At 42.1% G+C, this 72,089-nt stretch overlaps 2 long non-coding RNA genes across 3 annotated transcripts; both read left to right on the forward strand.

The window, feature by feature from the left end:
- The first annotated feature begins 1,775 nt into the window (after positions 1-1,775).
- Positions 1,776-8,842, forward strand: LOC115251259 (uncharacterized). Its single transcript, XR_003889827.1, has 4 exons — positions 1,776-1,967; positions 6,568-6,694; positions 6,923-6,997; positions 7,071-8,842. It is a non-coding gene; the product is annotated as an uncharacterized lncRNA (long non-coding RNA).
- A 7,126-nt stretch (positions 8,843-15,968) lies between these two features.
- Positions 15,969-18,803, forward strand: LOC115251296 (uncharacterized). Of its 2 annotated transcripts, XR_003889867.1 has the most exons (4): positions 15,969-16,040; positions 17,167-17,262; positions 17,426-17,557; positions 18,660-18,803. It is a non-coding gene; the product is annotated as an uncharacterized lncRNA (long non-coding RNA). The 2 variants fall into 2 exon arrangements; XR_003889866.1 differs by lacking the exon at positions 15,969-16,040 and having other exon boundaries at positions 17,071-17,262.
- The last annotated feature ends 53,286 nt before the right edge of the window (positions 18,804-72,089 follow it).

Here is a 72,089-nt window from a genome sequence, read left to right on the forward strand (position 1 = left end):
ACAATGGTGAGTGGAGAGAGCACTCAAGCTAGGGCTAGAAGCCAGGATACCACCATCACAGAACAAACCAGAACAGAGAATTGTGCAGCAGACAGGCTGCTAAAGCTGCTTCCATTTTGTGTTGTAGCAATGATCCATCCTGAGAACCGTGGTGCGTTGCATGAAATGGCATCACCCTAACCCAAAGAAACAAACACCTTTTTGTGCTTTTGTCTAGTCTTGCTAACTGGATTTCACATTATAATATGCATAGAATGGTAGCATAGCTAACAGTAGGACAAATCCTATGAGCAAGTGGATTTAACCAAGGTGACATTTCTATCAGTATACAAGACTTGACTTATAGAATCTTGGGACATAGCCCATCCATGCTCTAGGTACACGTTCTGGGAATAACAGCGAAGGATGTTCCTATACTCTGTTAGCGACTTTAAATAAGCCGTGGAGAGGGTTTTTTTTTTTTTTCTGCACACAGCTTGTGTTTCATCCAAAAAAATAAAAGCCAGCAAATCAACATACACACACTGTCCACACAGACTGATTGCTGCCTAGCAGAGGTGCTGATTACTTAAGGAATTCGGGTAATCACTTTCCCCTCAATGTGGGCTGAGGCCAAGCTAGAGGCAGGCAGCAGTTGGGCTGATTTCACTAATGAGCCTCTTAATTAGCATTGAGGAGCTGCGTGCTCCTCCGTTCACACGCTGAACACAGACACATTTTCATTATGATGAACTTTGCAGCTCTTTGACATTTTGGCATGGGAGGTTCGGAGATTTTGCAGCGTCTCTCCTTACTAGAGAGGTAATGTGCCTCTTTCCCCTGCCGAGCGTCCGGCCTCATGTTTGACTAAGCATTTATAAATGTAGGCACGAACAAAATGAAAGCCCTTCCGAGTTTGACCCTGCCCTCCTGAACAAATGCATCTGTTTTCAGCTATATTTGAAAGCAACCGTAATTAGAGGTCACCTACAGTAATTAGAAAATCTTCCTTCTTCTTTTCATTGTCTCTGTTCTGGAGCATAAACAGGAAAATATTAGTAGGAGCATTAACTATATTCCATGACTGTAGTACATACAGTAGTACATACATGTTAAAAAATATTATGGTATTATTCTTCTTAAATATGATAGAAATAATGACAATGAGCGTTTATGATGATGTGTGCAGGAATCAGACAGACAGACAAAGTCTTTGCTAGCCAACACTGTCGGCTGTGGTGTCGGCTGTGAGCTTCCATGATCTTCACACATGGATGACTTCGAGTTACATGACCTATAAAACATGTTACACGCTCCGATTGCGCCACGTGTCTAACCCTGACACAACGGGGCATGGCATTGCAGGTGTGCCTGCCTGCAACACACACATACACGCACACACACGCACGTACACACGCATAGACAGTGTCACAAGCAACCCGTAGCCAGAGTAATACACACGTGTGCATGATCACAAACACAACCTGCCTCTTTACCTGCCCCAGCTCAGGTCCCACAGGACTCATCCAGTGGATGAGTGGGTGCGTCGATGGCTGCAGCTTCATGTAATTAAAGGATACAAAATCAATTGATGCAGCATAAACACATATGAATGTCCCTAGAAAAGAACAACACAAAAACATACAACAAATCAAAATCAACAGTTTCATTTATTTTAGTAGAGTTGAAATCCCTTTTAGAAAATGAATGTGCGCTGGACACACAAACAAAGGATCATTTGCTGGTATTTTGTCAAAAAGATGAGATTGTTTTGTGCTGACCCACATCAGGTGGCGGTCCATGACCACGTCTGGACACAAGAGGAGCCCTCGGTGGGCCCTCCAGACCCCGGTGACCACCAGAGAGGTGGAGGACCATTATCAGCAGGAGAGATAAGCACCCGTGTGGCAGTCTACACCCTGTACCTGAGTGGGCTGAAACAGCGATACAGGCAGTTTATTCGACAGCCAGACGGCGCTATCATTGAGGTAGGATGTAAATAAACATGTTATATTGCAGTTAAACCGACAAAAACGAAGGGGAGAATATTCCAACATCGTCCCCTTTAAATGGTTTAAGGAATGATCATGGAGTAAACAGAGAGATAGGCTGGGGGTTGAGAAAACACTTCCCATTTTCTAAGTCTCTCCTCCCTCCCAAGTGAAACGCAGAAAAAAAAGAAACTAATGCCAGAACTGGTTCCTTATTTTGCCTGTAGAGAAATAGGAAGACAACAGTACAGCTTTGTGGTCTGAAAGGGTGAATAACATTTACAGATTTCTATTTTTTCTCCTCGGGTAATTTCTTTTTTTTTCTTTTACCTGCTCTTCAAACACAAAATGACAAGATTTGCCCTGAGAAACCAATCAGGTCCTGTGTCTGGAGCTTCTTCTTACAAGAAAGCCAAGCCAATGGATAAAGAAATACAGACCTAAATAAATAAACAGCACATGACCCCACAACTGTTGCACTAGATATAGATGCGAAAAATTCCATTATGTAGTGGTGTTTGAAACGATTCAAATGAAATGTGGGTTGAAAGACTAAAAGAGTTTGCAACAAATTCTAATTACGTGCTGCTTCTAATCCAAGTGGCTGCCAGACAGGCAGGTCAGAGACAGACTGCTTCCCAGATTGTTGCCTAATTAAAAGTAATGCTTTGTTACAACTGCTGCGCGAGCGAGGACTCGTTCCTTTCCTCAATCATTCTGTCAGTTGCCCGTGAGCAAACCGGGATCATCCCAACAAAATTAATATTTGAAGTTTGAATGTCAGAAGGGTGTGTGTGTGGGGGGGAGATGTACATGCTAACAATTAGCTTTGAGGCTCTCCTTGCCTTCTAATGGTTCTCCATCATAATTTGACTGATGGCGCGCTCATATAAATAAACAGCGCTGTGCATTTTCTTACGGCGTGGCAGCGTCTGTGTAACTGCGTTACACCGTCTGAGGGGATGTTCAGATCTAAAAAGCCAGTCTTACATATACAAATCGTCTACGTCGACACCAATACAGATGCTCACACTCAAAGCTACCTCACTGTGAGAACACTTTCCTTTTAGCTTTTGGGGTGTGTGTGTGTGTGTAGGGGGGTTGATAGAGGCCACCGTAAGTGAAAGATAGGTGTGACTGTCCCTGGGAAGCATATTCACACGCATTATCTTCCCGTTGCTCTTTTTTCTCACACTGGGTCCCATGGGTGTTGCTGTCCATTCCTTCCAACATAACAAGCAGAGACCTCCGAGAGTTGCCGATGGCGTCTTCTTTCACCCGCTGGGAGCGGGGAGCGATAACACCAGGGTATCAATATGCCATTCCCCTTTGCCTCGTAGCTCAGACCCCCACTTTCCATATTCCAGACTAATCCTCCCCTGAATATATGAACTAGTTTTATGAAAAGAGCAAACGCTGTGAATCACCAAAGGGTTCCCGGCACTCGTAGGTCTGATTTGATTTTATCGTCACTCTCTATAATTCCTGCAGTGATATACAAACTGCAATTGGATGCTGTGTACAAACTGGCCTGCTGATCCAAAGTGACAGCTCCTCTGAGAGGGAAGACATCTGCGCAAGAAAATCAAAAGCTAAAATATTGAGAATAAAAAAACAGCAACAAATATTCTGTTTGATGCGGTGACCTCATGAAAAATGTCCTCCCATTATTTGATTTATGACATTGTAAAGTGGCTTTATGGGATTTACCATCCAGGCTTATTACCTTATTCATCGATCGGAACAGAATCCGGCTCTATAGAGATGGTGTTACATTATAAGGGCGTCATTTTTTTTTGTTTAGCATTAATTTGGACCAAGAAATATGAATTTGCTTCACTTCAAACCAAATAGGGAGAAATCTATGTGATGGTTTTATTGGCTGAAAATACAGGGAGTCATAGAGAAGAAGAGAAACTGTAGGTTTCATGAGCTTCAGTTTGCTTGTGAGTGTAGAGAAACAGTGTAATACCGTGACTGCATCCTCTACCTCAATTAGTTAAAAGACTTATCCTGCTACTTAAGAAGTCTGTTTCCATTTACTGAGGAAATATTGACGGATGGCTCATTTCCCTTTAAGAGCTCTCTTTCTCAGGCAGTGTCCTGGACACTGATGCCCGGGGGGACTTGCTCCTCCCTTAGACTAACATGGCCACAGCTTCAGGGGCCAAAAGCTTTGCATAATAGCCTAAAATTTACACCCAAAATTTGTTTAAACGAACACCTTAAAAAGCAGTTCTTAGAAGAAATGCCCTGAGCTATAGACACTGTTAGACTCTGGAACCGAACAGTGAGGTGTGTCCTGTTTGATCTGCAGCAGAGTGAGAGTCATGAGGAACTTAATATTTCTGGTGTTTGTTCAGCCATTATTCATTTGTGTTGACTGAAAGGCCTTTTTTTTCTTGCCTCTTTATGAATTGCCTCGAACGTATGGCGCATAAGTGTGTGTGTGTGTGTGTGTGTGTGTGTGTCGGGGGGGGGGGGCATTCCAAGGGGGTGTGCGGTAAAATATAAAATGATAATGATGTTTTTAGTGACTTGCATATTGAATTCTGTTTAAAGAAAGTTAATATTAATGATCCATCATATGTTTCCATCGAGCCGGTTATTGCCCACGGCAGGTGTCTGAAATATTGACCGTGTTGCAGAAAATCGTCCAGCCGAATCACAACAACACACCAAAAAAGTTGGAGTTATGTTCCCATCAGCGAGCTCCAATAAAAGACATTAAAAGGTAAAGTGAGGTGTTGCTTTGCAAACACTCATGGCCTATAAACAGATGTTCCACAGCTGCCATCTCACAAACTGCACTGCTGACAACAACTGTCGGGGCTGATATTATGCAGGGAGATGCATCTATATAACCGCGGACCTTCACAGAGGGCCTCATAAACACTCTGTCTGGAGAAACAAGATGGCTGATGTAGAAATTAATGCAGGCAAAGTCATTATCTCCCTTCCTAAAACCACAGTGGGTTTATGTCCCCCTGTGCCGTTCCTTTCTCCGGGGCTAGCATTTAACTGTCGATGGACTTCTAAAAAGATAGGACAAACCAACTGTGCTCCTTTTGTCTGCTTTCCTCCATATGGGAGACTGCAGCATATGCACAAACTGGCTCCGCTTCTGTAAAACTTCCATTAAAGATGCACAACTAAGGCTCTGCCAGCTTGAATATTACCTTGCTGTGCAAATTATTTATGGCTCAGAAAAAAACGCTGATGACAAGCATCTCCGGCACGTGGCATAAATAAAAACTGTTAAAGCTATATTTCGATTCACGTGTGCACAAGGGTTACGTTATTCCTAGGTTACATATTTAGGCCTGGATTTAGTCTGGAGATTTTTTAAAAATAATAATCAATAGCCAGATCAAAGTGCTCGTGGCGGAGATGATGAATCCAGAGAAGGGGGCGCTTTTATCATCTTATCATCTTAATATGCCCTCAAAGTCTCCCCTTCCTCATCCTGCCATGACTCAGCCCACCGCCCATGATGCCAATAATGACCTAATTCAGCACGTGGACAATATGAAGGAATTAACCTTTTGAAAAACACCTTGCAGCAACATTAATTGATAAAGCGCATAAATTCTACCCCTACCCCTCTTTTGTAATTACCCCACGCACATTTGCTTGCCGGCGTGGAGCTGAGGACCCACGCTTCATTTGCCATGGGGTCATCGGCAGCCCTCAGAAATATGAATATGATTTAACAGGAAGTGAATGTTCTCTACGCTCTGTGTATGTGTGCGTGTGTGTGTGTGTGTGTGTGTGTGTGTGTGTGTGTGTGTGTGAGGAATGTCCTTGGCTACTTACTGTATGTTGCATGAGGAGATTAATGCCTTCCTGGCAGCCATATCTGCTAAGAAGGAGAACCTCTCCAAAGTACATCCCATGTAATTATCTGGCAAGTTTCTACTAGTTTTGGATTTTAAAAAAACCCAAACACGCACACTGTGGCACATTTTTCTGCTCTTCAATCAAAGTCATGCAGCTCCAGGAGGCTGCCAATTCATTTAATTTAGCACAACTGCTTCCTGCTGCCGTGGAAAGAACACAGAGTGGCGTACATTTATACCAAATAAAGATTTAGATTACAGAATATCCCAATCTGTGTTCTGGCTCACAGTTGGTAGTATTAATCTTTTATAATTATAATTATAATTATAATTATTATTATCATCATCATCATCATTATTATTATTATTATTATTATTATTATTATTATTATTATTATTATTATTATTATTTTATAACTGTACAAAAGTAGGCCAGCACTGCGTTGTGAGCTGTTCCCCCTCTGGGACCAGAGGTAGTGTGTCATATGAAGTCTCAATATCTGTGTCTCCTCCAAGTTCACTCCCAGTAGCAGGACCAAGGCAGAAAAGACTATTTATGACAACATTACTTGCAGGCCTGAAGGAAAATAGCACTTGTGTTAATCTCAGTCACTCTCATCCAGGTTGAACCTGTATTTTGATATGCCTGATACATTCGGCCCCAGGCTGCTCTCAAAACACTGTTTTTTAAGATTTTTAGACATTTACAAAGATTTCTTCATGACTGCTTTACAACATGCACTTTTTATTTTTTCAAGGTCACTGGTGACATTGAAGGAAGTGACAACGCCGTGAGGAAGGCGGCGTCCCCAAGTCAGAGCTCTGCCAGTCAGAGACACGACCAGGAGTGCACCCGGTTACCAACACGGAAAAGACGCTTCAAGAGTGAGTGAGATGCATCCGAGGGCAGGAATGTCCACTGGACACACACACACACACACGTACACACACACACACACACTGTTGCCGAGTGTGTGTGCAGGCTCCCAGAGGAAAGGACACATTCTGCAGAACTTGTCTCATGTCAAACACCTGAGACGTCCAACAGCCACGCCCTTCCTACCTGCTGTTTGCCGAAGTCACACAGTTTCGTCCTATGATTTGTCCCCCCAGGGTGCCATCGTGTGGAGCCAGTAGGAGGAAGTGGGTGCGGCTCCAGTTTTGCATAGCAAGATGAACGATATCAAAGTAAAAGAGGTGAAACTTGTACCATAATGTAATCAGTGAGTCATCTAATCAACTGTCCGTGTCTCCATCGCAGCAGACGTTTGTGTATCACCTGTTCATCTGATAAATAGGAACGTGGACGTCCACAGTGATGATCTGTTTGCAGCCTGCCTGATCACCAGTACTTCTAATTAAATGCAGCTTCTTCGGTGCTGGTTGTCCTGGCGTGGTTGAAAATGAAATGTTTGAAGTCCCTCATCAGAACATGAGTGATAAAATATCAATACTGTCCTCACATTAAGCAGGATAATATTCCAGACAGCTTGATTTGTATTGAATATGTGTCTGCTTCCAACTGCTCGGTGTAATGAAGTGGCTCACAAATCAGGCAATAATAGCTGCCTACTTACACATATTGCTTAATTAAAGGTTGTGGGATGATTAGCATGTATCTCCGAATGGCAATGGGGCTAATGTCACTGACGGTCAGGCTTTAAAAGGTTTTATAGATAACAAACCTATTACACCCCCCCTCTAAAATCAAATCTTGATAACCAGCCATTTTCATTGATGATGATTCTCCTTTATGGGCAGCTATTAGAGATCAAGTTCTGGGTCTTGTGGGGGGTGCAATAGTGGCCATTTGGGCCCATCATTATCAGGAAAAGAGCTTCTTGGGCCTTCCAGTGGCTCCTAACCTCTGTGTTGAAAAGTCTCAGCCCTGCAGGCTCAGCACACATAGACTCATTCTCCCTCAGACACACACACACACACACACACACACACAGACACTCCCACACCCATACACGCACCCAGACACTCAAACACACACCTCTCAAGACACCAACCTTTTTTTTTTCATTTAAATGTTGTCACTGACGTGAGCGACGGTTTATTTCAGTTTTTCCGTGCGCTTGCCGTCGGTCTTTGACGCTGGCCAGAGCTCTCAGAGCTGATTCGCTCCAATTAGACATCACTCCATTAACAGTGACAGTGCTACACCCCCGATTCAATCAGCTCACCAAATGAACATTGAGCAGATGTGCTGCTCTTCGTCTTCCTGATTCTCTCTGTCTTTAGTTCATATTTCCATCCAGCTCTTTCTTACCTCTGCTCTGTCTGTCTGCAGCAACCAGCTGCATCCAGAGCACAAATGTTCTGTTTGGCTATGTTACAGTGGTACAGATGGAAGAGGGCGCAAATATTGGAAAGGTTCAAATATTTGATTGTTAATGACAAACACAGCTTCACTGCAATTTAAATTTCAAATTGATCCCTGGGAGCCATTACTTCTGAGAGAGAGAGAGAAACACGCCGGCAGGTCCCGGCTCCGCACATTTGCTGATTTATGTTAAAAGAAAAGCATTTTTGCAGATCTATCAGAAGGGAGCTGCAACTTTTTGAAGTAGGTGCCTGCCTGTGCGCAGAGCCAGCTGACCTGGGGATGCTTCAGGAAAAAAAATAGAAAACATAAAAAGGAAGAAAAACTACGACTTACTCTATTTTTGTGGCCCTTAGCTTCAGGTACCGGCATAAAGCAGTTTGCATTCAGAAGTGCTGCGATGATCATTACTGTACACATCTAGATGGGCGCCTCTCCGGGCACGGTTGGCGGGCGCCGCTCAGCCTCATTCATTTGAATTAGGTAGCCTGACTAAATGAAAGGAATTCAAATACCCTCCCCAAACAGCAGGCTTTTGTGATTTGTTTAAACGTTTTTCTTTTGATGGAGGACTTTGTTCTCTTTGCATACATGTCTGCATTTGTTATTGACTTCATTTTTGGCTTTTTCTTGTTTGATGTTGAAATTGTAATTATGTCTTCTGCAGAGAGGAAGAGCTGCATTGTAATCCTCCTTTGATCGGAAAAGAGGAACAAAATAAAAGAATGAAAAAAAGGCGGCCTCCGTGATGCTACATTAAAGCCACGGCTGCCGTTAAAGTCGCATATGTACAAAACAATATGCAAAACACCTTTAAAGTCCAGACCCCTGTCAGATTTTTCCAGTTCATACTGTATTCATTTTCACTGACCCGAACATGATTTCCTGGTGCTTAAACACACACAGACACACACGCACACACACACAGTCGGGATGTAACAAGATGTCAACATGGCGCCATATTTCTGCGGCATCTGGATAGATCATGCGCCTCTCTGTACACATATTTATTTATTTTTCCACTTCCTCAGTGGTGTCAGTCAGGCAGATAACCTACTCAAGAAAAGTGGTAGAAAACATGGGGGGGGGGGAGTGAAGGAGAAAATATATGAATATGCAAATCGTGTCACGTTGCACAACCTTGTAATAAGCTAAATATGTTGTCGCTGGCTTTCATTATGCAGAGGTCATTGCTTAATGCCAGGCAGCTGGGCCTGGTTTCTTCAAGCCTCCCACCTCCCAACCACTCCTGTCATCAGTGTTCCAGACGCCGATACGCATTCATTCAAAGAAGCAACCAAATAAATGAATATGTAGCATCAAATTCAATGATGATATTTACTATTGCAAAGCTGCTGTAATAAAGCCTTCGTCTTTTCCTTGACGCAGTCGGCTGTTAGTGGTGCCCAGAGAGAAGATCATTAGATTTCACTCTGCAAACACAAAATTATTACAAGCCAAATGCTACGGCCAGTTTACCTGGTAAAACTGGTAGTTACAGTTGTTTGAAAGCCACGCGCGACCTGACTTTCATTCTGTCTCCAAGATCTTCTCTTAAAATCTGTCTCCCTGACATGGAGCAATGCTGCTAAGCATTAGGTAGAATGGTGCATCTCCTTCTCTCACGTGCTCCTCAAATAATAGCAGGTCTGAATACTAAAAATGTAATGAACTTCACGCTTCATTGCATCTGACGTTGCTTAATTAATGGCTGCGTTTAAAGTACATAGGGCCCCCATAATTGATTTATATGCATGATTTGCACATACAGCTGTTGGTTCCTGTAGGAGGCTCATCATTTAAAAAGTGACAGTTGATGACGGCGGGGCAATATCAGCCTATTCTGCTGGTTGGTCCACCCAGTGGGGAACAAGAGAACAAGTTATATTTTGGAGGGTCTTAGAAAAGCATTTTAAATTTTAACATGGCTCTTTTGTTATCATACTTGGAACTAAAGTCTTGTGTGCAAAAAATAAAAAAGAAATGAGATTTAATTGAGAGCTGACGTTTCCATAGACCGTCTCCCCCGTTTGGACTATGAAATGGTACAACTAGTAAAGAATATACAAATATGTTGTTGTCGGATAAATAGAATAAATAGAAATAATTTCTTTTGCTCAGAGGATTAAGCATCACACAAAGAGTTGCAGAGCAAATCTTCTGCAAGTCTGGATCCAGCCACACTGATAAACATATCAAAGGCAGTAAAAAGAAACAGTTTTGCCGGCCATTTTAAGATGAACTTCCTAAACTGGATTCTGTTCAATGATGTACACTTGATATCCTAAGAAAACTGTTTTATAATTTTAGTTTTAAAGTTTGGTATTTTCTTCACTTTAAGCTCAGCAAAAGTGTTCCTAAAATATGTTTACCAGTGAATAAAATGAGCGGGAATCCTGCTTATTGTGTCATTTTGCTAAGCAGACTTTAAAAGTCCAAATCTGACAATTTTATTACAAACCTAATTATTGTTGCTTAGCCGTCACCTTTGCAGTGTTAGCATTTAGCCTTCATTGACCGCAGTCTTTATGCTTAGTTCAGGCATACCCAGCGTGTTTATAATTATTGTTTTCTGTGGAGATCTGGAGGTCGCTGGCCTCTAACCATTATTTGGTTTTGGACCCTCAGTGGAGCTCAGATCAATCTCACACCTACAGAACATTCTAGCATATTTCTATCACCAGACTATTGATTTTTCCACAAGCAGGCCCCTATTGTATGTGTGAGGTGTTTTCTAGCACATAGAGCTTGCAGCCTACAGCCAACATGCACAGACACACACACACACACACACAAACACAGACTGAGTGATTTAAAGCTGCACATGCTTACACACATGCAGTTTTTCATGTTGCTTTTGATTTACAGTATCCATAGGCATTCATGTGTCGACAATGCAGGCATCAGCATATTTACTGTCTTTAGATCTGGACACACTCTCTCTCTCACACACATGCACAAACACACACACACACACACACACACACACACACGGAGCCCTTGTTAAAGCAGGCACCAAGTGAACCATGTCCTCTCAGGGGCCAAGTGTCTTGCTTTCTTTATTACAAACACTAATCAATACAGGCTTGTTGTTGAGGCCTGCCTTTCTTTCAACTTTCCTCTGCAGTCTTTTCTCTCCCTCCTCATCCCTCCTTCCATCATTCATCCATCCCGCTCCCTCTATTGCTTTTTATATGTCTTCTTTGTCTCTCCACACCTGAGTGTTATGCATCCATCACCCACTATCACCTCACCTTACACTCCACCGTCCCCTCCGTCCATGTGATCGTTTGATCCATAGAGAGCGAGAAAGCGAGAGGAACGGAAAAAGGGAGAGGCAACATTATTGTCATCCATAACATGGCCGGACAGGGGAGGTGATTTGGATTTAAATAATGTATAAGATTTTTTCAGGGCCACCCTCCAGAACACCTCACATTGCTGTGAAGCATAATAACTTAAAGGTATGCACATATTGGTGTGTGTGTGTGTGTTTGTGTGTGTAAAAGGCAAACTCTTTTACATGCTAATGGAGCCCCATGTAAAATGGTTTGATGCTGACTGATCAAGGCAAATGGTATTCCTGCTGTTGTTCAGCAATAAAGGAAAGAGTCTTTCATTGTCCAAGTGCATTGCAAACATGCGCCAAAGTGGGGCTGTGGAGTAGAATTGGAGCTGAGGGCATTGGAACAAAAGAGGTGGCTGTGCAAAGTGGAAAAAATGGGGGGCTCGAAGAAAAGATCGAGCTGGAATCTGTCAAAAGCCAATAATCATTCTGGTGCAGAAGAAGAGTACTATATCAGGACGGCAAATCAATATCACATTACTTCGAGTATGGGAGTATATAAAAAACTCATCAAATTGATTATTTTTGATGCAACAATAGCAGTTTCATTTGCCGTGGCCCTCGACAAAAACTACTGTTCAATTACCAGGGCTGTGTGGGACTAAAATAAAGAAATAAATAATACAACACGACAAATGGGTATTACTTGACTAAAATAAAGCCCCCTGTTTGGAATAGAAATGAGCAACGCTATGTTACCGTCAAGCCTATGTTAAAGGATGACTTGTGTCATTGGACATTGAAATTTCATGAATACATTTTCCTAGCGCCCTAGAAAAACAGGATTTATCATAAAGTTTGTACAGGCCAGAATGTCACTGCAAAGATTAGTCAATTTCCTAATGTATTGTGCATTGTTAAGCATGTTTTCACTGACGGGGTTATGGAGTGGAATGGTTGCAGGCACACGCCTTCTCTTGTTTTATATTTATGGATATTCTAAATTTATGTGTGTATGAAATTTTAACCGATTTGGAAGTTAATAAAGCATCGAATAAAAGTTAAAATTTTTAAACAAATCGCAAAGAGCTGAAACTGCAGGATCGATATGGCAAATAGATTTCAACTGCATACTTAAACAAACCCTTGTGTTTCTATCTTTGTGGGGACATTCACAGACATAATAGGTTATCCGTCTCCCTACCCTAACCATCCCAACAAACCCCCTCATCCTAATTTTAACCCAAAATCTAACCTCAACCTTAAAACCACATCTTAATCCTCAAAGAGCCCTTTGAAGTAAGGAGCACTAGACACAAAAATGTCCCCACTTTGCTATTAGAATGTGGATTTTGGGTCCTCCATGTGTCATCTAAAGTAAAATCAGTCCAAGTGTTGCAAAGAGTGGCCACTCTGAGCAGCTTCTCCTAATGGCTCCACATCAGGAGAGACAAGGCACAGCGACTCCTTGGATGATTAAAAAGTCATTTCCTTAACTGTCCTCCCAGGATTTGCTGCCTTTTTTTTTGTAAGAAAACATTAAATTGCTCCAATCAAGCATAAACGTCTCCTGCTTGTGGAGTAATTTGTACTGCTGTTCGCGTGGTGGGCACATATTTGTCATCTTTTTCCTTTGGCGCTTTTCCCAACCGCCTTGATCAACAATTAATGGTTGAAATTGCTTCCTTGTTACTTATGGCTATGGAGACAGATGCGCCAATGCAAAACAAAGGAGGGGGGGGGGGGGGGGGGGCAGCTTAACTGAGCAGCAGAAATTAAGATCGTTTCAACTTGTACACACTCCATCCAACTTATTTCTACTTGATTACTTTGAGATTCCTTTTGCAACTGTATGGTTGGGTTATTACACAAGTACAGCCGCAGCTGCAGGAGCCGTCAGCTTCCTTTCCTGTCCGTTATTCTGCTGTGCTCCTCCCTCTCTCCCTGTTCTTTTACACAGTGACCTTTAGTTCTCTTTTCTTCATTGCAGGGACAGGCCGGGGCCTGGCTTCTGATAGAATCAATATTCTATTATGATAGTGCACGGAGCGTGTGGGGCTTTACAACTCCACTGTAATAGTCTCTCTATTTCATCCCGTGGCAGCCATGGCCTGAGGGATCATCCAGGCTTCTCCAGGCTCTATGCTCCCAGCGTCGCCCCATTTCCATTAACGTCACAGGCCCCTGCCTACCGGGGGACAATCTGTGTGACCGATAGACGGGGTTGAGAAAGAGTCCAGCTCGGCCGCAACGTGTGTCAATAGACTGTGTAATAGGCAGAGCTGGGGGAAATGTTAGTTGAAAGGATTTCCACCTTTAAAGGAAGCAAAAGAAATATTTGCACTATTTGAACTCAAAGTATGTGCAGTTCCATTGTTAGCTTTATGCTATCGTGATATGAATAAACTGCCTTTGTTTCTTTGCAAACAGCGTTGCTTCTCCTTTTTCTCCTTCTTTCTTTTCTTATGCGTTTAGTAGGTGCGATAAAGCTAAATTATGAGGGACGTGCTAACAAATTTTTGATGAAGTTTTGATGCGCGCGCTGCCCTCTTCATCCCAGACCGTTATGTAAAAGAGCACGTCATTTAAAGAGCCTATTATTAATGAGAGTGTGCTGAAGTGAAATGTTAAACTCTTACAGATCATGGCACCAGTCATATCTCCATAAATGATTCATGCTATTACATCTGCTTTCCCCCAATAATTAAGTAACGCAAGTATTTTACTCTGCCAACTCTAGTTGTGCTTTAAAATCCTTGTATTTAAATGTCAGTTGAGCACGGAATCCTCACTTTGTAATACAAAAAAAAAAAAAAATCAATGGGACAAATGATGATTTCATCTGGGACGTTGTCAACCTGTCAGAGAATACATTTGACCCTCGCTTCAAGAAGATGTTCGGGAGACTATTTTATCCCCTTATTTTATTTATCTATCAGATTATCTCCATAACCCTCTTCCCGTTTCATTCCACCCAGTTGTTCCTGATGTATGTCTTTGCTGCTCGACGGTCGTCCCTGATAGCGTTCACGTTGCTCACCTCTCCGTTTGATTGAGAGTTGAGCGACTGGAGGTGCGTGATGAGGCCCCGTTCGTCTCATATTCATCATGATGTAACCGTGAGCAACTCGGATCTAAATTACCGTCGTCTGGCATCATTCCAGCACATGCTATAAATGAGGTAATCGTCCTTGACTATAAAATTTGCATTTTCAAGACTTAATTGCTATCATTACATTTTTTTGCGTAATTCTATTAATTTAACAGAATGGGGGATCAGAGGTTTTTTATGGTTATAATTTGCAGTAAAACAATGCATTCACAGATGAGGAAAGAGTCTTGAGTAGAGCATCGGGATCACTCGGCCCTCTCATTTGGAATTTCCATTATCCTTGTCTATTTCCAAAAGTGCAGGGACAGAGAGTGCAAAGACACCCGGGTGTGTTTGTGGGAGCCAGAGTGAAAAATCCTCTCCCACTGAAAAGGCAAACTGCACCATTTTCTCTCCATCATTGCGGTCTGTGGGCTTATGCTTTAATAAAGGCTCTATTTGAACTGCTCCGTGTGGTTATACTGGTGCAGGAAGTCAGCTGGGTTCAGTAGTGCAATTCAAAACGCTCCACTTTTCTTCTCATTGTGCTGACCTTCAACCAAACCTCATCCTCAGGCTGGAGGAAGTCACGCACATGTAAATATTATATATTGTTTTACCTTTAGGTGTTTACTCACAGGAGTATAGAAAAGCTTAATTAATTCAAGGTTGTTGGTATTTTCTTGAACAACAAAATTTCATCAACAACAAAGAGACATTGAATTGGATCGATATTGAAGGAATTAAATAGAAAATCTATTTATTGAGAATAGGAATTTAACAACCAAAAAAGAGCTGCTGATTTCCAGATGACTTCCAGATTGCGGTAATGTTTTTTATTAGATTTTACCTGTAATTTTGCGAAGTAAGCTGGTTTTGCCTGTGATGACAAAGTCATGTGGCTTCATCCCATAAAGGCTCGCAATCCTAATTCGATATCATGAACCAAACAGCGTTGTGATCAATAAATAGTCGACTGTAAGAACAAACATATTTTCTGCTTCATTATGAGTGTGTACATTAACAACAACAACAACAACAACAATAATAATAATGATAATAATAATAATAATAATAATAAACCCTGAAGGTACATGGTGAATTCAATACAGCCCCATTTTACTGCTGCCAAGTAAACTATGCTTTAGGTGCCCAAGATGCCTGAAACTTTCTCGTGTTTTACCTTAAATGTGCCCATAAACTTCATCTGCCCTTTATAGAATCGTGATGCTAAATAAGTCAGGATCTATATGATGCTTTTTTCCACCGTGATTTGTAGTAAATAATGTTAATACATGTCTGAACTAAGGGCAAAGGTCATTGTGTAATGTAGCAAGAGGCCACAAATTGATCGATACGTGAAAAAGTTGTTTCTGTAGTTACACAGTTCATTGGCAGCACGAGAGGAGTGCAGCGTTCCCCCTCAGCTGTTCTCCTCTGGAGGCTCTGCCGCTGACGCCTACTGACACCGACCAGGTGGAGCGGTCACAACGCCTGTCCACAGAGCCCTCCAAACAGGAAGCAGGTAAAGCCTGACACCCCAGCCTCGATGCTTAACGTAGCGGTGAAGAAACCAAAAGCTTTGTTTTGACCGTGTCAGGGAACATCAGCTCAAGCTCAGGCAGGGTAAACCCTCCTTCTCCTCCAGCCTCATCTCCAGTCTGCGCATGTGGAAGTTGTAACATTCAGGTCTTCACACAAAAGTCTGCCAATTTTGTTTATTTCTACGTACAAATATATAAACATACAGTAAACTTTAGTCATTTAAAGGCAGGATACTGAAAGGCATTAAAGATCCAACGCAAGCTGTGGCATTTTCATGTGATGAGAGAGAACTTTCCCCGTCTGCTGTGATAATCCGCGTCCGTCAGCACTCAGAGATCCTTTCAGGGACACATCTAAACTGTTTCAGATCACCCTTCACCTGCGTCTCTGGGGCCTGTTTGCTCCAGATTAGATTCCAAACAGAAGTAAGGAAGTCCTAATTCGATGAAGTGTTGCCTTTGTACATTTCTTTGTGTTCGGGCTGTGTGAGCGTACCGCGCTGACGTTTAAAAAAGCTTAGCGCTGTTTGAGGTAAGCTAATGCCCAAGCTCATCGGGCTGAAAGATTTGCTCTTTGCATACTGAAACAGAGGGACATTTTCTTGATGAAGTACCATACTTGACATTCATCTGTTGTGCAAATTAGCATTTAATAGTCATACGCATTTGAATATGCTCTTTTTTGACACAGTGAGGAACCTAGAATGCTGACTGCATATAGAAGCTGAGGACAACGAGAGAGGGATTTTTGGCCCTGAGCGCTTTTTGCTCACCGCAAGCAACATTAATTGTTGTTCGAAAAACTAACAGCGATGGACATTTTTCAACTTTTTTTGTTTTGTTTCCTCCTGTAAACAATTCTCGCCTCACAATTTATTCACGATAAATCGAGACTGGATGAGTGGGAATTAACATTTTTCTTTCCCTGGGCTAACAACCTGAAAAAAGGTCCAGTTCGAGAATAGTAAAGCAAGAACGCAGTTCCACATTTGCTAGATTTATTGATTAAGGGCAGGCTTGTGAGTTGTTGCACAGAACTAGCTTAAAACGACACTGCAATATTTCTCCATTTTTGTTATTTCACTTATTCTGTTATGTGCATGGCAGTTAACCAGCAGATAACCAGCCTGGCAAAGATCTCAGGACCTGTGTAACAATGGATGAAACCTTTCAAGAGCTCAAGGAGGCGAGGCACGCTAAACAGTAAAAAGCCATAACAGACATATAAACAACCACACACACCTGCTCTATGGACACTCAGCTTTTTACTTGGACTTCACTTCTGTAGGGAGGGGCGCTGTCTCTGCTTTATGCCCCTTTTAGGTTGTTCTTGACTCACACATTGAAAGGACTCACTATTTTACAGGATTTGTCATGAGCAGCGCCAAAGCTGGCGGTGAGCCGAAGCCACGTCATCAGGAGCTTAGGTTGTTGAGAAGGTGGGAACGGAAGGCTTCGAGTGTTGTGACAAGTCTCTCATCTTCTGGAGCATCTGGAGGTTGGACTCAGCAGATCACTTTTCTTAACCTGCACACTCTTTTCTGTCCAAGCTACATTTTGAGAACAAAAATTAGTATGACACGACCAAAATTTATTATGTGTCCTTGATATCACATGGGAAAAAACACACTAGTTAACCAATGAGCTCAACAATTCATGTTAACTAGTCAGTCATGATTTAAGGCTGCTAGTTAACGAGTGCATATCTCTCTATGTTGCTAGGTCGAAATGCTCGCTATTGTAGTTCAAGCCTATTTTGCCCTGGCCTACTAGTTGCTTCCAACTAATTAACTAGTAATCACATTGGGAGTTGCACTAGTCAACTGCGTTTTTAAATTGTTGTTGTAAATTGCACTTGTCTAGTACCCACTGCTTTTAGCATTTCTGACTGTAAATGTTCAGAAGAAGTGCAAATTTCCTTTCTCATGAAATAGTTATATCCTGAAAAAATAGTTAAGTTAACTAGCAGAACTGATATTTTTCTCAAAAGCTAACTAGTGGACAATATTTTGTATCAGTAGTTAACTAGTGAAATGGTGTGACTGCCAAACATGTTATCACACATGTTAACATGTTAAAATTAAAGTTAAATTGTTTTGCGTGACTAGTTAACTAATGCATGTGCACCTTACCGTGTTCAGTTTAAAATGTACAACCAGTAGATTCGGTTGCGCGCATTAGTTGACATGTGCAATTTTGCACACGTAAACTCACAATAGATCCTAACTAGTTAACTGTTAGCACTGTTCCTGCCATTTGTTAATGTACACACCCTGATACACTCTCGAGTTAACCTGCTACATTTCCAAGTGCTGAGTTTTAATTGGTTGTCATGTTTAATTTTAGACTGGAGAGCCAATAGGAGGCCTGAGTGTAGGCTCCTCCCTCCTCATCATTATCAGTTGTCTCTCTAACTAGTGAGCATGTTGGCCTTCACTATTGAACTAGTAACATACAATTGTATGCATGAGTTAGGAAGAGACCTCAAGTTGCGGTTGACAGAAGTGAAGTTAACATGTCAAAGTTTTGGCCGCTCAATTGTGAACTTTCTTTGCGTGATATCAAGTATAAATAATAATGGCTCTCTTTGCTTTATAAAGGAAAGTGAGGAGATTTTGGCTGGTCCTCACAACTTTTAATGCTGATTGAGGATTAAGGACCGGCATCTGCTGTAGGATTGGGGGCCGTTCCTAACCAATGATGACCATCGAGGGGGAATCTGGGAGAAATCATCGGTTGTGGCAGCTGCTATGACTTACATCTACTAACCAACCAATACACAGGAGGAAGTAGGAGTAGCATTAGTAATTAATAAATAAGGACCCCAAACACCTTTTGCAAAACTGTCTCTTTTCCATTCTGTTTCTCTGCTTCGCCAGCCTTTTTTCTGCACACACCAATGCCAATATAACAAGGGTTGGAGCCCGATTTCTCATTGTTCTTGTTTCTATGGCATAGATTGATCATGTGTTCAGTGCCTGCTGATGACGGTGGGTATCGGCAGACATGGCAGCCTGGAAGCGGTCATCGTGCAGTCTGCACACGTCAAAGTCGATACCAAAGTTACGAGATCTCCAACACACAGCATGTGACAAAACAGTCTTATGAGATTGTTACAACGGCACCGTGTGTACCTGCCTTAAGACTTGGTTTTTAATGTTAGATTTGGTTTTAGGCTCGAATCAGCGTAAGATTGGGTATGTAGCTATAAGGAGATTGAGAATAGATGAACGTCCTCTTAAAAATAGAACTAAAAGATGAGTGTGTGTATGTGTGTGTTGCTTTGTGTGTTTAACCCCAAACGTGTGTCTTTTCCACGCATCAGGCCCTTAAATACTGTATGTTTCAGATTTTGCTGTTGGGCAAATAACACATTTACTAATCTTTGTCAATGAAAAGTAACCCTGCAGAGATGACGAGGGTGACCGGGTTCTTAGAGAAACTCCCCATCGATTGACATATCCAGTTGCTCCTGTTTAAAGTGAATCTAGTAACATTTTGCAGAGTCTAAGCAACAAAAGTATTGAATGTATCCTCCTCCGGGTGCCAACTAACTGACAGAAGAAGAACCACCCCTGCAAACATTTCAGAAGTGCAGAGAAAATGAAGTTCTCATCATACTAAAAAAGGCCAAATCGCCAGACCAAGTCCAGTGTGATTAGTAAAGATCCCTGGTGAAATTCCACTCTTGCAACAATAGTTAATCTAGGATCATAAGATGGAGGAAATTTCACCATTACAGCAGCTCAATCAACAATTTAAAAGGAACATTAAGAGACAAAATAATTAAAAAATATGTACAATAAATGGTAGAAATAAGAGAAAAGGGAAGAAACTGTATTTCTAAAACATGCAGTGCTCATGTTGCAGATATAAAGTGTTTATTTAAACATATTTAAACATTTCAGTTGCATTTAAATTGTCATTACCTTGAGTCTTTTTTATGTTAATTTAGCATAACCACAAGTGTCCTTTCAAGTAAATATACATCAATAGAATCTCTTATAAGATTTGCTGCCAATGTATAAATCTACATACCTCATCAAAGCCACTGACTTTGAACTCTGGTCCATTTGCCCTCATGAGGAAGTCGCTCCTTCCCAGTTTAGAGGCGTGTAGCTACGACACAGAAGCTGCTCTGATTAGAATTAGAGACATTAGTTACAACCAAAGGAACTCTATTTCACGCACATCTCCCCAACAGACTAAATGAAGCTTTGCAAATCCTCCACAGCTTTTAATAGCTGCCACTAATATTACGGGTCACAAATGATTGCACCCTCATACTCAGATTTGGCTGATCAAACACAGGCTGGGATTATCAGTGTTATTTACGCTTGCATATGACTTTGACATAAACGCTTATGGGAACGCGAGCCCTCTGCGGTAATGCACTTTAAAATGATTCATGCTAGAACGATTCATTGGAAATGCGGCAGACTCGATGCATCCACCCACAATCCAATGCTGTTTTCTCAGCCGCCATTTGTCCCCTCTTGTCTCCGTGACACTGACTGCAGGAATGTCGCTGTACATTCATATACATTCTCCCTGCCTCCCAACAGAGCAGCGGTTGCTACCATAGCGCGCTGATTCCACCTTGGCAAATCAATTAAAAAGTCTAGAGTAAATAATATGATGCATGTCTAATTACCCAACAATCCAAAAACAATTGGGGCTCTTGCCAACAAGAAATAAGCTAACACGTGTACCACCACTCAAACAAACACAAACACGCGTAATTGCATCCAGTCTTGGGCACACACACCTGAAAAACTACACAATTCAAATAAGCCCATCGCAGGTACTCAATGTAACGACCAATTAAAATAAGGGATTACTGCATTGACTGCAAGTGTGTGTCTGCATGTAAATGTGTGTGCACGAGTATGTATATGCGTGTAGGCAGTGCTGCCTTGTACACAGGCAGGCAGGCAGGCAGGCAGGCATGCAGGCAGGCCTCACATTGCCCACAGCTACTCGGTAAGGATTCCCGATAAGGAGAATTAGTCAAAACTTGGGAGCTGCCAGTCAGCACCAATTAAACTTTAATCTTGGACTGAAACAGGCACAAATAAATTAAAACCTTGTGAGCGGCAATGTGTGCTCTCCTGATAATAGGGGATTGAAGTCGTCTTGGAGCGAGACTGCGCGTTCCCCGGTTAGCCGCGGCAGGCGGTGGAGCAGGAGGAACAACAGTAAGACGGAGCGAACCACAGGGAAATTCTCAAAGTTGACAGTCACACACGCGTGTGTGAGACTTAAGAGAATCATTAATGAAAATACAGAACTTTATTTTTTTTACATTTTTAATGCGTCACACAGCGTGGCTGAGAGGTGAATTGATCGGGTAGTGACAGGTGTGTTAAATAAGGACAATGGTAATAAACACAACAGAGTGTGTTATGCGTATTCCTTCTTATGTGGATCTGTGCAAATATCAGCGGAGAACATTCCATATTCTCCAACGTAACACATTATCATTCCTATAAATGCCAGCCAGGCATGCAATTGACCTCCGTTGCTGCCACTTTTTGAGAGTGAATTCTGCATAAGCTTGCCGCATTTATGCTAAAGGCCTTTGGAGTAACCTGACGTGGAATCGCCTCATGCTGTATGTGTTGGAATTTGACGATGAAATCAGGCACGATGCTGCGAGTAACAAGTGGAAAGAAACTTTTCCGTTTACATGTATCAGCCAGTAACAGTCAAAGAACGATCGGGCCTTGCTATTAGCCAGGGGAAATGCTTTTAATGTAGCAATATTCAAAACTATGGTTGTCTCCCCTTGCACTGTGTAGAGGGGGTATTTCATTAATATTTTTTTAATGAATTAGCATCCTTATCTTTACTTCCCGTGCCCGACCTGTGCTAGCCTGGTGTTTAATTTCAAAGTAATTTCCTTGGTATATGAGCATGCCATTTATGCATTAATGTCATGGGCCTCACCAGCCAATGCCACAATTTATTTCAGAGTAACGGTCACATACATTCTAATATCTTAAAACTAAGCCCCAGAGAAATGCTGTAATGAGAAAACAATAACATTAACAATATTAGCAGCAATAACGAAAATAATTGCCACTGAAGCAACAATGGTAATCACACATAGAGAAATACCTCTGTGTTTGACCGAATCGTACACAATTATCATGCGTGTGTATATAATATAATTAATTCTATGTCTGAGCCTTTTAGCCCGAGGCAATCAGTTTTGTATGTATAATAGATCAGAGTGCAGTTCATGAATAAAACAAACGTGGGGAGTATGCAGCAGTAACTGTGAACGTGTCTTTGGACGGCGGAATCAAAGTGAACATGTAATATTGTGATAATCCATACTTGATGAATTCAAGGGGCTGACTTGCCTTAGCTAAGTTCAGCTAATTTGCAGACATGGCTTGCCTCCGTAATTGAGTTTCCAATAACATTATGATTATTTCAGCCCACATGATAATTGAATTCAAGGTATTTTTTTCTTAACAGTGCAATATTGTAGATGTGTGATTATTATGCATTTGCATGTAGATTTCAGTGCCTTCCTGAAACTCATCACTTTCCTCCTAACTGGATTTCCTATATTATGGCATACATTTGGCTTATAACAAATGACGGCATCAGCTCTCGCTTTGAGCGAGAGTCAATTATTCCAAAAAGTTCATTTTTATATCAATTTTATTCCACATAATGATATTGCAAAAATGACTCCACCCCCGCCCCGACCAAAAAAGAAGAAGTCTTCAAATTCATAGGTGAAAAGTGAATATTTTGACTATAACACTACACCCATGTTGTCATTTTGAAGTGACTTGGACACCCCAGTCACAGTGCTCATCTGTTGCATAATGTAGGTTTTACAGCAAGAGGGTTATGGTGGGAATACATATTCATTAGGCTTTTGGAGCCCCCACAGCTACGGCTCATGCACTGGGCCATGATAGGGGCACAAAGCAGAGCTGTTAGCTCCAGAACACCTCTGGGTGTCCTGGAGCCTGCGTTTAAACAATAGGTCCTATAGGGTTTTCTATTTCCAATGCCCTTGCACCCCTTTTTTAATGTTATGTTATGTACAATTAGCAGACTTTGCATTAATGTTTCGAACAGGAGCTAACCAGACGCCTTTATAAGCCTACGCTATATAACCGCTATATACGGCATACATATGGCAAATTTCCTTTGTGCAGACAGCGCAAGCAAGCTAGCTGTCACACTGTGGGATGACTAAGAAAATAGTGGATCCTCTGAGCTACTGGGCACACACGATTGGCTGTGAATGGAGCCTCTATCCATTCTCATCACTTGGAGTAGCCACAGGGCCTGTGCAGCGAGGATGGCACCAGCCAAGACATTATGCCAGAGTTTAGCTGTTGTTTTGCATAAATGTTGAATCATGCCAGAGTCCTTTTAGAGAGTAACAACAGCCTGCAATGATATTGATTTAATGCACACCAATATTTAAATAGCCTTAAGGGATCAATGTTGTTGAATGTGATTTAATGTGGCCTTTTGCTAGTGATGTAGATACAGTCACACAACAGGGAGAAATTGATTATATCTTGTTTCTTTTATACTTTAGACTCAGGAAGGCCGTCAGTGAGTTTCAGCATAATGGAATAACTGAAAATTGTTAATTTAATCAAGGCTGCTTAAAAAGCTGGGTTCCACGATGAAACTATGTGTCTTTGTTCTCGTCACCCTTTAGTTCATTGAAATGATCTGGAGTATCTTCATCTCTCTGGTGACAAGGGAGTGGGCAGGGCAGAGACAGCGAATAACACAAGTTGGAAAGAAAGGCTGCGACAACTTTTAACAAAACATGACATGCGACTGAGGGCTGAGTCCTCATTTACATACGCTGACATTTCGCAAAGAATATTTCAACGATGAACGGCTGAGCTGTAATGAACTCCTGCCAGGGAGCAGTCAAGGAATAATGTTTCCATAAAGGTAAGCTGTCCACCTCTCCTCTCGGGCAGCGATGTGGAGGAGAGAAGGAGACATTTTTTCTCTGTGTCTGTTTCTGGTCTCAACCGTGTTGGATGTTTGGTAACAAAGGGGGATTTGTCTTCCAGCTCGCTCCATCCGTCTTGGCCAGTGTTGATTTACTGTATTTTTCCACCCTTTTACAGACTAATTGCATGCAGAGACAGTGAATTTGTTTGTGGTGACACCCTGCCTACCCACTGGGAATGCATCTCATTACCGGACACAATGTCCAGGAACATCAGATATTATTAGCTGTCATTAATCTGCCGTACAGAGAGAAAAAGGGGCGGTGGGTCAAAAGCCAAAGTCAACTTAAAAAAAACATATTCAAAATTCAGTTCAAAAACATATTAGCATTTTTCAATCTGTTCCTATATTAATATTCTCACAGCCGTCACATGTTTTGGTTGTTTTTTATGTGCATTTTTAACAGTAATGCAAACAGCGTGCATTACAGTAACAAAAATGTATTCCAACGATCATTAGGAAGATGTAACAAAGGGTATATGTGCACGAAAGCAGAAGAATTTAAACTAAATGTGTCTCATCAGTAGGCCATGTTTCATTTTTATCAGCAGCGGACCCACATAATGACTCGGTAAACAGATCACACATATTGGGCCCTTTTTTTTGTCACCTCTCAAAATGTTTTGTCTTTAAATCCCATTTGACTGAAATGAATATGACAACCTTAAACTAGATTTCCAGAAGAAATTCATTCTCTTTCAGCTCTGGCTGATTGTTCCCCAACAGAGTGAGCTTTCTTTTCCGCACATATGTTTAATTTGATACAGCATCTTTGGCTGTTTTTCCTGCACAGCCCCGCCTGAAGACTGCTACATGCGTACTAGATAGGATTACACCTCCTAAGCAGATTTTGTTGTGGAAGGGTTAACGTAGATCCCCAGCTTTGCTGAACAAACAGGACACCATCTCGAGACACAGGAACTAACTGGGCTCTTGTTAAGAGAATTTTTTTTTTTCCTTTCTGGATGGGGTGGTGGGAAGGGGACCATTTCTGTGGCACTATTTTGTAGAAGAAGAATGTTTGGACCTCCTGCTGTGTTGCCTGGTGCTTGGGACGAGATGTGGTATATGGTCTAATGACTAAAAGTTCCTCTATAAAAAGTATACAGCACAGCTCCCTGCAAATTGAGTTTCCTCTTTGTGCCAATTGAGGGCGGTTTATACAGGCTGCGGGGAGTTCCTTTGAACTCTCATTCCAAAAAAAACCCCTCCAGATTCCTGGGTCAATCCCCCCCATTCCTTCCCTTCTTCTCTTCCACCAATGAGATAGAGGAAGAGGAGGCTGCTGTCTCAGACACACAAATTCATGCCACATTGCACATAACAGACTCTCCAGACAGAGTGAGTGAAAAGAAAGAAAACAACTAAACCTGAGGTTAAAGTGGCACGAAGCAGGTGTTTCTCCCCTGCTTTATTGGTAATAAATGGGCTGTAAATGGGACTTTATTGGATTAAACTTTCTAATGGTAACATAGACATTGCAGAACTTCTTTTTTAGTGGTATTTCTGCGTCTATAAAGAACCAACCAAGAAGCCTTATTTTTACTTTACTAGCTAATAATGTAAAATCCTAAATGTGACTGCCTTACTCAGGTGTCAAAGGCCTAACGTAGATAACACAAACATGTTACTGTGGTTAGAAATACACGTGAAGTTTTGATTTAAAATTCTTCTTCTTGAGAATTTACATTTATTTATCCAACTAGAAAAACATTAGTTTTAATGTCAATCATTAACTTTTCAGTAAATGGGGGAAAAAAATATATTAAATAGAATAAGCGAGATGCTTGCACATGGAATTTGCCAAGAGGTACTTTCCGCCTGTCTTTTGTCCTCACCTATCTTTATTGCCAAAAATGAATGTTGGCAGCCTCCTATGTGGAAGCGAAGGTGAGCCTGGATGCCCACGACTCAGCCAAGTGGCAACGATTGTTGGGGGCATGAAAGCCGGGCTCGTTCTGCACTAATCGTAGCTCTCAAAAAAAAAAAAAAGGTCTGTGTAAATCCAGAGACTTCTTCCTCCACTTCTTCCTCTTTTCCCCCACCCTGCCATCTTCACAATTATGCACATGCATTGCCATAAATCTAATGCGCTTTCATGATCTGTGGGAGAGGAGTACATAAAACGTGTTTGCCGGATTTGCATACAAACATACTTATTCTAAATCCCCCTCAGAAGTTGTAAATGATTGTCTTTTCCTGAAATACATCTCAGCAAATTGTATTTAGGCATGTTTATGAATCCTATTATGGCATGGGTTTTATCATATTTTGTGGACAGTGATGGCTTCCCAGCATAGCTGTTAAGAAGAGGGAGAGAAGGGGCCTTGGGCGATAGACTTTGTCATTTGTTTCAGATGGAAGCTGGATTTCTCTTCATTGCCCCAATGACAGGTTCATGGTACCAAGATGGATCTCTGCTAAGTCCTTGCAGGAGCACTAATTCAGTAACTTCTAGTGAATGAAAGAACCCAGATTCGGCATTTATTCTTATTTTTGTGCTGATCTTCTAATAAAAACTGCAGCTGTAAGGAAAGTAAGATAAGCGTGATCTGTTTTTCAGTCTTTTTATTTTTGAAACCCCGTAAACTTAGCGGTGACATGATGTCGCACAATAGAGCAGTTTTATCTAGAGATGGGCACTCAGGGGGGGCGGGTAGGGTTGCAGCACCTGCCATCAGTACTGCAACACAATACATGGCTCATTTAAAATGCAAAAATTAAAGATATCTGTGACTAAAACATGAGGTTTTTATCTCTGTTGGGCAGTTTTAAATGTTCTCTACTGTCCCTTAACTCACTTTTTTGCCCGTAGTGTGAGCTGGGCTTATGGAGTTCTGTCAGAGGCAGCCATTAATTGGCAGGACAAGCTGCTGAGTGGGAAGGTCATAAATATTTCAAGAGTTATAAAACTTTCATTAAGTTCTCACGATAATGTGCTCGTGAATGACCCTCTTGCTCTCTGCCTCTCTTTTTTTGTCTGGGTGGCGTTGAAGAGGGGAATGATTGCGAACAAGCAGCTCCTTTGTGGTGGAGGGAGCCTTTTTCAAACTGTCTCGGCCTCTTGACTCGTCCTAAGCCAGAGATCAGAGCTTGGAAAGTGGCAAAACAAAGGGCCGATTTAATGAGATTGTAAAACAGGCTGAGGAAAAGGAGGGGGTTACCAAATAGCCAGACTGCCAACTCTGGTCCATTTGAAAAGGTCCTTTCAGGATCTCATCTAAGCCCTCTCAATATGAGTAAGAGGGAGGAAAAATATCAAAGGACTCTAGATGCTTTGACAGATCCTGACATGAGGAAGATGAGGATATTTGTCTGGTGTTTTTTTTTTTTTTTTTAAAGACCTCACATTCCTGGCAAAAAAAAATCCTGTTTTCTCATTTTACATGTTGCTTTTTTAGTCCCCCCTTGAAATTCAGGTCCTACTATTGCAGTTTATAGCAATAATTTTTCGGTGGCTGAAAATAGATAAATGAGGTCGATGATTTCATATCTGAGGAACAGTGGAAGGACAATGTAATAGCACTTTTGTTGGGGTTCTTATAACATGATCGGGACAGCAGGATCACCCAGTTGTTCAAATACATTACTGTCAGGGCAGATATGAAGAATTGCCATTTCTGTCTGAGTTTTATGATGGTGCATCATTTGCCACCCCCCCCCCCCCCAACCCAAGGAAGCCAAGCATTTAACCCCTCAGTTGTTCTAGTGGGACAGGGGAATCGGGGGACATGAGAGGGGAGGAGAGGAATGAAAACAAGCCAGAGCTGAGCAGATAACCATCTGGGTCTTAAACCCATTATCTGGCCTCCGTCCACTGCTGAGTGTCAGGAGTTACACCCAGGTCCACGTTAGCCCGGAGCTGTTGACCTGATGCTCTCTGCTGACATTTCCATTCAGATGAATGGTTCCTTGCTGCATGCTAGGAAGTGTCCAGTTTAACCCTAACCCTGCCCCAAGATTCCCTCGCACATTAACTGGGCTGTGGTCCTCAGACCAACCTGGATTCTGCTGCACATCACTTCTCCCCAAAACACAGCTCCTTCTGTCAAGGCAGAGGCAACTCCAGTAATAATGGAGAACAAATGAAGTCAGTTGGAACTTGCGGTTGTGGGTTCTAATGACGCTCCACTTTTGTGCATTCAGAGTGGGGAGGAATGCCTCTACAACAGTAAGATGGTGAGCTCATTTTAAGGTTATAACACACGCTTTAGTTCCTGTGCATTGGTACTGGTCTCATCAGGGGAACTGCGGCATACACAGATGTTCTTTTTATGTTCCTTAATTTGCTCGAAGGGAAAAGTAAACGGTGCGTATGTGTCTGTAAGGACGCCCTTAGACTTGAGAGACCAAATACCAAAAGGACCCTCATAGGTGCACTGTAGTTAACTGATGTAATTAGCAAGCACACAAGTAATCAGTCCAGGGAAGTGTGTCATTAAATGCCCCCCCCTCATGATTAATTTGCCACTCGTAACAACGAAAAGAACCTTCTCGGTGTCCTTAATGACCCTGGTTAATCTTTAAAAGAAACAACGAGGAGTGAAGATGGCGAGAGAGGGAGGGGAAGGATAGAGGGGCATAGGGGACGCCGTGTAGATGTCAGAGCAGCAATGCACAGTAGGCAAAACAGACAGCTGGGGCAAAACGGACGATCTCAAGTGGTTTTGGAGTGGTTAAGTAGTAACAGACATGTTAACAGACACATCACACAGGGATCTTTTCAGTGGGATAAATCCCTTTTTATGGGCATTAATGAACACAGGCAGCGGATGGTCCCCAGCGTTTGACAGCATGCTCGCTAAAGTGGAGGAGCTGAAGAGATTAGCAGAAGGACTGGAGCCCCTACTATTGCCCTGTTGCATTATTAAACGCATGTGTAATTCATTCCGGGGTGGAAGACATATTTGTCTTGCTAATTTTTTTTTTTCCTTTAACCATGATAAAGCAGAATTAACCATTTGAATTAATCATTGGAATGGACTCTTTGGTACCCGGCTGGGGCCCCTGTATCCAGCCAGCTGCACTGGCCAGAGCCCGTCTGCTTAACACCAGAAGTGCCAAGCATATGCTAGTTGTGAGGAGGAGGGAAGATAGGATGGCTTGGGTGGGCAGGGAGGTGGTCCCTGTGGAACCCTTCACAATGAAACACAATATCCTCCTCCTCAGACACGTGCAATGACTTAAACACTCCATTGTATTAAATATGAATGAGGTTCCCTATTGTCCGAGTGCAGGCGAGTGGGGAGACAGTGTTGTCGATTAGCCACATGATTAAGCAGACGACACGGTAGGGGCCACAGAGGTAAATAAAGGACGCCTTCTGTCATTTCCTTGTTCCCAAGGGGCCGCAGTCAATGGGTTCTCACAAACTTGCGTGGTTAAAGCCAATTGACGGAAAAAGTGATAATGTATGAGTGTGAAAACAGCTGAGCGATAGAAGCGTGGGCCCAAAAGGAAAGCAAACTAAACAGACCAGGAAGTGGATCTGACGGAAGAAGAGTGGTAAGAAAAATATTGGGAGGGGGAAAAAAGAGATGTATTGGCAGGAAAAGAAAAAGAGTGGCAAAAGAAAGGAAGAAGAGGGTGATGAAATATTATAGAAAGAGGGAGGTGACAGTAGCATGGGAGCTGCAATAAGGAGTGCCTTTAATTAAACGGGCAGGATAATTCAGTCATGCTCCATGTCAGGTGTTGATTATCACATTGCAGCATTTGCATGAGAAAGGGACACTTTAGCCAGCTCTCATTGCTGCCCTGTGATTGGCTGACAGGGCATCTGCGCCACTGTTGCAAATCCTCCCCGTCAGCGAGTGCATGAACCCAGTTACGGCTATTCACCGCGGGCCCAACGTGTCAAACGGTTATTATTAGCTACATTAGGCGAGGCAACAAATAGTCACAGAGAGGCTCATGAAGGAAAGTAATAAACACATTTAATCAATTCTCCTCATTAATCAAATTAGGGCAAAATGTCAAGGATAAAACCTGAGACAATCCCGGTCATCACATATTATATTGATCTGTAATCCGTAATGGTTAATTTATAGATGTTTAGTATTTATTATCAATGTTGTTGTTTTTTTTAATAAATATGTTGTAGCAAATGAAATACAATTGTTCCTCAGATGAACAATTTTTGTTCATCTGATGAGTTGCTTGAGTAACAATGGGCTTTAATGACAGGATGCAGCTAACCTTAGCTAATATTCCTGCTGTCCTCCCTCTCCTCCTTCAACCATTCCCCCTGACACTCCTATCCCACTGTGGCACATTGTGGGACATTCAGGTAACTAATCTGCCTTTAAATATGTCTTGAAGGAAGCTCGGCTAATTAGTATCGGAATTTACAACCTCCACTTTTATTGACTTGTCCTACTTCTCCGATAATTAACTAATGAGTAAAGTAATGAGCTATGCCATTCAGTCGTGATGTTCAATTAGACTGTGGAATCAATTATTGAAAATGGTTCCTGCTGCCAATGCCTTTATGGTGAGAAGGACTGCATGCTTGATGGAATGGTACACATTTGACCAAAATGGGAGAACTTTCAAACTGCTAAAGTTTCTCATGGAAGTGCTTTCATCATCTTAAGTGCTGATGAAATGTAGCAGGGCCGTGTAGCACGAAACACGAGAAAAACTGGCGGAAGGGGGAATGGGCTCTCCCTGCAAACCAGCTAGCATTGAGGTATTTCTAACACTGGGTCCATTATAGAAAATTAATTAGCGTAACACACTCCCGAGTGGTCTGGCAGATGATGAACTTGCTCTTTTGTCTATCCAAACTCTGATAATTATGTTTACAACACATCAGCGCTTCATGTGATTACATATCTTATATTTCTTCATCATCACTCTTTGGGAGGATACAAAAAAAGGGATTGAGGTGGTGTGGCGTAAAGGGACTCCAAGAAACAAACACCTGTCCTGCCTGACTACTCAAAGATCCTAATCACAAAATTGATTTTGCAAAGGTTGTTTAAGGTACATCCAGTTTACAGATTTGGTGCAATTGGATGCATAGTTTTATTCTGAAGAAGGGTTAAGTTGGAGCTGAGACAAATATTTGGACTCTAAACATTCATATTCAGTTACAGGTGAGTGTAAAACCTAGGGGAGCTGCATTTTAGCATCCACAGTTGCTATAGTTCAATAACCTGTGCAAGCTAGATCATCTATAGGTGTAAATGGCCATACATAAATGTGTCCCTCACTGGGCAACAAAATCAGTTCTCATATGGAAGTCACATTAAATTAAATCATCTATCTATCTGTCTATCCATCCAGCCACCCATCCATCCATGTAAAAGTTGTGGAAACCATAACCATGGCCCCCACATATTCAAACTCTTACAAATGTTCCAAAATTATCTTCTTATTACTGGCTAATCTAAACAGGTATCTAGGATATAAGATTTTAAGATGCACATTATATGATTTCAAGAATTCCAGTGGGTACATTTGTTGGCATCAGCTCGTTTTGTGATCAAAATAGTTTTATAAAGCTAGACTTTTACAGTTTAATGAGATCCAAAACAGGCCTGGGAAAGTAAACCACTACCAGTCATATGGTTTTATGATAAGATCTAATGCCACTGGGGCCATGCCAACAGGCGTTGCTACAACTAATATGATGTCTGCGAATTAAAGACAGTCATAGAAGCTTATTTCATGTACACATGAAATGTGAAGGTATGTTCATGAGCATTTGTGTGGAGAGTATGTTAAATCTTCAACTGACCATATAAACTTTCGCAATATCTGTTTTGGTGGTGTCAATATTCTATTAATATTCATGCTGCCAGAGGTCCTGACTGGTACACCAGCCGGAGTTGAGTCTTTCTGACAGGCTCCCAGAAAGATGCTAAAGCCAAGGACGCTAGATTGTCCCTGACAGCAACCTTGGAGACGGTCCCAGGCATGTGTCCCTCTGACTGCAGTAAATCGTACAAATAAACTCCAAAGATCATAATAGAGTCAGTTCTTGTGGGTATTATGACCAGCCGGTTGATTTAGTCTTAGTCCGCACTTGGCTTTCTGTCAGATTGTGTGTGTGTGTGAACAAGTGTGCGGGCTGAGCTCTGAGATGACCACAAGGGATGTCCATCAACTTTCCAAAATTCTTCCAAGCTAACGAGGATGTTGGACTGTACATGAAGCAAAACCACATTTGTGGAATCAAATTCTTCACCCTGATATTATAAGATGAAGCGCTTAAAGACATCTCATATCTCGTCTTCAAGACTGCTGTACCCCTGTCGGGGGTGTCGTGGAGGGTGCATGCATGGGCAAAGGCAGGGTCCAATCCTGAATGGGTCGCCAGTTCATCGCAGGGCCCTATTGGAGCACCTCGGCAGGTGTTCAGTCACCTTACCCTATTGTCAGAACACCCTCCACGTCCTGTCTACACTGGTGATTGAATGAGAAACCTCTACCTCTCAGCCCACTTCCCAACAGACTACAGAGCCACCACCACCATCCTCCATCAGCAGGAGGGTCCCCTACCATATGAGCCTGGGCCTGCTCAGTTCTTCCTGTTAAAGGAGAGCTTTTGCTGACACTTGCTTGTTGGGGGCCTTGCCCTGGATTTGTGTAAAGCGCCTACAGACAATTTAGAATAAAAATGTAACAGAAGATGCAGTCTAAAAGCAATAAAGATAAGTTTTAAGTTGGATATAATTTCGTACTTGCTATAGCCCCAAGGTGGCGGGTATTGCACAACTGGTCCTACTGAAACTAAAAGGTTAAATGTCTGGCCATATTGCCAAAGAATGCAACAGTTTCGACAGTCAGTATGTAGATTAGGTGCTGTGTGATTTGAGAAGTGGAGATAACATGTCAGACCTGCCCGCCAACGACAGTCTCTGTTTGCTCGCCTGATTACTTCCACCGAACGAGAAATAAAACAACAGCTTATGGCAATGCGGACAGCCTGAAGGAAGCTATCTGAAGGCCCTCTATCACCCCCTCTCTTCCATTCTAACCCCTGCGTAGACACCTCGGCCAGGCCTTATCATCCTCGCCCCCTTTTCTCTTGAATGCTTGGCTGAGGGATATGGCAGTGTCATAAACACTTGTATAGATTTTGTGTGCCTACATGTTGTCAGCAGGCATTAATATCACCAAATAACTGTACAGCTCCTGTTTTGAGCAAAGCTTTTGTTGGAAGTCCCCCCTCCCCAAATGTCATAACAGATTCTGGCTGACGTTATCTCTCTGTGCAGCGTGACTGATCCTTTTGTGTCTTGTCAGACGTCCTACAGGAGCGCCCGTTTGACATGCACAGCCATTCTGTTGCAAGAATCCACACGATGATGATGAAGAGCAGATTTTGAAGGTGTCGCTGACCACAACGTGGTTCATAAAGCTCAACACTTAAACGCACATGTTGTACTCGAACATTTGTTACCATTTTATTGCACACTCCAAACATGTAAAACCAGTGTACTATACAAACAAAAACTAGACAAACACCCCATGCAGGCAGAACTCTAAACAACGCCATGACACAAAGAGGCACCGTTGAGAAGGTCAGCACATAAAAAAATTGGAAGGGGTCAGCATATGTCCAGTCAGTGTACCACACCTCACAAGACAACTGTCCCGAGCAAGCAGTGTGTGTGTGTGTGTTTTATAATGCCATTTATGTTTTTGTACACCACATGCACTCGCCAGTGTCATGTATAATAGCACACAAGTGAAGATAGGACAGAATAGCAGGAGAGCTGCATGAGCAGATTTGGGTGTTGCCTCGGGGAATGTGCTGTTGTCTCCATAAGGAACGACATGACAGGGCCTTCTTTCTGGGTTGGCTTGTTTGTTTGTTTGGGGGGGGGGGTGGTGTTTTAGGGTTTTTTTTGGGGTTTTTTTGCTGGTGGGGTCTCCAGAGTTGCTAAAGGTACTGCATAGAAAGTTAGAACTTGTTCCTTCATCTAATTTATAGCTTTTATGCTACGGTGCTCACAGCCACATCTGAATTTTGACTTGATGATAAAATCTGAGTCATTGTTTTTCTCCCATGAAACGTGACTGCAAAGGCACAATCATACAAGTGGGGGCTTCATTTGTTGTTCGTGTTGTGCCTTTCGCTACAGCCATCGATCCATTCAAAGTTAATCACCCCTCCAAATAGCATTACAATTACTTTGGTTTAGACTCACACATCCATCTCCCGGTCTATCTATCACCATTTTTTTCCTCTATGTGGTAATATTCCTCAATTAAAGAATTATTGTAGCGTACTTCATCAAGGGCTAAAGTAATCAAGATTAATCTCAGTAAGCTGACATGCGCTGTTTGCTAAGGAACACACAGAACAATTGCTCTGGGCGAGCATCATTAGGAAATGCAATAAAATTAGGCAAACTGATTATATTTCAAAACTGGGGAGCAAAATAAAAACACAATTTGGGGAGGGCTTCAATTATGGCTCGCATACTCGCTTGCCTGAATATCAGCCATTTTGGTAGCTTACAATTGCATGGCAGCGTGTTTGCTTATCGGTGCATTGGTGTGTGTGTTTCAGCGTGTGTTTCCATAAAGCTCTGCATTGGTGGGAGGATGGCTGCAGTTGCTGGTGGTGCGGAGAGGAGGCCACACATGGGCTCGAGGCCCACTATCGACACTCACTCCATCTCAGCCTGCATCAACACATTTCGCCCCTGTTGTCAGTTGTTATCTAACAGGGTTAAGTGTGCTGGGTTGGAAGAAAGAAAAAGCCACCAGAAGAATAGCCTTCACTTAATTATAGATGGAAAACACTATGTGTCTAGATGCTCTGTTTGCTGTGTCTCTGTTTGTGTCTTCATATGTATGTGTGATGTTCTATATGTAAAGCACTTAGCTTATTTATTTGCTCCTGCTTCCTATGGCTTATTTTTGAAATATACCAGGCGATCTATTTATGTCATCCGTGGTCACTCAGTGGTGAACAATACCCTGAAACACACACTGTGATTTGCTGGTTAGCACTGAAACCGTTTTAAATGCTTATTAATCTTGCCCCAGGCCAAACTCTTCTTCCTCCTTTCCCAAAATGAGAAAATGAATGAAAATACATGGAAGTATGAAAAATACCTTATCTTATCATCGTGCCGAGGTAATATTGTGTGATCCCTCGCTGAAATGGCTCCGTACATGTCATGAATATATTTTGAATGTTCCCTTCGTCTGTGTTTGAATGGATGTAAAGTGCTGTGCACGTGCATTGGTGTTGTCTGGTGTCATGCAGAAGCTGATGACAATGAGGCCGACAAAAAGAGGATTTCCTCCCCTTTCCTTTACATTGGATAGAGAATTTGTTTTCCTATACTGTATATATCTCAACAGTTGCACTATATATAATATTTACACTTTATTGGGGCCAATGTGTGACTTAGAGACCACATATTGATGGGAACTCAGCAAGACCAAAACAAACACATATGCCACAACCTGCAATTCATTGTTCTGAAAACAGAATCAATATGCTCATAAACAGTCAGGAAGACCTCTTGGCTCCCTGTGACCTCCTCGCTTCTGATTAACCTTACTCACATTGCTCCACTGACTAGTGCCTATACGCCTCATGAATTATAAATGCACGTTATTATTATAGTCCAATCATTAACTGTGTTTTTCTTTTGTTCCATTACAGCTGATTTTCTCTCATCACTGTTTTTTTTTCTTTGTTTGTTTCCAGGGTTATCATATGTAATTTGTCTTTTATTTATTTTGTAACTTCTTTTCTACCCTCTCACTCTCTTTTTGCATATTGCCGGATCTCTCCAAAGATGGGGCTCTAGGAAACTCTCGGAAACAGGAATGGGAGAAATAGTTAACAAACTCTGCAAATGATTGATGGGCTAATTTCAACTCCTGACTAACGCAGTTTTTGAAGTGTGTTGATTCTCCATTTATTAGGTAATAGAAACATTAATCAAAAAAGTCACATTTTTTTGCTTAAGCAATAATTGCATTTTTAAGTCCTCATTAGGGCTCCCATGCATGCATAATCCAATTGAACAAATACAATGTTGGAGCAGGGAATTAATATCACTGCTATATGCTAAACTGTAGGTTGAGATTCTGTGGAGACCTGTCTTCCCAACTTGCAAAGCATAAGCTTCCCTCCTTTTATCACCTCCAATAACAGCAGTGTTGATTAGCATTTTCCTAAGTGTTGAGGCATTTTACCATATATATTTTGATCAACAAACTTTGCCATGCATTAAACTCGTTTAACTTACCCCAAAATTAGAAAGAAAAATACATAAAATAAAAAAAGACTTGTGCAGCAGAATGGTAAAATAGATTTGCAATAGTCATTTTTTGTCTTTTATTGAAATTTATTTGGATTATCTTTTAGCCTAAACTGTGATGAGGATTAAAATAAATAGACAATCCTGTACAACCATGTTGTAAATGTGTAAACTCTGTTTACTCTATTGAGGGATAGAAATTTTGATCTGTGATCCAGTTCTTTGTGAAGTTGGAAATCTGGCAGGGAAATGACCAGAAAAGGGTCCGGCTGACTGTTCTTTGTTATTTACATGGTTGCAGGGGTCTCCTGTGGAACGGTGCTAACGTGCTGCTGCTGCTGTACACAGCATGTGAAGGAAGGGTCACACTTCTTGTATTACTTTTATAGAGGCCTTTTTATTTTACTCTTTATCTCAAGCCTTGTGGCTTTAGCTATTTGCTTATGGTGTCACAAAACCGGCATCATGTCTTGTTACCTGGCAACCGTCCCACTTGCCAGGAAAGGCTCCCGTTCCAATGGGGAGAGCCAGTTTTAATCACCTAGCAAATTTCCAGCACTGAAAACAGACAAGACCTCAACTTGATCTCATTAGCACGATGAGGCCATTTTCAGATATCATTGCTAATCAAATCAGGCCAAAAGCTTTGAGCCAGGGAGGTTAATTCTTATTTTTTGTAGAGGTGGTGGCAGTAGGGATGGTGGACGTGGCATATGTTTGTGAATAAATGCATATGTGCAGTCATGGGACTTTAATGATGTTTCTCAGCTTCACCAGCAGATCCAGCAACGACGCTACTGATGAAAACACACGCAGGCTCATCATCGAAACCAACTCCCTTCTTTGGTCGGGGGCTCTCACTTCAATTTGAAAGGCTCTTCCACTTTTCCCAGTAGATAACCTGCATTTTTTTAATAGCCCTAAGCAACTCACCAGTACCCAGAGAGACTTGCTATCCCAGGACCCATGAGAGCCCACACAACAGAGAGAAAAGGAGAACAAAGCCAACCTGCAAAGTCTTAAAAAGTTAAAACATGTACTTTGATAGCCTCGGCCTACCTATCGCAGCGGCACTGAACCGACCCCAGGGAAACTGATAGCACCACAGAGAAAGAGGCAACACCAAGTAGAAGGGAAAAAACGGCAACCCCAAATTCTTCTCTTCTTCTTTTTCACACACATGTACGTGAGGGTTTGATGCAGTATATGCAGAGCTGATGGTTTCTCCATGTGTTTTCCAGGACACGGGTAGTTCAAGTCTTTGCTGCATTATCTTATCAATCTTTGAACAGTACAGCGAGAGATACTGAACATGTGCAAAACATTTTCCATGTAGCAGAGGTGCCCAGGGATTCATGCTTACTGTCGCACTTTGATTGTCATTTTACACATTTTATTTGGAATTATATACTGACATAAACTCGAGGGGCAAGTGCATAAGGGCAATAAAATAAATGGACTTTTCCACTGTGTTCAAATGAATATGAAAAATAGAAATAAGACTTTTCTGCACAACAAAACACCCACTTCATAAACATTTTACTGCATTTTATTATGTATTGCTAGCAATTGTTCCCGCATATTAGCAGATAACAATTGCAAAGGAATATGGGCCCATATAGGAAAAATGATAAGAGGTTGTAAATCATCACACAGGTCAAGGATCACTCATCATATGCTCATACACACACAGACATTAAAAGGAAAGGAAAAAAAAAAACCTCCTGACGGTTATTATTAAATTTTCCTGTTAATTTTCTCTGAGGGTTTGGTGTAATTAATGGACCAGTTTAGAACAGCCAGCGAGACCCAAGCCGTCATGACAACCCATGTCCCTGCGGTCACTGATGAAGGGGCACTCAATAGGCCCACTGGGGTCCCTGCAGCACAGGCACAAGGCCCTGTCACTCACATGCCCATTCTGGGATTTGATCCTGTCCATCAGGGATGGAGTGACTCAAACATGTAGGTAGAGAAGGACAGAATGCATAGCTATGGTAGGATTCCCCTTAAGTGGCAGGGTACGTGCTCATTACTGCCATTTACATTTCATCAGCAGGGCTAGCTAGCCCTGCGTTGTTAGCACCACCGACTCATTAGCATTGAGAGGAGGGAGGGAAGAAGAGCGAGGTGTGCAAAGGCTTCAGGCATCCACCATCTAAAATATACCAGAGGGACGTTTCAACAAAAGAGCAGAGAGAGAAAGAGGGGGAGAGGTCACTGTGTCTGTGTCTGATCAGATAAAACAGAGAGGAATGGAGGAGGGATTCAAATCGATATGTAATAATGTGCAGCGCTGTCTGCAGCCCTGCTTTCTCCTGGATGAGTAGGAGCCAGAGAGACGGCGTTTGGCTGCATTTACACACAGACAAACCATCAGCGATGGGAGGTAGGTGTTAAAGGATCGTGACGACGTCCTCGATCATATACTAATCTAGCTGCATGTATTAACCCAGGACAAACCCTTTATTAACCTGAGCAGTGCTTTATTTGTGCAGCCCATAAAACAGGCCTGTAAGTGCAGACCGTGTACGACCACTGAACGACACTGTTTCATTTGTCTTGGTTTTGTACGTAAGAAAATTTGGACTTTAACATCAGCGAAACAGACAGGGGATGTGTCTTCGGGACTCAGTTCAAGTACTGTTACCCTCATGTTTTGTAGTTTGGAACTTCACCATCAGGTGGTTCCTCCTGAACAGAACACTGACAGATGGGGAGGTGATGTGGTGGTGGTGGGGGTACCAAGGAATGACATACAGTATGTCTGCCCTCTTCTGGTCACAACTGCCCCAGACAGACACTCCCCATTGTGTGTAGGGGTGTATGGGAGGACAGATGCCTGGGAAGGAAGGGAGGAAAAAAGGAAGGAAGGAAAGAATTAAGGAAGGAATGAATGTAGGAAGGAAGGAAGTCAAAAATAAAATAAAGGCAAACATACTGATACACTTCTATTACTGTTTTATATCTTGAGTAACCCTCATCAAAACAATTAAAACTGTTTGTTTGTGCTTGTTAATATCCCATTCCCTTGCCATTTCTACAAGGAAGTCATATTTTCATATTGTGCACCTCATTTACTGTTAATATGAATCCACTAACACATACAAGTAAATATCCCCAACTGCAATAAAAGAGTGGTGCCACAGCCAGCATCATACCCAAGGTTTACCATTATTAAAGCAATGGCTGGTGGTAACTTGACTGAAACAACAGTGTTGTTTTTTTTTATCTTATTAATACAGTAACAGGAAATTGACTGCTAACGATGAGCGCACGTTGTTGATGTTGCTTATTTAATTGAGCTTCCCGGGAACGTATGCGCGGTCATATATGAAACAATGGGAGTGTGTGTATGCCTCTGTGAACCTGTGTGTAGTTGATGTGCATGATGTGCTTCCTTTTTCATGCACAAATGTGTTGTGTGAGAGAGTCCTCTCGGGGCCTACCTCTGCCTCCAGGTGATATTGGGGCAGGTGTGTAGCCAAGAGGCTACAGCGATGGGCTAGTTAGCAGACCGAGAGGCCGACCCTTAGAAGAGCTAGTTAGTGGTGGGCAGGATTATTCTCTTTATGTCAATAACAGATGACTCCTTATTCTTCTGCACTGGCTTGCGTTCGTTTGGAAAACTCCAAAATTGGTCCCACAGAGGTACACACATTTTGTGGTTAAAACCGAGCCTTGGGCATCGATCTGAGGTGATGGAAAATTTCACCAGCAATTATGACATGGTTTCTTTTGTCCTAAATTATTTCCAGAACAGTAATTCTATCATTTCAACTCATTCTTGCAGGAGATCATTTTGAAAAGGACTTAAATGTTGCATTGAAACCCTTCGCTGTAATGAGTAAGGTTCTTATAAATGCATTTAGATATCATAATAGAGATTTGCACAGTTTTCCAGTTTGTACTACCAGCCTTCCTTTATGACCAGCCTAAAAAGACCAGGTGCACTGGGACAGGTTGAAATATTAGCATAAAAGAGAAACTTGGTGCAGGGTTCAGAGACAACGCTGTGATGGTGGGATGTGATTGAAGGTTACTTTACTGGGAAAAACCAGCAGGTCCATGTTGCTTCATGACTTACGGTGTTTTTGGTCCTGTGCCAGTGTGTCTGCCTGTGTCTGTGCATCAGCCTGCTTCTCTGTTTATCTTCCTCTGTGTTCACATGTGCGCTGGACATGCTTGATTGTGCCCATGCCTGCTCGCTATTGTGCATGCAATTGTGCATTCTCGCCTCACTCCCTCTTTCTCTGTATACGAGTGTGTTCCCCTGGGCTTTCAGTCTAAGCCTCTGTGGCCTTGTGCTTCTCATCAGACTCTGTGTCTGGGGGCATGGCTGTAGGGTGGGCCTCTACCGCAGGGACCTAGAGACCGATAGGGGACAATTACTGGTGCTTCATAGCTGCCAGAGGAAAGAATAAAAAAGAGCAAAGGGGCAAACACTAAGAAGCACTAATTTTATTTGTGCTCTCCTCCCTACCTGTTACGAAGCACAAAGATTTTCCTGGGATATCACCTTTCAGAAGATTGTGTTTTACTGTGTGAGTACATGCTCAGGGAACACCTTCACCTATTGATTGTTAACCTAGAAATAACAATCCTTCACTGTAAAAGCAATAAATAGACTTATTTCCAAAATGATCTACTTTGGATGACTAAATACCATTCTATCCAAGGTAAAGTAACATGCATTCTGACACGAGAAGCACATTTTTAACCTTTTTGACTGTTCTTTTGATAATATGTATATAATCTATTACAGGGTTCAATCAGCAATACTTACAATAGTGGTTTATAAAGCTGTGGAATTTACTATTGCACATAGGATGGTACATTAATTTTCTGCAATATGGAGCAGCAACCTGGTTCAATGTTTGTTAATTATCATCATCAATGTTGCTAATTATCATCATTAGCTGATTAAAGCTGATCATGATCCAAGATTTTACCAGGACATTAGTGTAGCACCGACAGAAGAAACCAAACTAAAAAAAAACTACAAATGTCTGTAAAACACTGATGTATTTGGTGGCATTCTGCCATGAGAAATGACTGTTGTTGCTAATGATCTTTTATGCAAACAATGTAATATGGTGGGTTAATCAGGCCGCCATGATTTTATATGAGCTTTGTTTACTCCGTTTGCAGGGACTTCAGGGGCCAGTTTCATCTTAATAACAAAGGATCACTCGTGAATGCTCTGACATTTGTTGCCGAATCCCACAGCAAGAGCAACTGACAAGCTGTGATAAACTGCTCAGCTGAGTGTGCCTGTGCCAGCTCTGTGCTCATACATTAAATCCCAATCTTTAAAAACACTTGGACCGTATTTAGAAACAAACTCTAAAAAAATTGTGATTATAAATTTTGAGGTAGCCTACGACTAACTGAACCCCCAAATGCTCACATGGGGGCTTTACATTGAGCTGCAGATGCGTTCTGGGGGGTACTCTGCCTTTGCTGAGTGCAGCCGGTAGCACCCTCCTCATGTCAGGGATAAAATGTTCAAGAAAAACCAAAAAAGAAGAATTTTGATCACATAACTCAAAATGTACAAAAGAGTGACTTGGGTCAAACCCTCTAATTACGTCACCATCATTTACCATCACAATGATTCCATTACTCACCTTTCAAGCCTGCTTCATCTAGATCACATTACCTGTTCTGCTGCTTGAATGGGAAGAAAAGGAGATTTTACCTTTGACCTCTGTGTCCTGCTGACTCCACCATGTAACTATTTGATCTCCCATTGCTGCACAATACAGCTTCACACTCACGTCCACTAGTCACTTTCTTGTTCATTTAAAGCTCTATTTTTTTAATTAATCGGTGTTTACAGTCTTCTATATATGATTTTGAATACATGCAAGTTAAATATGTTGCTCTCGTCGTGTATGTGATTGTCTGTCTCCATATTTAGCAGTGAACCACTAAGATTGACCAACCTTTACTTAATGAATGTCATATAAACTTAAAGTCTGGTCCCACACAAGTCTACATAAAAATAATTTTAAAAAGGGAAGCTTATGTTGAAGTTTTGAAAAGCAATATGAAGTGTAAAAACAATATGAAGGACTACAATGCTATATAAATGGAATAAAATAAACAAACGCACAGACACACAGACACACACACTGACTAATGCATACAGTATAAGGGGAACAGTATAACTGCATTACTTCAGACATTTATAAAATAAAGATTATCAATTTCTTTCTCTTAAAGGTGTAACTATAGAAAATGTAGGACCTTTATGACATCATAAAAGAGAAAAGTGCCCCTTTGACTATTACAAAAAAATTAAGCATTTGCAACAAAACTAGTACATTAATTTTAAAGATATGCTCACATGTGTGAGTGGGGATGATGAATGGCCATTATTAGGTCATTATAGGCCCAACACCATTACCGCTGCGGATTTGCACTGAGTGACGCAGCAGGAGTCCCGCTATGAGTCCTCTTAGGGAATGAGAGGCAGGAGCACATATGTGCATGTGTGCATGTATGCAAGAAGTGTGTAGGTAGCTGCAAGAAGGAGCAGGGGAAGAGATCAGTGAGTTGGAAGATCTCAAAAGACAAAAGGAGGTGTGTCATGTGCCACGGCGGTGATCACTCATCTGGCTGTGGAGAAGAGACAGCTGGGAGAGAGACACAGAGAGAAAATGAAAGAGAGAGAGAGAGATGGATGTATGGAGAATAGAAGAGAGGATCAAAAGGAGCGCAGCCATAATGATGAGGCGTCTGACTGGACGGATGGTTTCCATCCAGTTTGTTGGCATCAGCGTCAACACCGTTCTAACACACGTTCTGAGATGAAGCCTGCACCTTTATCTGCACTGTCATATGACCTCCATAACCTGTCTGCTAAACTGTCATAAGGTTCCCGGCTACTATCTATTCCTCGTTGTTGATTGCATATCAGGAAGTCCACACCAACGCTCAACTGTCTGCAGTTCATGTTACAAAATCTTTTCAAAATCTCCCTGTTTACCTACTTCTTCTAGCATCGAACCCAGAAAAACAGCAATTTATTTTCCCAAGACAGGATGGCGGTAACTGGATCCTTGACTGTTGTGATGACACATCGCAGTATCTCTTTCCTGATCTTTGGATCCATGTCAGTAGGAAGGGACTCTGGAAATCCCCATCATAGATCCACCGTCACTGTCAGAATGACCTGCAGCTATGTCCCTCCTGTCACACACCCACGCACATACGCACATACACACACACACCCTTTTTGTGTCACAGCTTAGCGCTCAGTTGCAGAAAACGTCCTGGCAAACAAAAGGTTAATAAGTGGAAGGACAGAGTTGGTCATCAACAGAACCAAGAGGACGTCAAATATATGTGAGGTCCTCGCAAGATTTTTAAGAACCCTTAAGCAAGTATTTAGATATTTAAATGTGCAAAATACATTATGAACAGTAGTAGAAATAGTGAATGACAGTCAAAGTCACTGTATAATGTGTAAATTGCTGTATTTTAATTATGCATGCCTTTACAGGGTGCTGTGAACAAGTGTGGTATTTTGTAGTATGTTTATAACTCTTGGGGGTGCATGGGTTTATTCAGAATAAACAAATCAACAACCCTGGTTTAAGTAGTACATAGCACATTTTAAGTTATAAATATATTAAAGAATGGATCAATCATTTGCTCACTGCAAATAGGTTACATTGTTCGTTTGTATTTAGTATTTGGACCAACTCTGACCAGATCAGATCTTTATTTCTTTCCTTTGTGACCTGGGTAAAATGATGATGCTATATTTAGAAACATAAAATAAACAGAAATGTATATATTTAAATAACACGGTTCTAGATACACTATAGTTCCAGACCTTGTTGGGGGAAATCGGATGTAACCAGCCGTTGTTAGCTGACACCTTTTTCCATTGTTTGACCCCTCATCACAGCAGATCTTTCCAGTGATGTGGACTCACTCATCACTCCGTCCTCTAGGATCAAGAAATGCCTTGCTCAATGGCATTGCGCAGGTTCTACAAGTACTTACCTCTTCAACAAAGAAAATGTTCCCCTGCAGCACCCTCTGCATCCCATCAGATTCTCTGCCGAAGGGCACAATGTAAAAAGTGCACCTGGTTTGAATACAGCTCTCTTGGTGAGTGGAGTCACTCTGCAGCCTAACCCCAGCCCTCACGCTCTGGGCCGCAGAGCCTGTCTGTTTGCCTGCCTCGTCACTTTCTCACCTTCAGTTAGACTTGGTGTGATGTGATGGTGGTGATGAAAAGAAACCTGTTGGGGCCCCGACCAAAGGATAAGGCTCAAATCAGCCAAGCCGGAAACATATAAAAACGGAAAACCTGTAAATGTTTAGTTACACCTTGAAACCCAGATTAATCTCAACAAATGGTTCAAATTTGGAAGGTCTGATGCCCTTTAAAAAGATACAGAATAAGAGCTGCCACCCACACAGTGGGAGCCATGGAAGAAGGTCATGTGGTCTGATAGATCCATATTTACCCCGTTCCAGTGGAATGGGGCTTTGGGGTAAGAAGTGAGGGCAGAGCTCTGATTTAGGGTTGCTGTACAGTAGATCTTCAGGTCTAAATTCTAGGCTATGTGACTACCCCCAAAGCAATTGTCTTTTTGAGTCTTTAATTCTGAATTTAGAGCTCATCGTAATAGAGAAACAGCACTCATGAAAGTCAGTAATGATGTTCTTTCCTCATCAGATAAAGGACTGCTTTTGAAACAGTTGACCATCACATTCTGTTACTAGGAATGAAAATAAAACAACTTGGTGTTAAAGGATTTGAACTGGTTTAGATCCTACCTATCAGATCTGTCTTAGTTTCTCTATATCAACAATTAACCCTCTGCTCTGCAACAATGTTTGTGATTTTGGGCTCTGAATCAACTTAACTTGGTTCAGCAACATTATGGGCGCAAAGAATGAGATCGGCTAATGACCTGAGAAGACTGAGCGACCAGGTTCTTCCATCAATTAAGGTTTTCATCCCTGATGACACGGGCATATTCCAAGAAGGTAATGCCAGTATTTCTCAGGCTCAGAGAAAGAGTTGTTGAGGGATGATGGGACATCATTTTCACACATGGATGGGCCACCTCAACCCCACTGGGAACCTTTGGGATGTGCCGGAGAAGCTTTGCTCAGTGGTCCGACTCTCTATTCATCAATACTAGATCTGGGTAAAAAGTTAATGCAACAATGGATGGAAATAAATCTGTAAGATTGTAGAAGCTTATGGGAACAATGTTAGAGGGAGTGCATCCGCAATCAGAGTTGGAGGAGGTCCAACAAAATATTAGAGTATGACCTTTTTTTTGGTCAGGCAGAGTATGTCTACTGTATGCTTATTGTTTTTATATCAAACAGACCCAAACAGTGCCTGGCTTTGACAGAAGCAGCCCACAAATCAGGAGTAAAGCGGGACCTGGGGGCATGCCAGCTCTACTGAGGGGGAAGTGAGACATATTCACTAAGACCAAATCAACCTTAGTCTGGCGTCAAAGAACTCTGTGTACTACTGACCAACCACCAACGATGTTTATTCTTATGAGTTTCTGTTAATTACTCATTTGTTTCACATGTCTCCCCATGCATAGTTTCCTTTGTAAATCTGCTTCATGGTCTGTGTGGATTCAAATAAATAAATAATTTAGCAAAGATGTGATGAAATGACGAGCAAACAGACATACAGTATAAGAGGCTTTAGATTAACTGTATATTCAAGATTTGCTATAAACACCAGCAATAATACCTGCTTTTTCGACAAAGTGTGGAGGTGTTTGCAAGAGCAGCATGGTTGCTGTGGACTGATATCTTTGTTTCTCCTCTTTAAAAGCCAAGCAGACGGACATGATACATACAGGCCTTATGGATGGAGCTTTAGAGGATGTGTTTTGCTTTCAAAAGCAAATGGAGGGATGGATGGGTTTGGAGAGACATAATGTGCAGGCTCATTGTACAGCTAAGGACTTGTGTGTCTGCCAGAAGGTTTTGTAGAATCTATTCAACTGCTTTTGAGTTCTCTTGGCGTGAAAGTATCAATACATCACATCAAAACAGTAATAGCTCACATTCTTGTCTTTGATGCCAGAATTTGGTTGGCTTTCAAAGATCTCATCACGTCAATGAAAGAAAGGCCTTGTACAATGAAGGAATGCAAAGACATTGAAGAAACAGTTAGACTGTTTTCTTCGGAAAAAGCCAAAGCTTCTTATGTCATATCAAAATGTCTTTAAAAAAGAGAAGGAGACAGCTACATTTTGGGAGGGGCTGTGATTTCAGCTTTTTAAAGTTGTTTGAAATGTTAAGAAAATATGTAGATTTGGACTTTCAGGTACTCTTGTTTCAGTTGGCATCAGTGAGTTTTAGCAGAGGGCCAAGGGCCACAGAGGGCCGATGTTTGTCTGCCAGGTAAGAGCCATCCCAGGTCACTATCCAATTCCTCCCATTTTTCTTGATAACATGTTTCATCCTAATCTGTCCCAATGTTGCTCCCTAACACAGTATATTCCCTCCACTTTTTCCTGTCATAGCCCCCAACACTATCGTCATTAATATTGTAATCTATGTTACCAATTTTCTCTCCTTTTGGAGCGTCTCATCCCTCTTCCTGTTCTCATTTTCCCCCTCTTTCTCACAGTATTGCTTCATCCTCATTCCGCAGTGCTTTCCTCATGTCAGAAATTGTAGGATTTTGACATCTGCCTGCAGGAGCAGTGACCCATGAAGTAATTAGAGGAAGATTCTCGCCTTCCCGTTCTCCCTTCCCTTCCTCCTCTCTACCCTGCCTGCTCTCTCTCAGCTCTGAGCGGGGGATCACATAAAAGGCTGGTTATGTTTACTCCCTGATCCATCTAATTTCTGTAACGAGGGCCGAGTGAGCCTCATCTCCTTACTGTGCCACGCTTAAGCCAAGGCGCTGGGCTAGAGAGGCACCCCGCACATGCCGCAGGGTAATCTGGAGCTTCAACCACTCCACTCAGCGCAGGACCTAACCGGATTATCTCTCAACCAGCACAGGTGGAGGGCCCCTGCACTAAACACTCTCTCTCTCACACACACACACACACGCACACACAAACATACTGGTGCAGAGAAAGCACCAAGTAACTTTACACCATTTAATGGATCATCAGAAAAGTGCTGGCATTACACTTCTATATCATTATTGTATGTTAGGTATACATTGTCAGCATTGGTATTAGGTTTGTGTGTTTATATGTGTGTGTGTTGGGGGTGGTGGTGCAGGGATGAAGTAAAAAGTACAAATTTCTGTTGCTGCAACATACGAGAGGGGAGAGCACACGCTTGAATTGTGCTGAAGGTCTTGGCCACATTAATTTTTAGTACACAAATCTGCCTGCACACCTCCTTCCTCCTCCACCCATGACTGAAGATGTTCACTTCAAATGTCTATTCAGGCTATACATTGAGGTTCTGTGCACTCAACTATGAAGGTCATTACCGAGCATGTCAGATAGTGTGACACGCCATTAACTAGTGTTTATCAACTTCCAAGCATTAACTTTGGAAATATTGTATATGCTAAAAGAATTAAAGTTAGTTATGATTTCAAATATTTTTCACATTTATGTTCAATACTATTGATTTTCTAAATTTCCAGTTTTTTTAAGCTCAGATGATGAAAAAAGTTATTAAAATAAATAATAAAAATATTGTAAGATGCTAATTTGGCACCTTAATGTAGAAACTGCAATAAGTTCAGAAACTTTGCAACTGATTTTCCAAGGTTAAAGTAATAACCTGTTTAAAGTTTAGTTACAGTGTCGGGGTGTCCCCACAAATTGATATCAAAGGGGGTAAAGGGGGTGTTAGTTCATGAAAGGACTGGCAATGCAAGCATGAGTGTCTGTCCATTCCTGTGGCTGTTCCCCTGACACCTTCAGGGCAAAGCCACGATAACCCAATTGGACCATCAATTACTCCTGATTAGCCTCAAAGTAGCATCTGTCCCAGGAAGCATTTAACCAAGATTGTCCAAAGTGACATACGGCAACAGAATTAACTGTCATATGTCAAAGTGATTTAATGGGTTATTATATTTTTGACACATACTGAAATGTCCAAATATGAGAAGCTACCTGACTGCTGCACATCTGCATGTCTGTTTTCTGTTCAAGGTCAAAAGCATTAAGAAAAATCAATATGATGTATAATTTATGAAGCTTTAACCATTCGCTGAACATCATTATACACCTCATTTTGTACACTCACTGTTGTGGCTATATCGGATTGTTTGGTATCATGGACCAACCAAAATGTATCATATTTTGCAACTAAAAACACAAGATTCTTATAGTATTTTAAAATAACCTGCAGTGCCACATTGTTGTGTCTTTTAAAGTAGGAAGCTTGAAGGATCCCCATGAGAATTGATGTCAGTCATAACTGTAGCGTGGGTAAACTGTCACTGTGATTCTGTGTGCACGGGTGTGTGTTCACAACTATGTGGTTGCATGCGAGTGTGTATACAGGCATACAGCTGAGTGCGTTGGTTAAACAGTCTGTCAGTGTTTTGACAGCCATGTCAGCAGCCTCGGATCCATCTCAGGGGATTCTGTGATGAGAGCTCCTGATTATCCCTTCAATGCATGATTCCTATATTTAACCCTAGCAAACATAACTTCCACGTAACACAGATGAGCAGCTTTGTGGGTTGAAATTGTTTCAAGGTGACGCTGGCGTAGCGGTGAATTTAGGTGCCATCTGTCCATCATTAAAGCAGGTTGTTTGGAAACAGCATTGTCCTGGCACACAGCAGTAAATGACTTTGTCAAGCAAAATGGCATAGCTCCAAAACAAGTGCACGTTTAAACAGAGGGTAATTGTTTTTTTCATAAAATTTATGAAGCTTCTATGGCACCCCCAAATTATCAGTGTTTTGTTTTGAATGCCATCGTGTGAATCCTGACCAAGCACCAAAAAAATGGAAAGGGCATATGTTCTCTCTTATGACAGGATCAGATGACATGATATATACCGGTAGTCTTATATAGTCTTATATATAGTCTTTCACGATGGGCACCATGCCAGTTTAAACAAAGAGAGTGCTGCCATGTTTTGGTCAAGAGAATGGTACCACTACAGGTTTGACGCCAACCAATCATCAATCACAACTGACCCATTATGGGGGAGTCGCGACAAGAAATGGTCTACATATCCGGGGTGCCTGATTCTATTTGCTCTGCACTGTTTTCACAAAGGCCAGAGCGTAGACTGTCTGTTGAGCGAGAGCGTCGGGAAAGTTGTGTACACCTTAAAATCAATAACTCACTTTGTTAACCTGAAGCAAACTAACGTACCGTTACTGGGTACACAGTTATCCTATTGGTCAACGTCAAGAACCATCATGATAGGAGATGCCAAACTAGACAATTTAAAAAATCATTAAAGAAATAGAAAGACGTCATGCCAGACTTTTCGTGAGGCCTTTTTAGATTTTCAAGGATGCAATATTGTTGCTTTTAGTTCGGTGACACTACAGTTCTGTTCATTGCCCCTGAGGTTCATAATAGGACTGAATGCTGGAAATTTGTTGGCCATAACTAAATATTTTGGGAAAATCAACCTGAAATCATGTAGTCTGATCAAAGTGATGAGGAGCTAGAAACCTGCCGCTGCTATAACATTGATTGGATTTGATGTTCCTGGCCCACTTGAGGTCAAGTTCCCTTTTGGATGGAATCTGCTTGGTAACTTTCTCAACCTATACGCTTGAGCATTGGACCCAGGATGAAGATAAATGTCTAAAATTTCAGCTACAGCCTGAGAACGAACCTGATACAGAGAATTAATGGTTCAGTAGGGGATGCACACAGTAATTTAAAACCTATGTGCTTGGAAAAAAGAATCGCTGTGGTGGTTTTCTCTTCTGTGTGTTAATGGCAGTGACAGGGTGACATAACATAACTCTTGATTTATAAGGCTATTTGAAATGCCATCGCTTGCGGGGCTGTACCCAGAGTGCAGGGAGGGAGGATCGCTGACAGCTCACTGACTACAGGATAGTGAGACAAAAATGGCTGGCGCATCTATTTGAGTTTTCCATCCTCATTTCTGCAGCCATCTTTTGTTCTGTTTCATCTCTTTTTACAGTCCTGTTCATCATCTTCACTTTAATTCTGTGCTTTCTGTGTATCTTACTTTAGTCCTTCGGGTAGCAAAACAGTTGTACCACAGCAGGACTTTTACAACAACAAGTTGCACTATGCACCCAATAAGTTCTGTAGAACCACATGGCTCGCAACCTTTATATCAAGAAGAAAGTAGTGCCTTGGCGAGTACGGCGAGGTAGCTATGACAGTAATGGCATCGTAGACACACTCTGTACCAAAAATCCTCTCGGATCATATACTTTGCCCGGTAATTATTGTCCAGGGTGTGAGCTTGTGAAAGGGTGTGCACGTGTTTGCCAGTCAAATGAGCTCTGAGCCATTATGCAGGTTAGAGAAGGCACAGACAGCAGGACTTTCAAACAGGGTGACACACGAGAGGTTCCACTCCAGCTCTCTGTTCACTGGAGACAAAGGCCCAGGCAGGGTCACCCATTGTAATGCACATAAGTGGACACATATGATATCTATTTGTAAGAATGTTCACATTACCAAAAGCATTCATGCAACAGCTGAAAGGTGATCGCTAAAAATCTGAAGACCACAAACAATAAAAGATGCAAGCAGGTTTGACTACAGCAGCAGAAGGGGAATTCCTAAATGGAAACAAATCTCTGCACCAGTCTTTGTGTATTTAGACATGTTTGAAGAATGTTGAATATTGTTATTGCTGACAGGGAAAAGAAAAACCTGGATTAAACAGTGGGGGATATTGACAACAGATAAGAGTGTCTTTGCAAATTACTAAACTTCTCAGCGATACTGTTGAACTGGAAAACTGTCAGGTAGACTATATATCCAATCTGGTGGGCGTTTTTTAAAGTTAAAATGACCCTTTAAATGTATAATTCCTCTCAATCGTGGTGTAAATCAAAGCAAATCTCCAAAATGCATCTGTCACCATCAGCATACAACAGGCGCTCATTTTACTGTCCAAGTAACTTATTGATCCACAGTCAGAAGTCCCGTGGATGTTTAAAGCATCTCAATAAAAACTGGGTTAGCATCCTCAGTAAATATGTCACATATATTTGTCACATCTGTCTGAGGTTCAGGGAGATCAATAGACATCTGTGATTGCATCCTTTTTTTGCAAAGTCCTTTGCTTTATTAAACAAAATGATCTCTTATTAACATGCGTGTGTCTTTGAAAAAACATTAATGACAAAGACAAATCCAGTCGAACCCACAAAATGTGAGGCCTGAATTTTAAACTTGTGAGCCCTCATGTATCCAAAGATCTTTCCCCTCTTCATTTTTGCCTTAAACATACGACCCTGTTATCACCCTTGCTTCCTCTTCCCTTCTTTCCACTCCCTGCCTTATTTTTCAAAGCATGAGAACAGGGTTGGGGCGATTAAGGAATCCTAGCCCTGGCTAATCACCCTGGACTGGAGCACTTCCGCTGCACTGATTACCGAGGAAACCATTAAGGAGAAGAAAGTGGCTAGATCTTTCATCCTGGTTGGCCGGGCTCAGGGGAGGTCAGAGTGGGGTGTGTTTGATAGACCATTTACCCTTCCTGTTCTTATTATTCCAGCATTTCCTCTATCTTGACTCAACACGACTGCAGCGAGCGGACTTGAGGGCTGTCTTCCCTTCCCACTGAAAGGGCTGTAATCATTGCCATACTGGTGCCCTGGACTCACTCGTACATATGCATGACAGTACATTTATTCACACACACACACACGCATGCATACACACACACATACACATATACCTCCTCATCAGAGTACCCTATACCAGGTAATATTTCACTAGTACTACTCTTTGCTGCTTTGTGCAGGCATTTGCGCACGATACACAGCCGAGGATTTCTTTCCCCCAAATTTGCTCCCAAAACTGCACTTTGCTCTCTTTTTTTCCCTCTCAATTTCCACCCCTTCACAAAAAACGGGGAATTTGCCCACACAGAGGCCTCACGGGTACTGTCACAGATGGTGCTAATGACGTGTGCCCCAGCAGAGGCTGCACCCTTGTCCGCGCTAGACTGGTGACATATGCTCAAGCGCGGGGACATCAGCATAGCACGCGGCCCCCAGTGTTCGTGTGAGACATCCTGTAACCCCTCTGCTACGGAGCCACAATGACAGAGACAGACCCTAAACAAACAGCAAGCCTGGCTCTTTCCATTGTATTTCAATCTGTTTCTTTCTCAGACCCACCCCCACCCACTGTCTGCTTCTGTCTCTCCTTGTTACTTCTCCCTCCCTTATGTTGTTCATCCCTCCTCTGCCTTTTCCCCTAATGTCCCCACTGAGGCTGACTTGATGGATGACCCTTTGCTTTGGCGATTAGGGTCCCCATGGGGGCCCCTTCCCTCCTCTGTAGGAATCTGTGTACGGTGTGACAGAGCAAATTCAGACAGCCGCTTGCCTCTGAGTGTAAGCATGTGTGTGGCAGATATCAGGGGGATTTGTATAGAAGGGTGACAGGACGTATCAGCCATGTGTGGTCTCATAGTCGGTAATGGCCAATACACTAGCTTGTCTCTGTGTCCTGTGGTTCTTCCCCCACCCATGTGCTCATACTGTCAAAGAGGGGCAGAGATGAAACTGGATCTGTTTTGATTTTGCTTTATCCTCTAGGCTCCACTGATGCTGTACAAACTCTCTCAAAATAAGAACACAATATTAGAATTATAAGATTATTAAATGTCGTCCTGAATTACGTAATAGCCTGTGTGATTTTCATGCATCTCAATGCAGCACTGTCAGAGCATCCAAAGATGACACCATGACACTGACACCTCAACAAAACCTCTTAGAACAGGGGAATTCTTCACACATGAGGCCAACCAAAAAGACTGTCATTGTACAGCAGGTGAAACCAGAGATGTTACAGAAACACCACACAGATGCACTGTCGCTATGGACAGACCTCTGCATGTTTGTTTTGTGCTGTACAGTTCTGCCACTCTGGCCTTTTGTGCAACACCATTCCTCCGAAAAGTTGTAAAAACGGCTGAGATCTAGTGGCGGACAAGTCACCGCTTTACACATGAGCCCCTGGGGAACTCAGCATAGAATTAGTTGAAAGTGAAAGCAGAAAACAAAAAACCTCAACAAACCACTGTTTCATATTTCCAAGAAGATGTAACCATAGACGCCTTTTTGTTCAGACAGCCAGTTATCTTACCAGGAGTTGGTGAGTTCACCACATTTACTTTTCCAAGTAAATGGACATCAGGTCTGAGCAACGAGAGCAAATACCTGAACAATATCTGCAGTTACCATTTCACCTTTAGTTTTAGTAGCTAAAGTTATTGAGCAATTTCATTCTTTTTAAATAGTTTTGGGAGATTAGTTGTGAGAAACCAAATGTGGCTAGTTGAATGAACATTTGCTTAAATGCACACAAACACACACATACCTTGTTACCAGTCTGCTTTCACAAGCAGGGCTAATGGCTCTCTTTGAAACTGATTTACGGTACTCTTTAACCAGCAAATGTTCACTACAGTATGTGTTTGAATAGACGGACAGACGGACAGACGGACAGACAGACAGATATGTCCCATGAAAAAAGAGGGGATTCTCTTAGCAGCATGAACAACCACTGTGGTGGTCCTACACGGTCATTTTCATTTTCTACAATAATGGACACCATGTGATGAACCTCAGGCTCGGCTAAATGCAGAGGAGAAAAGAAGAGTGTGTGTGTGTGTGTGTGTGTGTGTGTGCGCTTTCTAAACAACTCACATCCGGAGATAATCTGCTGTATCCTTAGTTAATCTGGAGTGTCTTAAACACACTGGCTAAACTGTAATTAATGACAGGGACGCAGTGACATGGTGAAACAGGGATGTTTCTAACGTAAAACAGCGCAAGTTGGAGCCACTCATGTCTTCCTCTTCCCCTTTTACGTCATCATGAGCAATAACGGTATTTTTTTCTTCCTTGGCATGATGGTATGATTTAATAAAACCTGAGGTTAAATACAACCTTTAGTTTAGCCTCTACAAATATAAGAATTTATTCCACACTTGCAAGTGTGGGATAAAACTTCTTAATATAAGAAGATTCAACTTCTTAAAAAAAGAAGTCAATGGAAACATATGAGCCCACAAGAAAGATGCTGCTATTAAGCACATGAATGATGTTTTGGAAAATATGTGTATGTAAGACAGAACCCATGAAGTCAGCTGTCCACATTTAATTCTAGTAAATAAATTTCTTCTGATTAAATCTGACTGCTATTCTGTTTTGGGTTATTTTGCTGACTGATTGAATGAAATTGAATGACCAGTTAAGACGCCTATTGAGATGCAACATGATTTTTATTTATTTATTTTTAATTTCATGACTCAAAAACCTCTGCTATATCAGCTGCTAAAAACACTTCTATCCTATCAAACATCACAAATATATGTAGAGGTATGAATGTCCTCTCCTCTCCTCTCCTCTCCTCTCCTCTCCTCTCCTCTCCTCTCCTCTCCTCTCCTCTCCTCTCCTCTCCTCTCCTCTCTCTGTATCCATCTACAGGTACCTCTCCTCTCCTCTCTCTGTATCCATCTACAGGTATCATCGACTTCATAGCTATGCACTGACCTGTTGACCTCTGACCTCACTGACCCACTGTAATTAATGTACTCGCAAGATGTATGCTTGTTCTCTCTTCTAACTGACCTTTTCCCCCTCCTCCTTCTCTGCCCATCCACCCATCAGCAGGAATGTCCCACCATATTAGCCTGGTCCTGCTCAAGGTTTCTTCCTGTTAAACGGGAGTTTTTCCTGCCACTCTTGCTTGTTGCGGGTCAGACTCTGGGTTTCTGTAAAGGATCTTTAGATGATTTTGATTGTAACAGATGCTATATAAATAAAGATTGATTGATTGATCGGTCAGTCAGTAGATCAATCGATCGTTTAATTGATCTACCGACTGCTGGCTGCAGCCGTAGTCACGCTGGCTCTGTTCATTGTTCACACCACCCTTAACCACATCATGGAAGTAGAGAAACACACTCCTGGAGAAGAAGCAGATGGAGACGCCCACCCTTCCACCCATCTGACTCTAAACCCAATCTCCTGCCTTTTATCCACTTTCCCATCCTCTTTCCAATGCCTTAGATAGAATGGTTGAATTTTGATTATGTCACATTTATAATGTGGTTCAAATGTGTTTTGGACAAACAAATGCAGAACACTGTTTTTTCAGGTTCTGTAGTTCTGGTGAGCATGATAACAAGAGTGTGGTGAAAAAATACATGGAAGAAAACTTCATGGAGACCATGGAAGACATGATTTTTCAGAGACACATGCGTTTATTTTATAAAACCTAAGAGGAACAAATATGGAAGTTGCAGTCAGCCGAAATGGCATGAGCCAGTTCAATAAAGGAAATATGTTTTCTTATTGATCTATAAAAATCAAAAAAATTATATTTTCACCTTCTACCCTCCCTGATAGGAGACTAAAAAGCTGTTTACGTTTAGATTACCTATACATAAAAACAGATAAACAGCAGTGACCAAGACACTGGATCTTTTTAGTGGAGGGGAGACAGTCCAGCACATGTCTTGGAAGTCAGATGGGCTGAATAAGATTTGTCTTTTGATCTTCAGTCATCAGTATGCATTTTAAAAGTCTTGACATTGTCCCACCAATAACAGGATACTGACATCTGGGGCCTAATCTACATCATGCCGAATACTTTCAAAAGATGCAGCTGAAACACCCTCCCAACACGCCTTTGACACCCTTACTTTTATCCCATTAAACTGTCTGCAGCCCCTACAGACGTGGACCCATTGCACATGTGTATAAAGTAACCACACACGCAGTGTGCACACATGCAGTGATTAACGCTCCAGGCCAGATCAAAGCTTTGAAAATACTGGGGAAAAAACGGTGGCAGTGGTGATGGGCGTTGTCCACCATGAGTTATAAGATCAATACCTGGTAATTACAGAGATTTATGTTGCTCAACATTCCTGGGCGAGTTCGTCACGCAGCCACCTGTGGAAATATGATCTGTTTTTAACTAATCGCAGAAAGAGGGGGTGTGAAGAGGAGATGGAAGCTGCTGTCATTCAATTTCGCTGAAGTTTCCTCTCAAAGTAGATCCAACCACCCTCATTGTTCAGGAAATAACAATCCTGAAGCACTTTTAGGGATACCAACAGCCTATATTTCCAAAACAAGGCATAGCCATAGATTGACTAAAGGGAAGAATCTGAGTTATGTTGGGGGTCTTCTTCTGACCTATTATTTCACCTGCTGCATAGCTGAAGTGTATTAAATATTAAGTGTAAGTATCTTTTATTATGATTGTGATGATGATTAAACTTCCAAATCACACAAGGGAAGGGATCCTTGACTTCAGCATTTAGATGAAAATCTGAACTTTATCATCCCATTATATTATATAGGTTTGGTGAAAGGCAAGGTGAAGGTAAATGAGTAGGTTCATATTTCCACTGTACTACAATATGTGAGACTTTAAAACCAATTTTTATACCAGCACATGCTATTCTGGAGATGAATGTTTGCTCTCATCTATCCTAATGTCTACTGCGCTTTCAAGGCTCATCCATGAGCCTGTCCTTGCCTAACCCTGTTGTCTCTGTCGGACAGGTCATACTAATGAAGTGTTAATCCAGGGAACCAGCTTTGAGAGCCACTAATACTCTCAGAGTCAATGGGGGTTGAAGTTAACTTTTCTTCTTTCTTGTGTTCCTCTGATTTGCTTCCTGATGACTAAATTGATTGGACTAATTTGTGAGCAGGTCAAAATATCAGACTTTCAAATGAGTTTTGAGTGTGCAAGTGATCCGCAGGTCATTTTTATACCTAGCAATTCTGATATGTTCCAATGCCTACCAAACTATGTTTGGGCATTCTTACCCAGCTTTGAAAGTTTAATGTCATCTGTTTGGATCAAATGCTTTAAAGGTTTTTTCTGCCAAGTGCAAACTGTCAGAGAGAAACACATTAACCTGAGGACTTCAAACCTCAGCAGTGAAAATGTTCCACTGCTAACACTCTAAAGGGTTTTGTGTGTCTGTCACAGCCAAACACTTCATCAGGCAATAGCATTTGTATGCCATGACAGAGCTTAGGTCAAACCATTCCAGACCTGATGGGAAGAGTAGCTCTTTTTCTTAACTAGATTTATTGCAGTGCAACTATTGAGTGTGTAGATGGCGGGTTGTGCAAGTATGTGTGTCGCTAGCTGTTCATATTCATAGTCCTATATTCTTACATATGTGGACACACTTATGTGTAACAGGTCCATCTACTTGGTGGCAGAGAAGCAGCGGACGCCAGGATACGCAAGGCCTGAGGGGATCTTCTTGTGTGCTGAATGGAATTGAGGAATGCCACCATAGACAAACACGCTGCAAGCTATGAAACAACAAAACAACTGACGTACAACTGAAATCAACACTGCGTGCCATCCAGCACAAAAGGAAAGTCAATCCAAGATATAGGAGGAGGGCAAGGGAAGGGAGAAAGACAGGGAAAGAAAGGCCAAACAAACATTACAAGGGGGCCTCCCAGGAGCCCAAAGGGGTTTCAACGTAATATCACATTAATGCTGAACATAGTTTATGATGTGTAATGAGTTGATGTCATAATAATACATACCTTTCTTTCTTTTTTTAAAAAGGATTTTACCAAATGTATTTACTGTCTTGCAAAACACAAATGGCCAACTCCACATGAGTATGGTTGATCCACTGTGTACATGTGTGTTTATATTGTTTACTCATTTCAGTCAGTCCATATTCAGCATTTGGGTAGATTTGCAGGTAAATATGGATTTTCTCAACGGATGTTGAAGATATAAGGGTCATTCCTTTGGTAATTTCATCATAGTAATTTATTTTCTTCTGTACAGCTTACAGACTTGTTGCATGCACATAATAAAAAGCCCTACAGTCATAATGCTGGAGGATCTCTCTGGTTTGAGGTCTTTTTCTATGTTGTTTGCCATGTTTGCTTTGTATAGAACACCCACAATTCAAAAAGCTTCCTTCTCAGCATGGGGTTTATGAGGTAGTGATGCCTTTTCTTTTCCACATTCACACGCATAAGCATTACCATAACGTGCAACTCGGATCCGCAACATTGGCTGACGATTGTCACTTGTGTACTTCCTAATAATTTGGGCATGCTTGGCGGGATATTAAGTAGGCTTACTGATATGTGAGACGAAGCGATTTCGACTCGTGTTGCGGTGGAAGCCATGGCTGTGTGTGGGGATGTAATTGATTTATTTATTTTACGACAAAGATGCCAAACAAGTGTGAGATTTGCTACTGTAATACGGCTGCGGCGAGAGCTGGGGGAGCCATTGTTGGATGAAGGTGGGGGAAGGTATCTTCTCGTTTGCGGCGGGCCCTCGCAATCCTTCCAAACCTTCCAAGAGCGTTGATAAGCAGATCCCTAAAATGAAATCTTCTCCAGCACACGGCTGGATCTGTCCCTAATCGTTTTATTTACAGTCAGTGTAAAAGACGCCTCCTTTCTAATGGTGCCGTGGAATAATAGGCAGCTAAGGAACAATCAGTACAGTCCTAAGCGTATCCCCCCCCTCCTTTCCATTTTCACATTAGACTAATTGAGGTGAGAGCAAGGATATAAAGACATTACTTGAATGTCGAATGAATGTAAGTGGAGAATAACATAGTTGCTTTAATCTTGTGCATATTAAAATGTTTGCCATGCATCCCAGCTGTAAACAATCACCGAGGAACCTGGGTAAAGATGTTCTTCGTGAGGAAGGGGGAGATCCAGAAAGCAAAAGGAAAGTCCCCCCAAAAAGCTACCAGGCACCCTGCTGGCGACTGGCTAATTTGTACTGAGGGCTTGTTAGATGCCAACACTGGTGATGGTGTTGTTGAAATCAATAACAGTAGGGACCAAAACAGTCAGCATGGGTTTCAGAGGTTCATTTTCTCCATGCTGAGTACAGCCTGGTGCAGCCCAACGGATCTGTTTGCTGCCAAGAGCATCCTCGATTACAGCAGCTTGAAACTGAAGCTAAGTTTTCAGAGTACATGTGCATTTGGGAGGTAGGCAGACTGGAAATGTCAATGTAATGCTTTTAAATTGAACTTTAAGAAATCGGCTTTCGTCTAATGATGTAGGTGTCCAATGTTGAGATATAGAGGCTCAACCTAATTTTGGCCTTCTAATAGAGACAAGGAGCAAATTTGTGGCATCAGCCATCTCTGCACTTCAGTAGTTTCCGTTTGGCTTCAACTAGGCTCTAATTTCAAAAGTAAGAAAAAAGAAACTGGCTCTAAGGCGGCTTTTTAACTGCTGTTATTGTGCAAGAAAATCATCATTAGAGAGTGGAACAAATAACCTCGAAATGTCATGGGTGTCTTCACCGGGGATCTAAAACAACAACAAAGAATTAATCAAATTAAAAGGAAGCCTTGTTATGCGGTGTCAAATTAATTTCCACAACCAAGCCCTCCATTTAAGATTTGACAAAACCTTTAAAAAAAGGCAAGCCACAGTTTAGGGGCTAAGTAACAGTTTTATATTAGTGAATAATTATCAATCCTTTAAGCTAATTTGGATAAGTTGGGGAGCCATAAAGTGGGCTGTGAAAATTGGGTCTATTTGTTAAGCTGCCACCCCCTTCTACACCTTTGTAGGCCATCGGGACACTAATGCACCTTTGTTTCCCCTTGTTGATCATCTGCTATTTAAAGCATGTTAAATCCTGCAAATGAATATTAATCTAGAAATGCTATTAATGACTGTAACCCCCCTATCAAGCACCCACGTACAGTGAGAAGAAAAGGGAAGCGTACTTTATTAGTCTCCAGAGAGGGGAAAGGACTTTTCATGCACTCTAGATCACAACATGATTCTTAATGAGGATGAAGAAGCGACAAACACATGCAATCATTGCGTGAGTAAGCTGCCCTGGACAGGCGTTTGAGGTTTGGACCTTGCTCAAGGGCACTTCATGACTGCTCTAGAATTGTTCCAGCACCTCTTCTGTTACCATTCCGCTTTTCGTTCTTTTGGAGGGGGGGGGTGGTCCACAACTGGGACTCAAACAGTAGCGCGGTCTGTCCACTCCAGACCCTGCTGTCAACTCTGCTTTTAGAATAATACAAAAAGAGTATTTCTTTTTTTTAGAACTTAAACAAGTTTTCTTCAGCTTCCTTTTCCTTTTGTTTCCCTTGATCTCCTCAGCAATCCTATGTTCTTTACTTTCCAGCCCTGTCTTCTGTTTCTCATAGCCAAACAGTGTAGGCAAGTGCCATATGCCCTGATTAAAGCTAGCGGCAGGCCAAGGAGCACAGGGGAGGCTGTTTTGTCATTAGCCCCTCACGTGGCTGAGGTGGAAACTCATTTAGCCCCATGCTGGACCTTCATTATGATAGACTTGTATCAGATGGCATCTCTGGCTGGGATCTCTGGCTCCTGGCTAACGGATGGGGAGATGCTGTGGTTTCAGCCTCCCTCCAACCTCAGCATGAAAGAAAAAGGACTTTAAATGGGGATGAAGCTGCTGGAAGACAGCTGTGGTCGGCTAATGGAAGCAAACTGCAAGGTCAAGCCAGAGTTTAAAGGTTATGAGATAGGTGCTGATATATGAGGAAGATATGGTTGAGGCAGAAAGGAGAGTTCAAAGATGCAAAAATGTACTGCTGTTGTAAATCTCAGCATATGATATATTAATAATTGCACGCAGAAGGAGGAAACACTCGAGTTCTTGATGGTGGTAAAAGATTAAGTCCACGGGAGATTTTTGGATTATTTAAAACATGTTGCTCTCTCGAGATCTGTTCCTTTCTTTCCGCCATACAAAAATTCCGATTGGCTCCTGTGTGCCTCTTCATTTCATTTGCAAGCTACGCTGCTCTTTTTTGTGTTACAGTAACACAGACGGTGTTTGGAGAAAGAAATAAAGCTGCCGGCAACAAAGCAGGAGACTGCTGGATAAAAAGATGTTAGGAAATCAGACACAGGTTTTGTACAGATTTTGCCTTCACTTTTTGCTATCAGCTGAGAAAATTGGAGTGGAGCAAAAACTGGTTTAATCAAGACCACAGTAAATTACCAATCCATTTTTTGTAGTTTAATCTCTTTACTGTGCGTATTTACAGGCTTAAAATAATCTCCTTTGTGTGTATGGTGGAACAGAAAGCCATTTGGATGGAAGAAGGCTGGAAAGGATGCCGGGTTGGTCTTTTAGTGTTGATGATGAGCAGAGGAATATGAGTGAATTGGGCTGATAGGAGCTACGGCTGTGGGCGAGAGCAGATAAAGGCCTGAGGGTCCTGACCCGGGGTTACTAACATGGTGTGAAAACAGTGAGGTGTGGGGTTGAATCAGTGGAAGAGGACAGACCGGCCTGGAGCAGAAGGCTCCTGATGGTCTGGAGATGTGGGAGCTTGTAAGGCCTGGTGTCTTCGCTGGCAGCAACCTGGATGAGGGGGACCACCACTGACAGACTGCTGGCGGCGAGAGCTGAGTGTTCCCAGCGAAACCACCTCACTGTCTGGCTTTCCCTCTGTAGTCTTCCTCGCTCTACCCCTCCCTTCTCTTTTTCTTCTCTGTCTCCACTTCTTCCTTTTCATTGTACCCACTACCATCCTATCTTGTAGCTGCACCTCCTACACACACTTCCACACATGCATCCGCTAAAAAAGCGAAAACCAAAACAAAAAAAAAAAAACGTTGCTGACACGCACACAAAACCTGCGCACATACTGCACACATGGAGTGCAAAGATGATCAGCTTCAAATGTTCCAAAGCAAATGGCTGAAACAAATTTCTCCCTGTTTGCTGACAGTTGTGCTACCTCTTGTAATAAAAAGTCAATGAACCAAGCGCAGTCAATATATTCCAATAACAAAGAGCGAGAGATTTGTCATTTCCCGACTCCTTGCTTTCGTATTTTTTTAATGAAAACATGCCTTTCTTCTTTACCAGGAGTAGAACAGAGGCTGCACATACACACAGTCGCACTCGCTGGGAAAAAAAAAGAAACATTTTAAGGAAGAATTCCTGTGCCCCGTTTCTAATGCAACATGAAGAGAAGGCATCTGAGTGTGACAAACCAAATACGCTCTGTAATAGAATTTCCCATCTCCGCTAAACTGATAAGGAAGAGAAAACATAACAACAGCGAGTGGCACATATCTAAAGGAGCTGATTTCAAAAAACAACACCAAAGCATTCCAGATGCGTCCCCTTGCTGGGTTCTTACATAAATATGCCGTTAAGCGATATGATGTATTATTATTACCTGACAACATGCTATGAGCCCGGGTAGGGAGCATATAAAGCCAAGTGCCTGAGCTCCCCAAAGGAGATTGTCTCGACATCACACACCCGCCACTGCTATTGGATTCCCTGACTTTTAACTGGGTTAACCCACTTCCTGGTGAATACAAATTCAATTTTAACTGCTACAGTTTTTTATTTGCCATGTGCGCCCCCCCCCCCCCTCCCTCTTTTCTTTTCACTTGCCTTGCTCTCAATAGACTGGCATAACCATGTACCATGAGACGATTTACCTCTATTGAGTGTACACAAGCTATAAAATTAAAATGAAGTGCTATTAGACGTGTGCGTAAAGGAGATATGGGATGTTTAATGCCACCATTTTTCTTTATTCCATCCATCCATCTGTCTGTGCCTGTAGCTCTTCATTCCCAACCTCCTCCTCTAATCCACAGTGGCAGATGTGAATCAGTGTGTCGACTGGTGAAACCTTCTCAATGGAAATGATTTCACCTTTAACAGGAAATAAGTACAAGCATTTCCTCCAAAAAACAATTTTCCCTTCTGTGATGTCCATGCAACATCCCCGGCTCTGACTATGGCGTCTATTGTGGCCGTGGTCTCTGGGGTCCAATACTCCAATACTCCTTACCAGTAAAGAGGAATCCTGTGTGCTTCAGTCCACTCAGTTAGCCTTGTGGCTAACTGAGCTTAGCTGGAACATGACAAATTATTGACCCTGGCTCACCAGCAAACATTGTGTACATTGCCTCTTTAAGATCGTGTTAAATGTAATTATTATAATCATTTCAGATGATTCTAGACATGAACATCATTTTTGCATTTGAGACTGCATCTCATTTGCCATTATTCATTTTTAAAGCTTCAGGCTCCTGTTGTGGGGGCCTGCGTGACCATCGCTTGGTGGGCTGATGGCCTCCCTCACGCAAAAGGAGGGAGAGCCGTATAAACAAAGCCAGATGAGGGAGTCAGGAAGCCTTTCAGGACTTCATTAGGTCTTCTTTCTGAGAGAGGAGGGTAACAAACTTGCAGGCTGGTACTGTTTAGCTGGCTCATGTTAACAGGAATAGTCACACACACAAACACGTCACATATAAATACAGAGATAACTGATCAATATATATAATATGGCAACCCCCTGATCCCTGCTTTAGAATCCTGCCTGGTGATTAGCACAAGACAAAGGCCTTAGTTCTGCTGTGAGACGATATCAGCACTATGGACACCGACTACTCACATAAAAACACATCAATATCTATATCATCAAAGCCCTCCTAACACTGTTGGAGTTTGGTTTGAAATATCAGTAATAACTACAGAGATGCTTTATTTTTTAGCTATCAAGTCTAACTGAAACCACCAGTGACTTAATAATAATAATGATAATGATAATGATGACAATAATAATGATAATGATAATAATACAATTATTATTATTAATAATAATAACAATACTAATATTAATACTAATAATGATAATAATAATAATAATAATAATATTAACCTTTAGGGATCCCTGATTTAATTACCTGGCCTGAATATAAATCACCTCAGAGAAATTCAGTTTCCTGAAAACTCAAAAGATTTTTTTTTACCTCCCAAATTTAGTCAGAATTAGTTAAGCATTTAGGTTCCATATAGGACAGATGTGCAAGTGTTTGTGCTGATGTGCGTCTGCCTTCACAGGCGACTGGTCGTCTGCACCTGAAAAACGGAGCTTACTACCCAAGCCCTTGTTCTGCGTCCTGAAAGAAAACAGAGCAGAGTCGGATGGGGGGGGGGGTGGGGGGTTGATAAGATGGATATAATATCTGGAGACACGTGTAGCTCAGACTTGATGACTAAACCAGGGAGGGGGGGAGAAGACAACGAAGGGCAAAGGGAAGCCGGTGAATATCAAATGAGCATAGAAAGGGGCCGTAAGGTGAGACTTAGATATTCTTTGCCTGCTTGGTGTGTAGTTACAGCACGCTGTGCTGGGATTGTGGGCATCTGTGTGTGTGCGCACACTTGTTTTTGTGTGCACGTGTGTGTTTGGCTGCATGTGTGTGTGAAAGGGCAGCAGTGTTGTATCGATATCGAGTCAATGATAGTGTGTAAACCGTAAAGAGTGTGTGTTTGCTCATGTATAGGTGTGTGTGTGTGCGCGCGTGTGTGCACGCGTGTGTGTGCGTGTGTTTGTGAGGTTTGTGTTCAAGCACCACCTAGTGCTGAATTGTGGCATCTCTCCTGTCAGGAAAACACCTCAACTCAAATATGAATTTAATGAATTTAATAAAAATACACACTGTTAAAAAATGAAATATATAGTAAGGTAAATTGAGTTAGAAATGCTTTGTAATGTAGCTATTTCAAGATATTTTATTGTTTATTATTCTTGTATTTCACAGACACTTATGTACATCATGAGTAAATCAGAATATATCCCGTACAATCAATTTCTCTCCTCATCATCTGGCCATCAGCCCCAGCCTCCAGATAAGATAAGGACAAGGGCGACCCAGTGTAATTATAGCACACATGGCTTAACAAACTTTACCCTGTTTGGACCACTTATTTCAATGTGCCCTTGACTACGGTACACTGTCAACACACATCCATCCCCGACTTCAAGTTAGCACCACAGCCCCATCAAGCGCCTTCAAACAGGCTGGTGACAGTGATGTGAGGCTGTCGCACCAGATCAGGGTAATTCAGTCTGAGCACCCCCTCCACACACACACATACACACACACACACACAAAGCCGTCCCCAATCACACCCCTCCCCCTTTGTCAGCGAAGCGTGCCATGACCCACGGGCCTTCAGATTCAGCTCCCCAGACCTGTTTATTTTTATCACAACAATGACAATTTGCATGTTGCCACACGCCTGTGCACGGCGCACACCTCCGAGGCTGTTTGCCTGCACGCGCACACATCTGTGTGTATTGGAGTGATCGGATTGACTGTGCGTGTGGGCTGGAATGACAGTGTCACCCGTTTATCACCAGGCCGATGTTGTGCAGACAGAGATTTAGCTGAAGGATCGGCTCGGCGGTTACTGCCGTGCACTCTGGCAGGTATCATAAATACACACATCATCAAAACAAAGATTCTCCAAAACTGGCGGAAAAAGCTGAAGTGTCCCATGGCAATTTTGGCATGTCAGAAATTACAAACCCAAGATTTTCCTTACACCCTATTTTAGGAGAATGTCAAACAGATTCCCCTCACCTTTAGATATGTATCATAGCCTATTTGTGGCTGTTTTGAACAATGTTTGCTGGTTGTATTCAGAGCAGATTGATGTGTCCTCTTAAAGCTCCATTTACAGTAGCGGGTGTGCGGGCATGCATTTATATATATATATATAAAATTTCTTTAAGGGGCCCCTGTGACAGAGCTATATTCCAAACAACCTGGTGAATCTGGCTCACTACGGTCGATGTTTTAAGCGTACTCTTGATGTCATTCTACTGGGTTCTATAGGTGTGGAAATGAAGTTTTTTTTTTTTTTTTTTAAGTTCTTACATATTTCATATACAGTATAACAGGCCTTTTTCATGGTCTCCATCTTTTTACAATGAAAAAAATTAGCATGTTGCTAAATGCTTATGAACATTTGTCCTTGTAAACACATATTCAATTGTGTTCAAGTGTTCAATTTTTGCAGTTTGCATCTTACTGCTGAACACCAGTTATATTACATCTGACTTTACATTTTAGCTCATAGAATCACAGGAACACACCATTTATTATCACTGACTATCAATGTCAATAATGTGGGGATCTAGAGACTTTGCTTTTAAAAATGTGATTTCAGTTGATCAAAACAATTCAACCACAGTGAAACTGCAGGAAAAAAAATCAAGAGGATTTTGTAGACTAGCATGCAGCCGCTCTTGGCAAATGAGTGTTTTGAGAACTATGCTTAATCGTTCTCTCGGTTACTCATTTTCTGTAGCTTATGATTGCTCTGGCATCACTGTCTGCCCTATCAATCATGGCCTGGTGCAGAACTTCTTTTAAACACGCATTCAGCAGACACAATGTTGCCATGCAGCTTGAATATCATTGGCGAGGCCCGAGAGCCCCCATTCAAACCTCAGGGAGAAGGACTGATATGGCAAGGCAGTGAAGATCCATTCAAATATGATTATAGCTGAATTAATAGACATTGACGTTTGTGTTTGTTCCAATGTGTTGAACAGCCCAGCATTCGCTGCCAATGGATCCACGGATGACACTAATACCTTGTAATCAAAGGATATGTGTATGGCTCCACAACCATTACATTTAGATTTTGTCTCCCTCATTTTCTTACTTAACTCTTGTTTGTTTCGGTGTAATGCAGATCAGTTGTGGGTTTATTTTCTACCCTCAAAGCTCCAACCTTTTATTTGATTTGTGGAAGGAAAAGATAAATAAATAACTAAATGTGCATCTTGGTAAAATGACATCCACATGGCAGATGCTCTGAGCTGGTACTGTAGCTGGCAGCGACCGCGGCGCCGCCGTGATGAAACGGACAAGGTTGGGAACAAGTGATGTGTTGTCTTCCAAAACACTAAGCCTCTATTTTCGGCAAATTATTACATTAGTCATTATGATTACGGTAATATATAGGAATGTTCAGAGGAGTGTTTGATTTTCTAATGTTTTCATTCTTTGGGGGTTTTTAATGGCTGTTAAGAAAATCATTAAAGATGGAAATAACATTGTGAATATGCCGTATTTCAATGCTGTACTTGGGTTAAAGCTTTAAGTTTTCCAGGTATTCTTTTAAAATAGATACCTCCTCATTTGAGAAGAGTGGCAGATATTCCCCGTGCACGCACATGCACTGCAGAGCAAACATGTACGTGGATGTAAGTGGTTAGTGCTCATTCATTGACTGAGTCCTCCTCATCTCCGGATGTGGTTGACACAGCATGAGGGGATCAAGATGTGCGACTTTTCTTCTTTTTCTTCTCTAATGCCTGTGAAGACATGCAGCTCACCCTCAGGAAAGCGGCAGCTACATTTTCAGCTTGTCTGAAAAAATGAGGGGGTGGAATAAACCCGTTGAAATGTTATGTGGTAAGTCAACATTAGCTTAGTGAATGGGCCTTGTAGTTAGATAAACTTTTATTGGAAGGAATTGTTGTGTATCTTGATCTTCTTCCTTTAAGGAGACACAAAACAAAGCCCGCGCTGAGCACAGTCCTCCGCCAGTCAGCTCAGGTGAGCCTCAGTGGATGCAGGTGGTCTAATTTAAACACCATTTCTTTATATACCAACTTTCACTTGTAGTATAATTTTCACATATGCATAACATCACCAATATTTTAAAAGCTCATTCTTGGCCCATTATAAGCATTTTCTGAAAATGTCATTAAAATCTCTTGGAAACCTTCTGAGTTACTTCCCTAACAGAAAGACAAACGCACGGTGGCTGTCCCATTTCCTCTTTGGGGAGGGAATAAATACTCTCAAGTAACTTGTTCTGTTTTGGAACTGTTAACTGATGAAGTTGCTATTAGATCCGTTGAGCAATAAAACAGTGTTTGGATTTGACGACATTCTGTTTAACTGCCGGGCTACAAAAGTGTGCTTTTTACAACTGTAACTGTCACTCTGAGCTTTTACTCACACATTATTAAAACTACTACATGTTATTAACAGCTGGTTAAGCTAATATTTGCACTTTTTAAACATTCAATTCCCATTTTTTAATGACAAGAGCAGAATGCCTGTCCTAGTAAACATGTTTTGTACTTGATGCAAAGTTCACATTTCACTGTACGACTTTCGTATCATGATCATTTCACAGAAATACATCTTGACACAGGGAAGGAAGGAGGCAGATCCAGTCTGTACCCACGTTTTAGCCACTATCCTATTTAATAGAGAAACACATCAGTCCAAATTAAGTATATGTTTGGGCATTACGTTCTTGTCGCCAGGCCTTTTACAAAAGTGAGTGTAAAGTCAAGAGTGAATCAGTCATTGTCTGTTGGAGGCTTGCACAACAGCATCTTCATGTTGTTCAACAAATCTCATCAAATTTCACTCTAACATAGCAATTGTGCTCCTCAATAAAGTTGCTAGTGGTGGATGCAGGCTCTTTCTACCTGTCAGTGTTCTGTAGTAGTGAAAATGTGATCCATTAAGTCACAACTAACTCACATTAGTGGTGTCAGAATTTTTTAACAGGCAACTATTAAGAAATGAAATAAGACACTCTAAATCAATAGTGTATCCATTGCATAAATGCCAATTAAACAGTACCTTTATCAATAAGACGTGTCCTAATAATGAATTTTGGACAAAAATCAACAACGCCGCTGATCTGTGCTCTTCTGCCCCACCAGCTTGGGGCTCGAGTACTGATGCTTGAGCTTGGGAACCACCGTAGTACTCAGAGCGCAGCGGTTTTCTTCCATCAGAACACCTCCACGTTAGAGTAAATGTCACATGTCAGAAGGTCCAAGTCACAGATAGATTTGGTGCAGATGGTCTGTCATGTCTGTTGGGAAGTGAAAAGAGCCAAACATGTCAGTAAGTGTGACATGTCTTAGAATAGCCCTTCTCTGCTGAGACTCTTCCCAGCTCTTAAAAGAGCTTTTTCAAGGCTCAAAACTATGGTCTCATGTTTCTCATACAGGTCGTGGTTGCTTCAGTGAATCCAGAGCCAAATATCTGACTCCAAGGGCCCTAACCAACTGTCTACCTCACCTCTGAGAGGACACAACGGCCACATGGAGTATTCTGGAGGAAGAGTGGAGTGCTGAGGGGCAGCTGCTTTTGCTTCGGTCCACGTCCTCTGACCCACTTTCAGACCTCTTCTGACTCCCTGTGTTTCCCTCTCCGCTGGCACTTCACTCACGTAATGCCTCGAGTCGATCGTGTGAACCAAAACCTTCTGGCAAACCTGGATTTAAGGACAATGTCCATGCAGAGGCCGGTTCTGTGTCTGGAACAGAAGAACTTTGAGGGTAAATAGAATTATGGCAAGTCCTTGGGGACAGATCGTACAGTGGAAACATCTTGTTGCAGGAGTTGTAGCTGTTATTTTACACTTTCTAAGGTGCAGAGTTCTCTGTCTTTCATTCTGTCTACCTCTCTGCCTTGTCCCTTGAGGGGGAAACAGAGTCTCAGGGCCTGGAAGTATGTTAGAAGATCTGGTTGGACAGAAGTTCAAGATGTCATGGGGAGAAGTTGTGTTTCGACATGAGGAGGCCTTGTTTGTGCTCATCAGCAAACCTGTCAGGAAGCCGTTTGATGATGTATTTGGGTGATGCCCTGGGGCACTTAGCTTAGCTTCGTGCAACTTCCCTTACCTGAGATGAACAAAATTAGATGTGGCAAAATGATGAGGCTTATCCACAATATCAATAAGATCGCAGTTGTTCCGTGTACGAGAAAAATGTGCCCAGAGGAATTCACTAATTCTTCAGGGAAAAAGTTTTCTCCAGAGCCGAATGTTTCCGATATTACCGCCATACCTCCACCTGCATAATCGATAGGGCGCTCATGATTAGGCTGTGGCTCAGAGCTTTAGCCCTATCTGACAGCCCCTAATTACAAATATGTAATTTCTCCCCTCTCTTCCAATTAGCGAAGAGAAGGTGTAGAATCATTTCATATTCATATGGACCGTGAGCTTCAAGGTTAAGGAAACCGGTCATTTACCCTCAGCATTGAGATAAAACACATTTGCAGTAATTGTCTTTCATTAGAGCCACTAGCCACATAACTCATGAGAGGTTCTTGGTCTTTTTCACAGGTAAAAATGAAAATATTATTGCTTAATTTACTCATCCAGTTCAGGAGATTGTTTTTGGTGCCAAAGCATCTGAAAAAATTAAAACACTCGGACAATGGATTTATTTTTGTCAGTCTTTGAGATAAGGTTTTGTGTGTGATGTAATGTCGCAGAGCCATAAGCTGTTGGAGAAAGTGTCTGACTGACACCCCTGCAGGCGATTGGTGTAATGGTGCATCATGGGAAAGCTATTTGTGAATTTGTATGTAAAGGAAGTCCTGATGAATAAGGGATCGAATGACAAGGTGTGTGTATGGGATGTCTATCTTCCTGCAATGGAATAAGGCACATGTACACATTCATCATATGTAAAAGAAAATTAAATTGAAATGATTAAATTATTGAAGTAATGTTCATTTAAACCACCAAACTGGTATTGAATCAACCGTTAGCTGTCATGGTGATCCTGGAACTGTATCAATCTGATTCCCATTAGACATCCTATGAAACAACAGCAATAAGTTTCTCTTGCTTGAACCCACTCCCCCCAGAATGTCGACCATTGACCTGGGCTTTGACAGGGGGCTGCATTGGCAATGTCAGCGGTTGAGACCAGGGAGTAGCTACTGAGACTGAGAAACTGGGATGGAAGCCCATAGCCTGGAGGCTGGTGGGCCTGGACTGCACCCGCTGGCCTACAGCAGCTCAGCCCAACACTGCAATGCCTCGACTAGCCACTCCCAGCTCTGTTCAGCCCCCTCCTCCCTATGGCCCCCCAGCACCTTCACCAGCTGCGCTCTTCTGGCTCTTGCTGCTAGGTGTGCATGTGTGTATGCAGCCTGCCCTTTCCATACCCTCTCATTTCCCTCCATCCCTTGTTTTTTCTGATCCCCCCCCCTTGTTCTCTTGTTTTCTACGTCCTGATCTGTCCTCTCACTGTTTCTCAGCCGTCCGATTTTTTTTCTATCCAGCCTGCCTCATCCTTCCCTCTGTTGCCAGACACAGAGGTTGTAAAAGTGCCCAGCAATTACTGAATTGGCATGTGCTGCATTGTTTACTCACAGTCCTATTCCTACTGGACTTTATTAAAACACCATCTGCCGTCAGCTCAGGAATGGACGAAGGGGTAGCAGAGGACGAGATGGAAGAGGAAAGGCAATGGGAGAAAAGTGAGGAATTTGGCGGCGGAACGGCTCAACTCACGTGGAGAGTGCAGGCTGCCACGGTGGTCTCTTGTCGGAGGGACACCAGCAGCATATGAGAAGCAGAAAAAGCTAAATTTGATTGCTGTTGCAAACAAAGGACCACAGGAGCGTGAGCACTGAGGTTGGGGGCAAAAATAGGCTGTCAAATGAGTGTGTGTTTGGCAGAGCGGTAGATCGTTGAGGTCGTGTTTTATGTCATGACTGAGATCCTTCATTAGGTCTGATGGACACAACTCAGGTGCTAAATGGCTGCAGTGATATTGGTTTTATGAACACTAAAGCCACTCTAACACACACACATACACACACACACACACACATGCAGGGCAGCGCTGCTGTCAGGCTGCCCATGTAATGTCATTGTGATAGTTATTTCATTAGCTGTAATTTGTTATGGCTCTTGCCATTTCGGACCAGAGCCTGGATTGATTGGACAGCCGCTGAGAGGAGGCGGGCTGGACGCGCGACAACCCAGATCAATT

Source organism: Takifugu rubripes, chromosome 10 (genome assembly GCF_901000725.2).
Source record: "Takifugu rubripes chromosome 10, fTakRub1.2, whole genome shotgun sequence".
Taxonomy (NCBI): domain Eukaryota; kingdom Metazoa; phylum Chordata; class Actinopteri; order Tetraodontiformes; family Tetraodontidae; genus Takifugu; species Takifugu rubripes.